This window comes from Hordeum vulgare, chromosome 7H (genome assembly GCF_904849725.1).
Source record: "Hordeum vulgare subsp. vulgare chromosome 7H, MorexV3_pseudomolecules_assembly, whole genome shotgun sequence".
Lineage (NCBI taxonomy): Eukaryota > Viridiplantae > Streptophyta > Magnoliopsida > Poales > Poaceae > Hordeum > Hordeum vulgare.
In genome coordinates, this window is record NC_058524.1 from 89548018 (window position 1) to 89620106 (window position 72089).

The 72089-nt window shown below is 46.5% G+C and overlaps 1 pseudogene; it reads right to left on the reverse strand.

The window, feature by feature from the left end:
• Nucleotides 1–30762: 30762 nt before the first annotated feature.
• Nucleotides 30763–43089, reverse strand: LOC123408369 (annotated as a pseudogene).
• Between the last annotated feature and the right edge of the window lie 29000 nt (nucleotides 43090–72089).

Below are 72089 nucleotides of genomic sequence, written 5' to 3' on the forward strand. Positions count from 1 at the left end.
ATTCGTCTAGTTTATCTATTATAACATCTAATGCGCAGTCCTCCTGCGATAAGCGTGCGACGGGCATCACTTGGCCATACACTAGATGTAGAGGAATCTCCTTACCATTTGGCCCCGCTGGTCCAACTCGGGCCATGTGCTCGGGATCAAGGCAAGTAAACCGGGTCTTCATCATAGCCCACGCCTCCCGAACTACTTCTCGACAAGCCGAGGTCTTCCACAATTCAAAGGAACTTCAAGCTGTTGTAAATTTCTTGGCAATCTCGGCCATCCCTTGTGGAGGGTTTTTGTCGGCCATAATTCTCGGACCATACTCCGCATAGCCTTCCGAGCATGCTCATGCGCAATGGAGAGTTCCTTCAAAAGCCCCCCCCCAAAGGAATTGGCCTCCTCTTTAGGATGTCCAGTCAGAAGACTAATCCAAAGGAACCACAGTTTTTCATGGTCAACACAATAAAACTTGGATCAGTTCCAGGTCAGACCTTTACTTAAACAATAGGTCGCCTTTCAATTTCTGGTTCTCTTCTCGAGTTTGTGTCAATTGATTCTTCAAACTCTCAACTTCCTTAGCTTGTTTTTTATTCTCTTCCTTGAGATTATTGTTTCCTTCGCAGCATCGCTTTAATACGCACAGACCAGCTTCAAGCTGTAATTCGGCATATCGCTCAGATTCTTGAGAGGCATCCAGATCTTTTTGCATTTGGCCTATTGATTCACCTGCTATAGCAAAAAATTGTCTATTAATATATATATATATATATATATATTACGCAAATTTAGCATATCACAAATTAACTCCCTTACCATGGGCTTCTCTGGTAAATTTCTTCACATCTTCCAACTCGGCCCTAATGGCGTTTAAATCGGCCTGGCTCTAATGGATATCTTTGGTTAAACTTTCGTTTACCTGCTTCAAAGCGTGTAGATTGAAAGGTAAGTAATGTCAACCCTTAATTCAGCCGTCCCACCCAAATTAAGGCTCGAGGGTAATGGGTCCGAACTTTTGTTCACATATTATAATGTCGATAACCTACCCGCAGGTGGGTAAACACTTGCCCGACCACTTCTTTAAGGCCGGCCCACATGGCTTCGAGGTACGCATCGGTCGAGTTGAGAACATTAAACTCTTGTTCAGAAAATATAGGATGACGAAGTGTCTCCTTCCGCTACCGATGTTTCATTGCACTCTCGTATTCGGAGTTGGTTACTGATAGTCCGTCCGAACACTCTCGAAGCGAACCCGTGTTTGGGACTCCGATGTTAGCCGACGCTCTTAGGTTTAGTTGACTGCCCAATACCTCGACACCATCCTTGGGCGAGGAGGTTCGCCCGCTTCTCCTACATTGGTCGGTCAAGGGTCATAAAAGTATTGAAGGACAATTATCATGATAAAGAATATAAGTCAGTCCGTGTACCTTTTTACCGAAGGGCCAGCGGAGGAGGTTTCTCCCGTCACCTCTTGTTTGGGATCCTATCTTCGTTTGAAAGAATCTCGACCGGTTTCGTCTGAGGAGTTGTCCGGCATGCGCTCTGACGACCTCGAAGCACGACCCCTCATCGGGTAGACATTTTTATCTTACTCCCTGAAGATCGAAGGGAACTTGGGTTGTCACCTATAAGGGCCACCCTCTGCTCATCAACTCCCTCCTAATAAAACACCCCATCCTCGAAGATGATAGAAAGCTCCGGGTCTTCATGAAACCGAGAATCGTCATTACGGGAAAAGTCATCGGGCTGAGGCACGGGACATTTTACCACCTTGATCCAGCGCTTCCAGGGCTGTGATGAAGGGGTAGAAATTGTAGATCAAACGATAAAGGGCATGAATGCCCGAAACTTTGAACATGAACAAACTTACCAATTCGACGGGATTGTATGCCGAATAGCCGTCCTTAGGGATGAGGCAGGTAAAATCTTCTTTTTCCCTTTTGAAGAAATCGGCTAGAATGGCCGCTTATTCCTTTCGGCCATCCGGTCCTTGTCTTCTGGATCGGGTGGAATCGCTTGACCCACTCTAACACCACAGAGGATGTGTGCGCTGTTGAAGCGGCTGGACGCACCGGGTAATCACCACAGCCATCACATTGATTATAGTTAGCCCGCAATGAGTAAGCGTCATGACCTTTTCTCATAGGCGCTTCACTTTGGAGCTCTCCTATTGGGAAGGACTCTTCGGCATACAGCTAAATCGCATCTTTAAAGGATCCACGGAGTATTCGGGAAGGCCTCTCCGAACTGGCTCAAAAAGGAGAACATCCTCAATATAAAACCACTCCAAGGGCCACTCATCGATCTCTTTTTCGGTGTCCCAATCGGATATCCTTTGGTGGCTATGCGCCATACTTCGGCTCCGTCCACTCCCCGAATTGTCGTTCCTCTAGTTTAGGGAACGATGTAGAAATACTTTCTCCATAAATCAAAGTGGGGCTCACGACTCAAGAACATCTTGCATAAGGCCACGAAGCCTGAGATATGGAGGATGGAACCTCGGGTGAGATTGTGGAAGTGTAGCCCGTAAAACTCCAGTAACCCCCTTAGGAAAGGGTGAATGGGGAATCCCACCCCTCACAGCGGGAAGGAAACGAAGCAAACCTCTTCTCCATGTTGTGGGGAAGGGAAGTTTTCCGCGAAAGCCTTCCCTTCAATGGAGATCAGGCCGACGCGAGTGGGTGCAAGATCCGATTGGGGAAGATATCCCTACATTTCAAGCTCATGCGAGCGGGGGAGAGAAACACAACAACTGGCACAGTCCCCCGGAATGGGGCCGAGGGGGCGTGAAGAAGAACCTTCCATGATTCAAGGGGTGTTAAGAGCTCTAGGGTTTCTTGGCGAGGCTGAGAAATGATGGGACCTCAAGAGAGATTTTGATGTGTTTATAAAGGGCGCTACCCCCTCTAGCTATAAGGAACAGTTCCGTCGGGGATTGCCAAAGGTGTTTTCCTCTACAAAGGCGTGCGGGAATTGAGAATTATTGTTAATATTTGTGCAGAATTAAAAGTTGTGGGCCACGTGATGCTTCGGTGATCATGAACCGGCCGAAGACGAAGATCGTCATTTCTTGCTCGGAGGAAACAAAGGAACTCGCCTTGCAAGCTGAACACTTTGGGTGTAATCATCTGAATATCCTACACATCGGCGTAGAAGGCTAGTTCGGGGGCTACTGAGGGAGTCCGAGATTAAGGGGTCCTCATGTAGTCGGCTTACTACGAAGAAGTCGCCCTTATGGGTTGTACCTATGATGGGTCGGGCTGTGCAGTTGTCTCATGCTCAAGAAGGAGAACACCGAAGACCGACATCGCAACCAAGTAAAGTAGACTAGGTCTGTTGTATCTAACCCAAGGATCCCCGGTGATTATATAAACTGGGAGTCCTCGTCCATGTAGAAAGATTATTCCACCTAAGTTTTAGTATACACGATCTTGAGGTAGACTCTGTAATCATCATCCACATCAATATAATCAAGCAGGACGTATGGTTTTACCTCCTCAAGAGGACCCGAACCTAGGTAAACATTGTCTCCCCCTCTCTCCTGCAACCGATTGATCTAAGGTCCATAGTTTGGGACCCCCTACCCGATATCTGTCGGTTTTGACACCGACAACGACACCGAGTCCGCAATTGACAACTCTGAGCTCACACCATCCCAATGGTTATGAGCTATCACACATTAGGTGAAAAAAAGTTTTGCCACCTAGCTGCCGCAGTCTCCAACCACGCCGCTACCACACTCCTACCAACAGGAACGAGTACACCATCACCCCAAGCTCACCGAAGTTGGTACCTTAATGAAGGTGACGACACCGCGGGCATTGCTACCACCCAATCCAAATGGATTTAAGCATTAACCCGGTATATGGGTAGAGGAGGAAGGCAAAGGGGGAAGGGAGTACCATGACTACCCCTACAGGTATGGGACGACGCCCGCAGACGTCACCGCCGTCGTGGGGGGCAAACTCAGACTAGATTTCCTAGGGCAATACATCACCCCTGTCCCAGCTACACATGTGGCACTAGTAGCCTACGACGGATGGCCACTGGATCTGCCAAGGGATCCGCACGTTGGAGGCACAGGCATCACATTCGGACGGTCACCCCCACGGCCCTGCGTCCCAAAGCCTCCACCTGCCGCCACCTTGTCGCCCACACGACCAAGGCAGCCGACCAGTACGTACGGTCGTTGTTAGCTGAGGACGACATCACGCCAACATCTGAGGCCACCGTGTCGGTTTCCCCCTCCCCCACGCGCAAGGAGAGGGCACATCCTCACTACCACCTTCCACTACAAGAAATGTCTCAATTTGCGACCATCAATATTGGTCGATGAATGGTCATTTTATTATTTTTGTGACCTTTTTATAACCAAAAATAGTTGGTCAAAAGCTGACCGTCTTTAATGAAATTTAATGACTTTTTTGGTGAAATGGTCATAGAAGGTTACGGCCAAAATAAATGGTCGTAGATTTTACGATCAATTTTTTAGTCACTCGCGACGTGCCCAAACCACGTCAAATCCAACGTAGCAAGATGACGTGGAAAAATTATGACCAAATGAATTGCTTGTAGATTAAAATCAGCCCGATCTAGTGTAGCCATCTATATGGGCCGATTCCAATAATTCAACCCATTTAATATATTATTTTATGTTAATTTTTGTTAGCTGCATGGGCGTGGGTCAACAATTCAGCCTTTTTAATTTCTGTGCCAGCCTTTTGATAGCCGATTTTCTTTTTGGTCTTGTATTTTTCTAGGTCGTTTCTTTGCTGGGTCTCTCATGTTTTCCCCTCAGAAGAATTCTCCAATATAGCTTGGGCTAGGCCGAAATAGTTGATCGAGTCCAAAAAAACTACAATACATCACACCACAAGCTAACTTGTGCCTAGCCCAATTCCGCTACATTTTCAATGCAACGTGAAATGTTATAGGAGCCAAAAATATAATATTACAACCATTTTTTCTAGGAGTACATATCTTTACATCCCAGGAACCAATAAGTGCCAAACAAAACTATTCTATAGCAAAGAAAATATAAACAGAAATTTCGATGATAAGACATAACGAAGTTCTTATTGTCCTCCTCCTTCAATATTTGAAAACCACATTCACCTGACAATAGATAAATCATGTGCGAGAAACTATACAACAGCAAAAAGATATTCAACCGATGCAAATAATAACAGTCATTATGCATGGTATGTGTGTACAGATTCATTAGTCATTCCACAAGGTATGGAAGGTACAGATTCATCAGCCACTCAGAGTAGATAATGACATCACTCGCAACAATTAATATGGTTTGGATCTAGTCTCAAGCATATTACATTACCGCTCACCTAAAACTTACTACCCTAAAGTAGAGTGTATGAGTTCTTAGCTAATCAAGTCAAGATGAAGCCGCTAGCCCGCAATATCTGGATCAAGTAAATTGATATCTAGATACAAGATGCTACGACAAAGCACACAAAATGGGTATCAATCATTCATCTTATCGAGAGGAAGTAATATAATGAGTACAAAGGAAAGAAAAATACTAAAGTACCAAGCACGACTAGTAGCTCTACACAATTGCACAACATACACAACTAGCTACAGATACACTATATTCATGTACATACATAATAGTTAGGTTTATTCTAACAAGACATTCAAGTGATAACAGAGCTAAAATAAGCACGTTTTATGAAAAAATATCATCTAACCAATTATAAAAATCATGGTACAGATAGCTAATAGATATATCAAACCATCCTTAATCCTAAGCATCATCAAAACATAAATCAGAGGAGCATCATACAATCTGTAAGAGATGGACTCACGGATGGTAAGTAAACATCACATGCAATCAGTGTATATCAACAACCTGTAGAGACACATGAACTAGGTCTTATCCTCAACAACCTGTAGGGCCAATGATCAGAAGGTTGAGCCTAATTGTTTCCTGGAGAACGCGAAGATCCATTGGCATTTCAAGCTTGGCATTCTCTAGCAGGTGGAGCATTTGAGGATGAAGTATATGGTGCCCATTATCCCCTCCCAAATGTTTGACCTAATTTATTCTTATTATCAATAGTCTCCCAACCATCCCTGAATGCAAGCCAGTATTATGCATGATTATTACATAGAGCGATATAAACATATTTACACATAGTTGATGGAAAGGAGGTACATGAATATATATGATGTGGACTTACAGGAAGTAATTGTACAACTACTTGACTTTTAGCAGTAGCAAATGTGTCAACAAAAAGCAAATGCATCGTTACAATTGTTGAGTGATACCATGTAGCACACTATAAGCGAGTACTGAATAACGTAGTATTTGGCTGGAAGCTAAAGTTTAGCTTGGCAATGGCGAGTTTTGCAAAATTAATTAAGATAATGCCCTGTTTCAAACCATGGGATAGGCTGAACCCACCAAGCTTTCTCTTGGTTGGATCCCACATACCCTCCAAAGGCACAAGTTGTGGTAAGACTGTCTTACCTAGCGATCAGTTTTGGTATGTTTAAGTTACGAGTCAAAATAGACCAACCAAAAAAAGGAGTAATTAGCAATGCACAAGCATGAATATGATATAAAAATTAGCATATTAACGCTAAGAATTTGGCCTCCAACTTTACTGGTCATACATGCATATACAGAATTGAGCATGAATCACTGATCTTAATTGTATGAGACTAGTTGGACTTTTTTTTGGAAAAGGAGGTTGAGTTCCGGCCTCTGCATCGAGTGATGCATGCAGCCATCTTTATTACTTATTCAACAAAGGTCTGACAAGTACATACATCAAACCACCCGAAGCCCCCTTTCACACCTACATACCGTGATAATGTGGGGTGCTCTCACTCCCCATATCTAAATCCGGTGTCGTCTCCGATCCATCCACATAACGTATCGGAACTCACAGCCGGTGCAGCAGACCTAAAGCGTACACCACATGCATACGTTTTAGAAGCCGCCATCATCCTCGAACCGTTGAACCATCTTGAGGAGAGAGGTCCGCATAATCCTTGTCAGTCCAGCCATCCGTCGACGCCACCACGGCGCCCAACGGCACCACCTCCCCGCGCTCGTCCATCCAAACGCGAAGGCTCAGTAAGATCTGTCGTGCGTAGCACCTGCCGACCAGGCATGACAAAGTGTAGCACCTGTCGGCCAGGCATGACCTGACATCACCACTGAAGCTCCGTGCAGGACGAAGACGCTCCACCTCCTGCCACCGTCTTCCAGCACTGCTCCACAAACGATGCTCCCTAGAGAGGAACGACACCGCAATGCCGCCATCGTCCGATCTGAAAAACCAGATCCTAGGGTTTCTCCCGGAGCAGGACGAGTGGATCAACAGTAGTTACAGAACGAAGCCTTCATCAAGGTAACGGCTCAGAAAGCCGCCATCGTTCGCCGTCGGCAGGGTTTTCATCGGCAACCATGTCTCCCCACCATCAGACCCGTCATCCCCGACGGAGGGGACGCCGCCACCACCATGGTCCTAGGTAAGCCGTCGCCGTCGGCACCGCCAAGACCGGATTAGATCCGGCCAACAAGCACCAGGAGAAGGCACCCGGAACCAGGCTGGCGTGGTGAATCAGGCTGGATTACCAGGCGACCCGGCCCCGGGAGCCGAAGCCGCCGCCACCCCGGGCACTGGAACCCCGCCGCCACCAGGAGCCGCCGGCCGAAGCCACCGCTGTCCCATGGGCCGTCGTCCAGGCCTGAGATTCCTGCCGCCACCGGTAGCCGTCGCCCCTGGAACGAAGCTGTCGCTCTGGGACCGCCGCCCCGGGAACCGCCGCCGTCAGGCGCAAGATCCCCGCCGCCCCGGGAACCACCGTCGTCCAGACGCAGGTTCCCCGCCGCCACCTTCATCAAGGCCACAAGCCAGTGATGTGGCTCCCTCTGGCAGCGGCGGAGGAGAGGGAGAGAGGGGGAAAACGCGGCGGCGACGGTGCTAGGGTTTCCCCCGAGTTGCGAGGGAGGAGGCGACGCGGGGGACCTTCTTCCAGAAAAAAAAAACAGACTAGTTGGACTATGTAATCTAAGCTCCAAGCAAGTTAAAAAAGAAACTAAATATGAACCATATATAACAAACAAACAAAATCAATAGGAACCCCAAAACTAAATATGAGTATAACAGGAAGGATTACAGCAGGTTCAATTCAAGCAATTTTGAAGAAACAACCAAGTTCATAGCTTGATCTGCTGCACCAAATCGAGGACCCTCGGATTGGGCTGCTCATTTCCATAGCTTGATCTGCTGCACCAAGTTCATAGCCATCAGGAATCGCAGCTGCTTCTGCCTCTGGCGGGACGGCGGCTGAGTCCAAGTGGAGGAGCGGCCACAACACACGTGAGTTGCGCTCCGTGCCGGCCTCGTCAGGCGGTGGCAACGAGCCTGGGCGCCACATGCTCCACGCCATGGCAGCGCCGCATCCGTCGACGGGGCAGATGGTACCTGCCCTGGCACCGGCTCCAGGCTCGCACGCACATGCTCGGAGACATTGCTGGTCCCTGGTGGTACCCACTACCCAGCAGCAGCACACCATCAACGAATGGACCTTTGGATTGCTGCCGGCGACCAAGCCCTCCTCCTTTACCAGTGCCATGAGCATTGTCTCGGAGCAGGCGCGCGGCTCCTGGTGTGGTCTCGAGCGGCGGCGCCACCAGGAAGAAAAGGTATGGACACGCCATCAGTCCATCACCATCCTCGGCCCCGTCATGTCAGCGCCCCTGACAGACCAGCTCTACCAAGCGGCACATTATGGCACGACGGACGCCCACGATGCATCGCCAAGCCCAACCCACGGTCCAACGGCCCGAGTGGACCAAATGAGCCCAGGCCGCATCCCCTACTTAAGTCTCAGCCAGGAGCCGAGGAGAGATCGATCTATCCGGGCATGAATCAAGGCAGGCGGCGGCGGCACCACCTAGAGGGTGTTTGTTTCTACGAATTTATTGGTTTAAGGACTTAAAAAAAGTTTCTATAAGTCCCATCTAAATCAAACACAAGGGACTTATTGAAACTTATTGTGGTGATTTGAAACTTATTAAATAAGACTTTTAGGGAGGAGCTTATTGGGACTTATCCCGGGCCGGACCTACCCACGTCGCTCCAGGCTCGTTCGCCCGCGTCGTTCCCCGCATCGCTCCAGTGGCCGTCGCCCCACCGCCCTACCCCGCGTCGCTCCCAGGCTCCAATCGCTGCCGCCCCACCGCCCCGCATCGCTCGAGTAGCCGTCGCCCCGCGTCGCTCCTTTCCCACGTCGCCTCGCCCGCCTGTCTTCTTCCCCCGCCTCGCCCGCGTGTCTAGTCCCCTCACCTCTGCCCGCCTCGCCCACTTGTGTACTACCCCGCATCGGCCGCCTGTGTACTCCACTCGCCTCTGCCCGCCTCGCCCGCCTGTGTACTGTCCCACCATGGCTGACGATGAGGAGGAGCAGATGCCCTTTTCTCTCGGTTCTCCTCGTATCAACAGGCAACCCAAGGCTCATCCGCCGGCGGAAATCTCGGAAGGGGAATGGGTTTCTTGGATCTCAACAGCAACGTGGACGGCTTCCCGGAGTTGGGCTCGTACCAGCAACTCCTCTTCGACCAGTCGGCCGGTCATGGCCTTCCTCCGGTCGGACCTGGTCGTGGGAGGCCCGTGCCCCAGGGCAGAGGAGGCCGCAGCCGGTCTCTGAACATCGGAGGCCGAGCCGTCTCTCACCTGCGTCCGTTCGTCGCCCCGGGCGCAGCTGCCGTTGAGGGAGGCGTCATAGGCCGTCGGAGGCCGTGTCCTAGGTCACCGGACGCGGCGTAGGTCGAGGCAATGGGTCCTCATCGGCCGGCAGTAGATGAAAAACTACGGGGAAGCAACGTGTGTCGTCAAATGTTGCGTCTTCAGAAGATGTCGATGAGAATGAAGACTTTGAAGATGAAGATGACAACAATGCTTTTGGAGAGGTAAAATTTTAAATTGTGTACATAGTTTTTTTTTGTATCAGGGTGCAAATTCATCTTCTTTTTGTGCTAGCTAATTGTGTGAACTTGTTATTTTTTGTTTGAAATGTGTACTTGTTATTTTTGTTTGAATTGTGTACTTGTTATTTTTGTTTAGAAAACCATTGCAAAGGCTTATTGGACAGACACGCATATTACTGTATTTTGTAACATCGCGTGTGAGGCAGCTAGGGATGAACACTGTGTGAATGGTGTTTGGACAAGTAGAGCCTACAATAACATGAAGAAAAAAACTTATCAGCCTGCTGGCCTCCTGCATAGTACCAATCAATTCAAAAATTGCATAACTAGACTCAAAAGCTACTATACTGCTTGGGTGTGGTTGGGGCAGCAAACTGGTTGTGGCCGAACTGGAGATGGAGCTATAACCGCATCAAATGAGTGGTGGAAAAAAATTAAGGTACATACATTATTCTGCAAATTACATCTGAATTGCTCACACTTGGTTACATTATTCAGCCTTGTCGCTGATGGGTTGTGGTCCTTGAAACAACAATGATATGAAGAAGTGTTCTTCGCTTATGTAATTTCTGTTATCTCGGTTGTTATGTACTCTCTCTTATTTTGGTTCTTATGAACAAGTGTTAATTCGTTTGTATGAACAAGTGTTATGACCAATTGTTATTTCGGTTGGCACTATTCTGCAATTCATTTGTATGAACAAGGGTTATGTGAACAAGTGTATTATTAGGTGCAGCATGGATTTATAAGTCCCTGTAAACAAACAGGTAGGGACTCGGGACTTATAAGTCCGTGTAAACAAACAGATAGGGACTTATGAGTTGGGACTTAAAAAAGTCTTAGGACTTATGAAACAAACATGGTCCTAATCTCCTTTGTTCCCATTCCCCCCTTCTTCCTCCTTATAATCAGCTTGTACTGAGATTAAACTCCATTAAGATCCTGTTTGGAATCACTCAGATTATATAGTCCAGTTTTTATAATCTATTTTGTCTTCAAACAAATCAGATTATGGTTAGATTTTAAAAACTAGATTGATAAATTATTAAAAACTCACAATCAACTCTACGCCAGCTAAAATCAGATTATGAATTGCTAATGATCCATTACCCCTGTAAAGTTGGACATAATTACATTCCTGCCATCACCATCCTCTTTTTTTTTTTTAAAACAGAGGGCAGACAGGTAATTATGCAATGTAAAACCTGAATTACAGCTTATATAATTTGACCTCCAAACATCTCCACCTAGATTATTTTTATAAACCAGATTATATAATCTATCTTCATAATCCAGATTATCATAATCTATTGTGGTTTCAAACAGGACCAAAATCAGTTAGTTGCTATACTTGAGAGATCCCTGTGTTCCTAACACCTGGTATCAAAGACAACCACCTCCCTTCCACCTGCGCGCGCTGGCGCAGTTCGTCGAAAAGCGCCGGCTACGTCGGGCTCAAACCGAAGCCATGGATCCCATCGTGAAAGAGTACATGGAGAAGATCACCTCGTTCATGGACGAATTCCCCCTCGAGCTCCGCAGCAACACGGCGGCCGTCCGCAGCAACACCGCCAAAATCGGTCTGATCTGGAAAACTCTCTGCGAGCAATATTTTGCTATGTTCCGCATTCATCCCTCATTTTGGGTACCCATGGCAGTGCTCAACTTCACCGGAGCTGCAGCCATTTGGCTGCAATCGCTCCAGAACCGCCTCACCGAATTCGATTGGGAGACGGTTAATTCACTGCTTTGCACTAGTTTCGATCGGGATAAGCATCAGTTGCTCATCCGACAGTTTTATACTGTCCACCAAACATCTTGAGTCGCTGATTATATTGAACGTTTCGAAGTGATTGTTAACCATTTATCATCCTATTCTGACTCCATTCATTCATTCTTCTGCATGACCTGCATTTTGATTTTCGGTTTGACAATTTTTTCGCCCTAGGCCGAGATGGACGAATTTCGGCCATTTTCAAAATTTTCGACCGAAATTTGACCAAAATTTGACTGAAGTTTGACTAAAATTCAGCAAATTCGACCAATTTTGGCAAAATGTTAGATCTCGCCCCAGGCCGAGATGGCCGAAATTCAGCCGAAATCCATTATGTTCTCACTCTCACCGATGATTTGAGTAGGTATGAGTATATCTATTTGATGAAGCACAAATCTGAGACGTTTGAAAAGTTCAAGGAATTTGAGAGTGATGTCGAGAATCAACGTGACAGAAAAATTAAGTGTCTACGATCTACTCGTGGAGGAGAATATTTGAGTCACGAGTGTGGCACACACCTAAGGAAGTGTGGAATCGTTTCACAACTGACGCCGCCTGGCACACCGCAACGCAACGGAGTGTCTGAACATCGTAATCGTACTTTATTAGATATGGTACGATCTATGATGTCTCTTACCGACTTACCGCTATCATTTTGGGGATACGCATTAGAAACTGCAGCATTCACTTTAAATAGGGCACCGTCTAAATCCGTTGAGACGACACCGTATGAACTATGGTTTGGCAAGAAACCTAAGTTGTCGTTTCTTAAAGTTTGGGGTTGCGATGCTTATATGAAGAAACTTCAACCAGAAAAGCTCAAACCCAAAGCGGAGAAATGCATATTCATAGGATACCCTAAGGAAACTATTGGGTATACCTTCTATCTTAGACCCGAAGGTAAAACCTTTGTTGCCAAGAACAGATCCTTTCTAGAGAAAGAGTTTCTCTCGAAAGAAGTAAGTGGGAGGAAAGTAAAACTTGATGAGGTAATTACACCCCCTCTCGAACAGGAAAGTAGCGCAGCGCGGGAAATTGTTCATGTGGCGCTTGCACCAACTGAAGAGGAAGTTAATGATAATGATCATGAAGCTTCGGATCAAGTTACTACTGAACCGCGAAGGTCCACAAGGGCACGCTCCGCACCAGAGTGGTACGACAACCCTGTGATGAAAATCATGTTGTTAGACAACGGTGAACCTTCAAACTATGAAGAAGCGATGGCGGGCCCGGATTCCAACAAATGGCTTGAAGCTATGAAATCCGAGATAGGATCCATGTATGAGAACAAAGTATGGACTTTGGTGGACTTGCCCGATGACCGGCGAGCCATAGAAAATAAATGGATCTTCAAGAAGAAGACTGATGCAAACGGTAATGTAACCGTTTATAAAGCTCGACTTGTCGCAAAGGTTTTTCGACAAATTCAAGGAATTGACTACGAGGAGACTTTCTCTCCCGTAGCGAAGCTGAAATCAGTCCGAATCATGTTAGCAATTGCCGCCTTTTGTGATTATGAAATTTGGCAAATGGACGTCAAAACAACGTTCCTTAACGGGAACCTTAAGGAAGAGTTGTATATGATGCAAACAGAAGGTTTTGTCGACCCTAAGGGTGCTAACAAAGTGTGCAAGCTCCAGCGCTCCATCTATGGGCTGGTGCAAGCATCTCGGAGTTGGAACATTCGCTTTAATGAGGTGATTAAAGCGTTTGGGTTCATACAGGTTTACGGAGAAGCATGTCTGTACAAGAAAGTGAGTGGGAGCTCTGTAGCTTTCCTCACACTGTATGTGGATGACATATTATTGATGGGGAATAATATAGAGATGATGGAGAGCATAAAGGCCTATTTGAACAAGAGTTTTTAATGAAGGACCTTGGAGAAGCTGCATACGTATTAGGCATCAAGATCTATAGAGATAGATCGAGACGCCTCATAGGTCTTTCGCAAAGTACATACATTGACAAGATATTGAAGAAGTTCAATATGGAAAACTCAAAGAAAGGGTTCTTGCTAGTTTTGCAAGGTATTAGATTGAGTAAGACTCAGTCGCCGACCACGATAGCAGATATAGAGAAGATGAGTACTGTCCCCTACGCTTCAGCCGTAGGCTCTCTTATGTATGCCATGCTATGTACCAGACCTGATATAAACCTTGCCATAAGTTCAGTAGGGAGGTACCAAATGTTGGGTAACGTAGCATAAATTCAAAAAAATTCCTACGCATATTCAGATCTTCCTATGGAGAGACCAGGAACGAGAGAGGGGTAAGTGCATCTTCAGACCTTTGAAGATCGCTAAGCGGAAGCGTTGCTAGAACGCGGTTGATGGAGTCGTACTCGCGGCGAGTCAAATTGCGGTGTGATTCCGATCTAGTGCCGAACCACGGCACCTCCGCGTTCAGCACACGTGTAGCCCGGTGACGCCTCCCGCACCTTGATCTAGCAATGAGGAGGGAGAGGTTGGGGAAGATCTCCGGCAGCACAACGGCGTGGTGTCGATGGAGAGACGAGGTCTCCCGGCAGGGCTTCGCCAAGCACCGACAGAGAGGAGGAGAAAGAAGAGCAGGGCTGCGCCGAGGGAGAGGAATATTGGTGTCTCCAACAGCCCAAAGTGCCCACTAAATATAGGGGGAGGGAGGGGTTGCGCCCCCTTGAGGGTTTCCCTCTCCTGGGAGGGGCGGCAGCCCTAGATTGGGAGGAGGTGCGGCGGCCAGGAGGGGAGGAAGGGTGGCGCACGCCTCTGGTGGGCCTTAGGCCCACCTGTGCTATGGTTCCCCCCTCTCCCCTCTTCTTGCACCATGGGCTGAGTGTGGGGGCCGCACCAGCCCACCTCGGGGCTGGTTCCCTCCCGCACTTGGCCCATCTAGCCTCCCGGGGTGGTGGCCCCCTTCCGGTGGACCCCCGGGGCCACTTCCGGTGGTCCCGGTGGTCCCGGTACGTTACCGACGACACCCAAAACACTCCCGGTGTCCAAAACCATCCGTCCTATATATCAATCTTTACCTCCGGACCATTCCGGAGCTCCTCGTGACGTCCGGGATCTCATCCGGGACTCCGAACAACTTTCGATAACCTCGTATAACAATTCCCTATAACCCTAGCGTCATCGAACCGTAAGTGTGTAGACCCTACGGGTTCGGGAGACACACAGACATGACCGAGACACCTCTCCGGTCAATAACCATCAGCAGGGTCTCGATACCCATGGTGGATCCCACTTGCTCCATGGTGATCTCATCGGATGAACCACAAAGTCAAGGATTCAATTAATCATGTATACAATTCCCTTTGTCTGTCGGTATAGAACTTGCCCGAGATTCGATCGTCGGTATACCTATACCTTGTTCAATCTCGTTACCGGTAAGTCTCTTTACTCGTTCCGTAGCACGTCATCGTGTGACTAACTCCTTAGTCACATTGAGCTCATGATGATGTTCTACCGAGTGGGCCCAGAGATACCTCTCCGTCACGTGGAGTGACAAATCCCGATCTTGATTCATACCAACCCAACAGACACTTTCAGAGGTACCCGTAGTGCACCTTTATAGTCACCCAGTTACGATGTGACGTTTGATACACCCAAAGCACTCCTACGGTATCCGGGAGTTGCACAATCTTATGCTCGAAGGAAAAGAAACTTGACATTAGAAAAGCTTTAGCATACGAACAAAACGATCTAGTGCTATGCTTAGGATTGGGTCATGTCCATCACATCATTCTCCCAATGATGTGATCCCGTTATCAATGGCATCTAATGCCCATGACCAGGAAACCATGATCATCTATTGACTAACGAGCTAGCAGACTAGAGGTTTGCTAGGGACACATTGTGATCTATTTATTCACACATGTATTATTTTTTCCTATTAATACAATTATAGCATGAACAATAGACGATTATAATGAACAAGGAAATATGATAATAACCATTTTATTATTGCCTCTAGGGCATATTTCCAACAGTGATCCCGGTATGGAACACTGGACAGCGGTCAAGAATATCCTTAAGTACCTGAAGAGGACTAAGGAAATGTTTCTGGTTTATGGAGGTGACGAAGAGCTCGTCGTAAAGGGTTACGTCGACGCTAGCTTCGACACAGATCCAGATGACTCTAAGTCACAGACCCGATACGTATACGTTTTGAATTGTGGGCAGTGAGCTGGTGCAGGAGCAAGCAAGAAGTCGTGGCAGCATCTACATGTGAAGCGGAGTACATAGCTACTTCAGAAGCAGCTCATGAAGGAATTTGGATGAAGGAGCTCATCACCGACCTTGGAGTGGTTCCAAGCCCGTCGGGTCCAATGACACTCTACTGTGATAACACTGGGGCCATTTCCATAGCCAAGGAGCCCAGGTTTCACCAGAAGACGAAGCACATCAAACGCCGCTACAACTCTATCCAGGACCATGTCCAGAGTGGAGTAATAGAGATTTGTAAAGTACATACGGATCTGAATGTTGCAGACCCGTTGACTAAACCTCTTCCACGAGCAAAACATGATCAACACCATAATGCTATGGGTGTTAGATACATCACAATGTAACTAGATTATTGACTCTAGTGCAAGTGGGAGACTGTTGGGAATATGCCCTAGAGGCAATAATAAAATGGTTATTATCATATTTCCTTGTTCATGATAATCGTCTATTGTTCATGCTATAATTGTATTAACAGGAAACAGTAATACATGTGTGAATAAATAGATCACAACATGTCCCTAGCAAGCCTCTAGTTGGCTAGCTCGTCAGTCAATAGATGATCATGGTTTCCTGGTCATGGGCATTAGATGCCATTGATAACGGGATCACGTCATTGGGAGAATGATGTGATGGACAGGACCCAATCCTAAGCATAGCACTAGATCGTTTTGTTCGTATGCTAAAGCTTTTCTAATGTCAAGTGTCTTTTCCTTCGACCGTGAGATTGTGCAACTCCTGGATACCGTAGGAGTGCTTTGGGTGTATCAAACGTCACAACGTAACTGGGTGACTATAAAGGTGCACTACGGGTATCTCTAAAAGTGCCTGTTGGGTTGGTATGAATCGAGATCGGGATTTGTCACTCCGCGTGACGGAGAGGTATCTCTGGGCCCACTCGATAGAACATCATCACGAGCTCAATGTGACTAAGGAGTTAGTCACACGATGACGTGCTATGGAACGAGTAAAGAGACTTACTGGTAACGATATTGAACAAGGTATATGTATACCGACGATCGAATCTCGGGCAAGTTCTATACCGACAGACAAAGGGAATTGTATACGGGATTGATTGAATCCTTGACATCGTGGTTCATCCGATGAGATCATCATGGAGCAAGTGGGAGCCAACATGGGTATCCAGATCCCGCTGATGGTTATTGGCTGGAGAGGTGTCTCGGTCATGTCTGCCTGTCTCCCGAACCCGTAGGGTCTACACACTTAAGGTTCGATGACGCTAGGGTTATAGGGAATTGTTGTACGAGGTTACCGAAAGGTGATAGGAGTCCTAGATGAGATCCTGGATGTCACGAGGAGCTCCGGAAAGGTCCGGAGGTAAAGATTGATATATAGGATGGATGGTTTTGGACACCGGAAATGTTTCGGACGTCTCCGGGAGGGGCCACCAACCCCAAGAGGTAGCATGGGCCAAAAGAGGGAGGGCAACCAGCCCAAAGTGGGCTGGTGCGCCTCCCACAAGGAGGCCCAAGGCGCAGGAGGTGGAGATGGGGGGGGAACCCTAGGCGCTGGTGGGCCTAAGGCCCACCTAGGGGTGCGCCACCCCCTCCCCCTGCCCTGGCCGCCGCACCTCCCATCTGGGGGGCTGCCGCACCACCTAGGGTGGGAACCCTAGGGGTGGCACCCCCCTCCCCTCCTCCTATATATAGTGGGGGTTTCGGGGCTGTTTTGCACACAGTTTTCCCTCTCCCTCGGCGCAACCCTGCCCCCTTCTTCCTCCTCTCCCATGGTGCTTGGCGAAGCCCTGCCGGGATACCTCGTCTCTCCATCGACACCACGCCGTCGTGCTGCCGGAGATCTTCCCCAACCTCTCCCTCCCCCCTTGCTGGATCAAGGTGCGTGAGACGTCACCGGGCTGCACGTGTGTTGAACGCGGAGGTGCCGTGGTTCGACACTAGATCGGAATCACACCGCGATCTGAATCGCCACGAGTACGACTCCATCAACCGCGTTCTAGCAACGCTTCCGCTTAGTGTTCTTCAAAGGTATGAAGATGCACTCACCCCTCTCTCGTTGCTGGTCTCTCCATAGGAAGATCTAAATATGCGTAGGAATGTTTTTGAATTTATGCTACGTTACCCAACAGTAACATGGTCGTACTGGTAAGGTTGGGACGGTCGACACATCATAAATCGAATCCCATTTCCGTAACCTTACTCACACAAATACCGGGTGCATCACTTCACCAAAAGTGACCACCTAACTCATCATCACCCTCGGGCATTAGTGGCACCCGACGGGGTTTTCATAAACTCATGCTTTATGACAACATCATGCTCATGAATAATACTACTTCTATCTTTACTTGTGAACATGGTATTATCATGACCCTAAGGGGGTAGAGTCAAGATCAATGCATGTGCTCCGGGGAGCCTTCGGTAAAAATTGTATCGAATGGTTACCGGCACTTATGATCATATGCAACGGGAATACTTGCTATTTTAACATGCAAAGTAACATATGCTCAGTCATGGTCAAAGGGATGCTTGCCTTGGTCAGCTAAGTATCCGGGGTCTTCGAGGTCTTCCACTCCGATTCCCTCGTCACACGGATTTTCTATCGTCGATAAAACAATAAATAAGAAATAGCTCACACAGAAACAGTCCACAAAGTCATTTTAAAAATGTTCCCTATTCAGATAAATCTAAGATATTATTTAAAAAATATTTGTCTTAGTTTTCTTTGAAGAAATATTTTTGAAAATAACCAAGCAGAAGCAAAACTATTCCATTTTAGCCCTTTTTAATATTATAAAATAGAATTGTTGCTGGAAAAATTCATCTAAGCATATCATTAAATAGTTCACATTTTTAGAAAAATAACAGTGGAAGAATTATATTTTTACACTCGTTAAATGTTTTTGTAAAAATCTTAGAAATCCAGGTTTAAAAATAAAAAGATAACAAACCAGCTCCTGGCCTGGCTCAGCCCAGAGCTGGGCTGGCCCATGGCCAGCCGACGTGCGGGGCCCTGCGGTCAGTGGCCGAGGCCAGCGCGGGGGTGGAGGCTGGGCCACCGACAGGTGAGGCATACCTGTCGGGGTCGTCTCCTACCTCCAGCCAGATAGGAGGAGGAGGACGCCGACGAGGTTGCCGACGTGCTCAAGCTCCATTGAACACGGGAATGGGTCTGCCTGACCGTCGCCTACCTGTTGGTGGTGGAAACAACGTCGGGGAGGCAGGGTCTTGCCGGCGACGAGGAGGCCGTGGCGGAGGAGTTTCGGGAGGTGGTCGAGGGAGAGGCTAGAGACAGGGAAAAGCTCGGGCGAGTTAGGGGAAATCTTCCTGGGATCAAGGGGGTCGGTTTGGTGGGTCGAGTGGTGCAGGAGCCATCGTGTAGCCGGAGATCGACCGGTGCTCCGAGGCGGAGGGGCCTCGGTCGTTCTCGAGCACCGGGGCTCTGCTGGTTTGCTGGGGTGGCTAGGGAGGTGCTAGTTGATGTGGCAAAGCTATCTGAGGGGTGCTGGAGCGAGGGGGAGGGCTATTTATAGGCCCGTGATGGTCAGCAGATTCGGGAGTGTCGGTGACTCACCGTGGCGCGCATGGGGGTGCAGAGAAAGGTCGGGGTTGAAACCACGGTCTGAGGACGTGTGTCGTGGTTTTGTCACGGCAGATGTCCTCGTGAGAGAACTTAGGTGTGAGGCCATCGCAACCATGTGGCGGCTTGAAGGGGTTGGTCGGAATCGAGAGACGCAAGTTTACCCAGGTTCGGCCCCTCCGATGGAGGTAAAAGCCTACGTCGTGCTTGTGCTTCATTGATGCAGATGATGATCTCAATTACAAGGGTGCAGACTCGCCACCTCTAATCTCGTGGGTGTCTAATCTGTCTATCTCATGATTTGTCTTGTCTAGACCTACGTTGTGAATCTTGTCCCTCTTGGGGCACCTTACCCCTCCTTATATAGGTGGAAGGGGTAGGTTTACATGTAGAGTCCTACTAGAAATAGGAATAGGACTAGTCTCTCTTGAATCCTAATCCGGGTCTTGTTTCCTTTATGAGGGAGTCTCTCCTCTTCTTGGGCCTTCTCTTGTGAGCTGGCCCTCCTGGCCTCTCTATGAGCCGCCTTATGCCAGGGTGTACGCCGGGCCTTGGGCCTTCGTCATTTATCTAAGTCGCCTGTGGGGTCAAGTATGAGTCGCCCGCCAGGTCACTGCTGAGTTGCCGGTGAATCGCCAAGTCCTTTGGCGGGCCATACTCCAAGCCGGGTTACACTGCGGGGTATATCCCCGACATTAGCCCCCAAGGTTAGCTTGAATTTATTCATGGTAAGCTCCTGAAATAAGAATAATAAATAAGTTAAGGGACCGGCTTGCCCCTCTGGCCGGCTTGATTTACTGAAGTGGCTCCTTGAAAAATCCGGGTTTCTTCGAGCCGTCTTCACAATCATCTTGTTGGTACGTGTCCTTTGTAATAAAATACATATGCCATTGAATCGGCCTCCACTGCTTTGGCTTGATGAAAATTTGGGAAATAAGAAATCCACACAATGTTGAACTAGCTTCTCTTGCTTCGGCGGGTTATGATTGACAATGGCGGGTCATGATTGACAATGGCGGGTCATCATTATTAGTAGTGCCCCGTCAAACAACTGAACTCCAATTGACAAACCCGTGTGATGTTGAGCCGGTCTTCCAGTGCTTCAACTAGATAAAAATATGCTGAACCGGTCTCCCAATACATCACCTCCATGACAGAAAGAAATGTGCTCTTCAATTTTTTTATATATCCATATTATCTGTAGCCCCCAAGGGCCGGGTCATCAGTGTGTGATGTGCCGGGTCTTCAATTTGAACCTCATGATCTATGAAACAACTTAGTGCTGTAGCCCCCAAGGGCCGGGTTGTCTTGCCTGCAGCAACCTGGGACTTTTGGAATTATGATCTGAATAGTGTAACCCCCAAGTGACGGGTCGATTGCTTGCGGCGACTCGAGACTTCCATGTTCTTCTCTTGAATAAAGAGCAGTATGTAGCCTTCCAAGGCCGGCTTATCTCCTTGAGGTAGCCGGGTCTGTTGATGATGTGATGATTTGAAAAGCGGATTGCATTAGCCCCCAAGTGTCATGGTGTATGCTTGCAGTGACATGGGACTTTCATACTTTGATGTAATCTTGATTTGAATAATGTAGCCCCCAAGTGTCGGGTTGTGTGCCTGCAGCGACTTGGGGCTATTCCTTCCATTGTAGACTAAAATCATATCCACTCTATGAGCTGATGATGCCTTTGTGATAAAAGAAATCCTTGACCGTGGTTGCAATGTAACCCGTCAAATATATCCTTGAGAAATCCATATGTCGGGGAAATCCATAAGTGTTGTAGTTTACTACAGAACACAAGTTGAAGAAATCCAAGGGCCGGTCAATTAGATGACTCGGCATTATATGTGACAGGGCGGCTTTTTGACAATAGTCAATTCTTCCGAGCTGGCTTTAAAAACCCCCAATCATTTAACAGTGGTTATGATAAACCATGATAAAAATCCAACCAAATTGGCTATTCAAAGATTTATTTGCACCTGCAAGAATTTATGCTTTGACCCGGTTTGAAGACCGGAATGATATGTACGTATGATGTATGATGCAATGCAATATGATGCATGGATGGGGCGAGTCAGAAAGCTCGAGCACACACCCTAAAATGCAGGTTTCGTCGGCTCATAAGGTCGCGACAGGATGGGGCGAGTCAGAAAGCTTGAGCACACACCCTAAAATGTAGGTTTCGTAGGCTCATAAGGTCGCGACAGGATGGGGCGAGTCAGAAAGCTCGAGCACACACCCTAAAATGCAGGTTTCGTCGGCTCATAAGGTCGCGACAGGATGGGGTGAGTCAGAAAGCTCGAGCACACACCCTAAAATGCAGGTTTCGTCGGCTCATAAGGTCACGACAGGATGGGGTGAGTCGGAAAGCTCGAGCACACACCCTAAAATACAGGTTTCGTCGGCTCATAAGGTCGCGACAGGATGGGGCGAGTCAGAAAGCTCGAGCACACACCCTAAAATGCAGGTTTCGTCGGCTCATAAGGTCGCGACATGATGGGGCGAGTCAGAAAGCTCAAGCGCCACCCTAAAATGCAGGTTTCGTCGGCTCATAAGGTCACGATAGGATGGGGCGAGTCAGAAAGCTCGAGCACACACCCTAAGATGCAGGTTTCGTCGGCTCATAAGGTCGCGATAGGATGGGGCGAGTCAGAAAGCTCAAGCGCCACCCTAAGATGATGATTTTTCTGTAATGACCCGTGGTTCTTGAATTATTCATCCCAGTTGAGTCTGCCGAGCCATGTCCATGTAGCCCCCGAGTCTTAAGTCGACTCAAGGAGGCGGCTTGAGAGTCTCCATACTTGATCGTGGCATAAACCGGCAGAGAAAAGATATTGGTACTTGCTCCATCTCCGAGATATAAAGCCACTGTACCGGCAAGTTGATGTTGTCCGGACCGTGAGGATGGCGACTTGAGTCCGTCTGTTGGGCGGCTCGTATAGGCGAGCACTGCACCGACGGTTGATAGAAACCGGACCATTGGGGCCGGCGACTTGCGTCCGTCTGTTGGGCGGCTCGTACAGGCGAGCTCTGCACCGATGAGTTAATATAAACTGGGCCGTGAGGGCGGCGACTTGAGTCCGTCTGTTGGGCGGCTCGTATAGGCGAGCACTGCACCGGCGGGTTGATGTTGTCCGGACCGCGAATGCGATACCTTGTAAGTTGTCTTAGTCTCGCGGACGTAAAAGTTGGCCGCGTCATTGTAAATCGGCTTTGGTAGTGAGTTGACAACGTCATTTGTATTCCTGGACCGATGCGTGAGTCCGATGAGCTGCGCGGCATGGACAAAATATCATTGCAGTATGATGCCGCCGCATGTTCCATATTTGCCATATAACACCAGCTTTGTATTGCCATATAATACCAGCTTTGTATTTGTCCTGCACAAAAACAGCACACGCCAGCGTAACTGTTCACGAATAAATTAACAGTTATAAAAAATAAATAGGGAAGCACCACCTGATATATTGTTTGGCATGGACGAGATACTATACACCCTCCTCTTCCTTTATCTGACCCCGAAAGAGCAGTCACGCTGGGTGCAGTCGTTTTTCTGAAGAAGTGCAGGGCGTCAAGGGGTTGGAGGAGGCACAACAGAGCCGACAGCCGGTGCGGAGCGGCGAGTCAACCAGGCGTGCGGCAACCGCGCTGAGCGGAGAGCGCAGAGGCGTGAGCCGCCTGGAGCAGCAGCACGCGGAGGTAGACGCGTCGTGGGGGAGTGTAGCCGAGGCAAGACGGAGGTAGGGCAGACTGGCGCAGCTAGCCAGTGCACGCGCGCGCGACGCGGGCTCGAAGCAGATAAGGCGTGGATGGTGAGAGTCGGCTCATGGTGAGCCTGTCCCGAGGCGAGGCGAATGATGGCTCGGACGCTCGGCAGCAGAGCGAGGTTGACTCGGGCGCGGAAGCGGCGCATGCGAGGTGCAGCGGGCGGAGCGCAGTGCAGCGGGAACCGGTGGCACGGACTCTCGGCAGTAGACCGGTTCAACAACAGGCGAACGGAGCCGGGGCGAGGCGACGGCGGCCCAACAGTAGGGCGAGGCGACGGCGACTCGGCAGTAGAGCGAGGAGACGGCGGCTCAACGGCGGAAACAAAGCTCATGGCGGCAAATTGACCCGGCGCATTGCACGCGGAGGCGGGTGCTGCGGCGACTCAAGGTGAAGTGTAGGTGAGGCAGCGCTGCGAGGGCTGCTGCCATGGCGTGGCGGGATGTAGTAGTATGCGGCAGGCACGCTAAGCCGACTAGAGCGGGGCGAGGAGAAGGCAAAGCTCCAGGAGCTGCTTCCGCGGCCAAGGTGGGATGGAACAGCGCGAGCGCGCGGAGGTAGGTATGATGACACAGTGGAGAGCCGGCTCGCCACGAGTCAGGGCGGGTTGCAGCCGCAAGCGAAGGCTCGGGCGCAGCGAGCTATCGGTGATGCCACGACGACAGCAACCAACTGATGAGGCGATGTCGAAACTGGGTCGATGCCGGTGTGGAAAGGTGGAGGCGGAGGCGAGGCGAACTCGTGACAGTCGAGAGTGAATTCTTCCGTCAATCACTTGCTTTGACTTTAATTCTTCCCATTAAGGCAGCCATGGTAACAACACTTCCGATCAGGAAGCGACTCCGAAAACCTGTGGATCCCAAAGCCGGCGTCCTTGAATAAACAATGTAGCAGTCGTTCTTGCCGTGCTTTCCCCTGCCAGATTTTGTCCACGGAATGTCTCTGAAAAATCTTGATCTGACCGCTGCAGTGATGAAGTTGTTGTCGTTGTTTGACGTTTCTGTATGCTCTTCCTGGTCATACTAGTCTTGTTCCTGCTACTAAAAGAAGTATCTTATCTCTTGATCCAGCTTACACGTGGAGTGGCAACACTGTGTGTTTTGACCACAACAACTCATCTAATCTAGTCTCTGGATTTTGATCCAGCAACACTTGGCCCTGCTTTTCTTGATCTCATGAGGCCCGACACCCGGATCGTGATCCACCCTAGGTGCTCTTTTTTTGTCCTTTGATTCAACTCGTATTTGCTTGTATAAGCCGCTTCGAAGCTGATTATGATTCTTGTCATAAACCGATAAATTTGACTATTCCTGGCCGGTTCTTCTTCATCCGATCGGTCGCAAGCTCCTTGATCCATGAGGATCTCCCTCCAAGAACACAATACCATCATGCGATTAGCCCCACGGTGGACGCCAACTGTCGTGGTTTTGTCACGGCAGATGTCCTCGTGAGAGAACTTAGGTGTGAGGCCATCGCAACCATGTGGCGGCTTGAAGGGGTTGGTCGGAATCGAGAGACGCAAGTTTACCCAGGTTCGGCCCCTCCGATGGAGGTAAAAGCCTACGTCGTGCTTGTGCTTCATTGATGCAGATGATGATCTCAATTACAAGGGTGCAGACTCGCCACCTCTAATCTCGTGGGTGTCTAATCTGTCTATCTCATGATTTGTCTTGTCTAGACCTACGTTGTGAATCTTGTCCCTCTTGGGGCACCTTACCCCTCCTTATATAGGTGGAAGGGGTAGGTTTACATGTAGAGTCCTACTAGAAATAGGAATAGGAATAGTCTCTCTTGAATCCTAATCCAGGTCTTGTTTCCTTTATGAGGGAGTCTCTCCTCTTCTTGGGCCTTCTCTTGTGAGCTGGCCCTCCTGGCCTCTCTATGAGCCGCCTTATGCCAGGGTGTACGCCGGGCCTTGGGCCTTCGTCATTTATCTAAGTCGCCTGTGGGGTCAAGTATGAGTCGCCCTCCAGGTCACTGCTGAGTTGCCGGTGAATCGCCAAGTCCTTTGGCGGGCCATACTCCAAGTCGGGTTACACTGCGGGGTATATCCCCGACATAGGGAGGTGCTAGTTGATGTGGCAAAGCTATCTGAGGGGTGCTGGAGCGAGGGGGAGGGCTATTTATAGGCCCGTGATGGTGAGCAGATTCGGGAGTGTCGGTGACTCACCGTGGCGCGCATGGGGGTGCAGAGAGAGGTCGGGGTTGAAACCACGGTCTGAGGACGTGGTACTGGACCGCCCGAACCATCTGCAGCAGAGAGAGGGAGAGAGAAGGCGAGCAATCATGGCCGCGCAAGCTTGGCCGGTTCAGGAGCGCGCAGGCACGCGTCGCGCAAGCTCTAGCGCGAGAGAGGAGGGACCCTGAGGCTTGCCCGACGCAGAGGGGTTGTCGGGGAAGAGGTTGGACATCTCGGGGGAGGCTGGAACTGGCCGAGGGCATCGCCCCGACCTCAGTGACTCCCTGTAGCGCGCCCAGAGCACAGTTTTGGCATGCCACGGCATGCTGGTGTGCTCTGAGGCACTTTGGACGTGTCTAGCATGTCCTGGCCCTTTCTGGGGTGTGGCTAGACGTTTGGTTTTAGTGGGAGCTTCGGCTGGTCAAAGGAGGCAAGAAATACTGGTGCTGTCAGTCATGAACTAAGGTCTAAATTGGGGGTTTTTGGCCTTTCCACTTTGAACTAGTGAGGGGCTAGTTGACTGGGGTTAGATACATGTGCTGGCTACTTAATCTAAGAGTTTGAAGCAAAGGAGTTTGGTTTAGCTGTGGCTAAGGTGGCTTTTTCCTATATGTCAGAAGGTGTTCGACAGTGGGTACACGGGGTTGCACCCCACCACTGGTGCTGAGACTTAACAGGTTTGGTTTTGGTGGTAAACCATGGAGTTCCACCAAATTTGATCTCCAAAGGAAAAGTTAGCTTTCTAAACTTGAAATCACTCCAATATGACCAGATCTGTTCCTTCCAAAGGGAGTGTGAGCAAACTAAGTCCCACAAATCCCATTTTTGGTGTATAACCCTCATTTGAGGTATTAGGCACTCCTGCAAAGTTTTAGCATCATTGGGCAAACTTTGTTATGTAGAGTTGCTCTAACTTGATTCTGGACAGACAAGGTTTTTGGGTTATTTGCGGTCCTTATCCACCTTTGATCAAGGTGAAACTTTATGTGGACACCAAACAAGGCTTAGGGATACCACTGGAATTTTCTAGGAATTTATTGAGAATATTTCCTCTGGAAATATTTCAAAATGCCAAAACAGACAGAAATAGATTTTATAGTTTTAATCAATAAATATAATATAAAAATGGGTTTAAAATCCTATGTATGGAAAATATATGTCCTTCTGATCATCTCTAAATTTAATCAGATTTTTCCAAGGCAGAAAAGTATTTTTCCATGTTGGAATACCAATTCTGACCTTAGAAATGGACAGGTTATTTAATTAGGAAAATAATCACAAAAATAATTATTTTCGTGGTTTTGAAATATAAAGATAGGTAAAAATCAGATTACCAAATATGGGTAGAAGCACTGCTTGCTATCAAGGGCATGTAGTGCAACTCAAGGTGCTATCACTTAGGTCAATAAAGGTTTTTGGAAATCAGTATAATACCAAAGGAATTTAGGGTTTTAAAACCTCACATGATGAAGCATACAAGCATACAATGTCAATCATGGCACTCACATCATCAGTTTGGAAAAAGTTTTAACAAGCTCAGAATTTTACAATACAGACAAGTGATAGCAAAAACAGGGTGTGACATCAACAGTTGGCCGTCAAGAATGAACAAACTTGACCTTTCTAAAATTTTGGTCATAGATCTCTATTGACCAAAATTTTGGTTTGGTCATTACCCATTTGTGTGAGCCACGTAGGATTTGACGTGGCTGTGTTGACATGGCATTGCTAGTGAGCAAATGAAATCATCATAAATTTCATAGCCCAGTTCAATAATCTAGTCTACATGGGCCTCCACCAATACTATTTTATTATTAAAAATGTACAAATTGTTTAGGCCGATGCATTATTTTACCAAAATCATGTATATCTCAGGATAGACCCATTAAAAAACAAGTACACAAGAATAAAAGATAGAAAATTAGTTATATATTTCATTTCAGTAACACATCACATGAATTACAATACATCATCCATCGACTCCTCTACACATAAAGGTTCAAGGCCCAACAAGTGCACAACAAAATAGTTATATAAGTGCAGGTGCACAGCAAAAGGGTCTAACAAGTGCATAATCACGCATCAAGATAGTTCGACAAAGATTGGATGAGAAGCACAAGTTTTTGTTGATCACACCTAACATCAATGATAAACGAAGCTTCTTGTTCCCTCCTCTCATCCTGTCCTCTACTTCTTATGGGTGCTTCAGATCATCCTGGTAATTCAAATAATCAAACATAAGAAAGCATACAACTTCTCTCAATGAAGGTACGGATAAAATACATGCGAATCTTTTTTATTCTAATCTTTACGTCTCTGAATAATTATCTATTCTGCTTCTAATCACCATGATGTCAAAAATGCATGCAAAGTGTGCGTGCACCTAGTACAAAATATTATAATGTAGCATATATGTTTGCATTTATTGCACAAGAAAGAAGACATACGGAGATACAACCTGATGGTATGAAATATGCATTAAAGATAGCAGGGCATGTCATACATGCTACACTAGATTATGTATGCTTACAAAGAAGAGGTGAAATTAATGCTAGGTTTAAATTTCAGACCTTTAAATAATAACGGTAAAATTCAGGTTTTGGTGAGAAGAAAGGTGAACCTAAAGGGTTCAGTTCTATTGATAGGATGCATGCCATGTTGCTTCCAACCCATGGATATGACTGTTTCAATCATCGAAGAGATTGTTGGGCAGATGAAATTGATGGGAAATCTTTGGTCACATGCAAATTAAGCAGCTTCAAGACCAATTTTAAACCTGTATGATGGCAGTGAAGTTGCAGCTAGTCTCTTTGCATCCTCATGTAAATTAGTCCGGTAGTATTCAGTTCTGTAATAATTCTGAATTTTTCCTGCTGCTGGCTACCAAGTGCCAAATGAGACACAATGTTCTCCCAACGGATTTTAAATGTACTCATACGGATGATCTTTATTTGCTAAGATATTTCCTGGAACCATCAGTTATATGGTATCTATTTAGTACATGGCTTGGTTATTCTTGTATATTTTCTCTAGAATTCTATGCATGAATGCCTGTGTCGGGGATGATTTTCCCCATTTAGATTGGTTGTCCAAATGTCTCCTTGATGCTTTTATACATGGGTCATCAAATTTCTTAAGCTGGTTCTCAAATTTCTTAGGCCGGTGCTTAGCGAAAGTGTGCACAGAAAGAATTACTGGACCATTTCCTTATAGTTACCAAAAATGATTTGTACATAACGATTAGTACACTAGTGGAGAATGTATTAATATACTATATAAATAGCAAAAATACCTACAATATAATAATGCAGTCTTATCCTATAAAAAAGTCAGGAACACCTTGGGGAATCATTTTTAATATAGCTAGCAAAAATACCTATAATATAGGAATGCAGTCTTATCCTATGAAAAAGGCAGGAACGACTCACTATTTGTTGCCGTAAAATAACAGCATCATCTTTCGTTTCATAGTGTGATTTTAGCATGACATACCTAACCAGTCGAGCAGCTGGTTGCTGATGCCCTTTGTGCCTCTTTGACTGAAGAAGAAGCATCATTGAACGCGAAATTCCCCATTGTCTGCACCAAATTCGGTGATGCATACATGTTAGGATGTCATGTCATGTCAGCAGCAACCGAGCGAACATCACCAAGCAAAAAAATCAAGCAGTTGCAGTGTACTGTCGGCTACTAACAGCAGGAGCAGCATGGGCCGGCCACGAGCGGGAGCGGCAGCACCATGTTGGGTCTCATATTGGTATCAAGCAGTTGGAATGTACATTCTAACACGGCATGTGTTGGTATGAATATTAAATAGTAATATCGTCATCGCTAGAGGTAATTTGTTGTGATGTTGTGGATCTTATATATAGAATGCAAATTATTGTCTTTTTTCATTCCTTCCCCTATGCCTGTAGCTCTACTATGGGTTTTATTATGGCTGCTAAACAATCATACAACTACTGTAGAAAGATGATGTGTCCTTATCCTTCGTTCGCTTGCCTCTTGGCTTCATGGCAAATATGCCTTTGCTCTGTTCTGTTGGGAATGAGTTTCTTTGATAGTGCACCCTCTGTTCCTAAATATGAGACGTTTTGGCAGTTTAAATTAAACTGCCAAAAACGTCTTAAATTTGTGAACCGAGGGAGTACTACAGATCTTATTTGCATATCGTTATTTTCGTTAAAGATGATGGTTTTGAAATACCCTAACCACAAATGTTGTGTCTTTCATCAAATTACTCCCTGCAAATAGCAGCTCACTGAGAAGTACTAGTTGAGTTTGGTATAGCCCTTTTCAGGATCTAGAAAGGCCAGAATTATTGCTAGTTACCCACTCTATCTTTTGGCTGAATGGGATGCCAACTAAGCAGCACGTCTAATCAACCAAATGCCTATCTGCCATAGCACTCATGATATAAATTGTACCGGTTATAAAGCTATAAACTGTGTACCAGTCATATGCTGGAGAGACACAAAGTCATGGTAGAAATAAATAGCCAAGAGGATATGATAATGTGAAATCGGTACAAAATTTCCTTACAGGAAATGAGCAGCCATCAGTAATGCTAAGAAATTAATCGATTGAATGGAAATGATGGAAAATGTATTTTAGCAGCACCAACAGGAAACAATACATTGATAGTTGGCAGAATTTCTTTTAAAGTGATGCCGACTGAACCGTCCGACAATAAAATCGAGACGTGATTCTATGCGTGTGCATGTCGAAATAAGTTGGAATAGATGCTGAGAGCACCTACGCAGATGATAAATAGAGGTATGAATCTTGGGCCACTCGTAGTTGTCATCCTATGTTGAAATGCAATCATTCAAACTAATATGAAAATATCTTATTTGCATATTGTTGATTTTGCACAAGAAATGGCTTTAGTTACTTTCAAAAAAGAAGGGATGGCTTTAGTTAGATTTTCCTACTCAGCCAAAGGGCTTGGCCCAAATCACTTAATGTGAATTGAGATGTGAAATAACCAATTAATCAACTTCCTGCAAGCTAGGTCACATAAAGAGGTATCTGGTCTGAAACAATGCTGGTTACAAGTTTAGCTTTGATTTAACCAACACAAGTGAACCCAACTAACTTGCGCACTATATAATTTCACATTAGCCCTGTAGAAGGTCTAAGATGGAGAATATGTAGCCACTTACCCAGAATGGGCAGAGGGGCACGCCAGATTTCATCCACGCATCACTGTCAGGGTAGGTAACACCGCCCAAGTGGGGGCCGCAAGGAAGAACCTTGCGCTCAAATGACACAAAACCGGCAGACATGGAGGCAGTCACCCTCTCGAAATAGTGAGCAATGCACCTCACTTTTTGCTACTGGCTCTGCCTCGCATTGTTAGTCAGTGCCCTGCAAGAACATAGAAGCATAGGAGATCAAGTAAGAACAGCTAGTCAATTTGACACTACAAGGTATAATTAAACCCTAGGATATCCAAATGAGCCAAGGGGGCATACGAGAACAAGGCATCAAAATTGATGGCTGGGAGTCGGGCCTCACCGCGGCCAGCGGTGGGGAATAGGTAGAAGAGCGCGCATGCGAGCAATGCGGTGGCGAGCTCCTGGCCGAGGAGCACGAAGCCTGCGTCCTGAGGCCCCGGGAGGCGGAGCCCGGTCACGGCCCGGGCGGCGGCGTAGTGCTCCTCGAGCAGCGTGGGGAGGCGGAGGTGGACGCGCACGAGGCAGGGGAGCACGTCGGAGAACCAGTCCCACGCGTGGGCCCACGAGAGGAGGTCGTCGAAGAAGAGCGCGTAGCCCTCGGCGGCGTGGGTCGGGAGGGCCCGGAGGAGGGTGCGGGGAGGGCGGGAGCCATAGCGGGAAGGGCGGGAGCCGCATCAGATGTGGGGAGGGGATGGGGAGGGAAGTGGCGGCGGCGATCTGCAAGGGGAGGAGGCGACGAGTGGCTAGGGTAGGGTTCAGAAGGACGAGTAGTGGGTTTGCTAGTTTTTTTACTCCTTTTCTTTAGATGAATGAATGGATGGATAAACGTGGGATTGCTAGCAATGGACGGTAGGATTTGTGCCATGTTATCGATCCGTGGCATAAATGGTTCCACCAATCAGAATCCAGCTTATGTAATTGTGTTTTTTCTTTTGTTTCTTATATATTTTTTATCCTCTTATTTCGGGTAAACACTCAACATATTAGCCTCATGTGGTATGTTTAAATGACCCAATAATTATGGACCCATATTGGATTTAGATATTAGTCCGTATAGATATTGGATTTAGGAAATATAGACCCATATTGTTGTCTCTAGTTGTACTTTTTGATTGCCTAAAAAGAGTTGTACAATATTTATTATTTCCCTCAAAAGAAAGCTATATTTTTGGTTCAGTGTTGTGGGTCGAAACACTTTTCATTTAATTACGATAGTATTTGGCATTACTGAAAAATTCACCCACATATTTTTTATTGTCATGTTTAAGTCTTTATTGTCTGAAACACCAAGTTAAGGTACCCTATACCACCTTTCAAAAATATTTATCTAAATAAGGTCTACACATTATGAGATTGGCATGGGATCATATACTTCATTTTGGTAAATATATTGTATTTTCTAAAATATTTAGGATATTAAAATGAATAATTATAATTTATTGGTATTTATCTAATATAATTTACTTCATCCATATATGTATAAAACAAAATTTTGCTCTCTATACATGACACATAGGCAAAATTGATGAGGTGTCGTCGAGTCACCTCCACACATATGTTTATGGTCTTATATTTGGTCATGGTAGCATTGAACTATGTTCATAAATAATTCTGCACATCTTAATGACCATTTTGTGCAATAGGATCATGACCTAATGGACGCAAAAGGTCATAACGTTATGGGCTTTGGACCCTCTTAGACTTGCCATGACTAATTTCAGAATTTGGTCATGGATCAATGACCAATTAAACCACCGTCATTATTTTTGGTCATAATTGAGCTTTTTTCTTGTAGTGGATGTAAACTCTGATATTATCTATGAGATGGCAAACGATTCCCTATTTGTCATTCTTTTATTATGTATGTGCTATGTTATCGTGCTTGCGAAACGCTTAGATGCGCTTCTTTCCATTTTGGGGCCTCGTTCCCTTAACCGGAAAGGACCGCATTTTAGTCGTTACAAGTTGGTAATCAGAGCCTTACGACCATAGGAGCCTTTGTGTGATCGTACTTGGCCGAGTCGAGTCTAGTAAAATGTTTTGAGTCTTAGTTATATTGGAGAGTAGGATTCTTTTTTCTCCTCTTCCATGCTCTGCTGAGGTTCCCGACTTAGGAAATCTTAATTCTACTCCTCTTCTCGCTCAAAAAAAATTAGGATCACGCGGGTATTTTTGAAATCTATATGATATCAATGTGACGGAGTTCTGTCTTGGTGCCTCCTATCTGCCTTGATTTCTTACGGGGAGTTGAGCTTCATGGGATTCTTGTGCACATCGCCATCATTCAGATTTCTGAGTATCTCAGAACGAAGGATGTTCGTAATTGCTTCAATACCTGTAGTGGCGAGATAACCCCGATGTCCCCAGTATTAGTGCAGATTGTTCGGGAGTACTGCCATACTTTGTATCGTTGTGATCACGAGGTTCTGTAGTAGATGAAGGTCAGAGATTCTGGTTATGTGTTGACAGATGTGAAACATTGGACGGGTTAGTATAGGAGTTGTGTGAATATTACTCCTTGTATCCGTGTACCAGAATGCATGAGCAAATATTTCGGGAAGTCATAGGTGGGATATCAAGTAGTGACTTATAGGACAATCTTCGTACAGATGCATGATGTGAGGTTGGGATTCGACATTCAGTGGGTGTGTTTGTTCACGGTCTTCTTACAGCGGTTCTCGTTGTGTCTTAAAGAGTCCTTGTAGCTCGCTACGACTCGAGGATACTTCGTAAGTTGTGTGCACTACCTTGCACAGGATGGCCACTGTAAATTCGAGCCCGTGCGATCTTATCCACGAAGATATCGGATGAAATCTCGATCATATGTTTGTTCTGAGCAGTTCTAGCTCATACTTGTTTGCAAGTGGTCTTAATCAGAATTTTGTCGACGGTCATTTTGAGGTAGCATTCTTAATATTTTGTTCGAGTGCAATTGCTATATTCCTATTCAGATATTCCTGCCTTTTTGATTCAGCTATACCTTCAATTTATTCTGTGGGCTAATGTGTTGTCCGTCTTCAGGATGGCTCCACCAACTCGTGAGAATCCAGGTCGTGAGTATGTGCCGCTGATACGTCTCAAACGTATCTATAATTTTTTATGGTTTCACGTTGTTATCTTGTCTTCTTTGGATGTTTTATGTACCTTTTATATCTTTTTTGGGACTAACTTATTAATTCAGTGCCAAGTGTCAGTTCTTGTTTTTCCTGTGTTTTTTACTCTTTTCAGATCTGATTTTGGAACAGAGTCCAAACGGAAGAAAAACCCCGAAATGATTTTTTCCCGAACGGAAGAAGATCAGGGGGCCTTTGGGCCAAGCCAGGTGGGCTCCAGGGAGCCCACAAGCCCCCACGCCGCCACCAGGGGGGAGGCGGCGGTGGCAGGGCTTGTGGCCTCCCTGGCCGCCCCCTGACCTAGATCCTTGGCCTATATATTCCCAAATATTCAGAAAAAAATAAGGGGAGCCTCGAAAATACTTTTCCGCCGCCGCACGCTTCCGTTTTCGCGAGATCTCATCTGGAGACCCTTCCCGGCGACTTTGGAGTTGGAGGGCTTCTTCATCATCATCATCGCCCCTCCAATGACTCGTGAGTAGTTCACTTCAGACCTACGGGTCCATAGTTAGTAGCTAGATGGCTTCTTCTCTCTCTTGGATCTTCAATACCAAGTTCTCCATGATCTTCATGGAGATCTATCCGATGTAATCTTCTTTGGCGGTGTGTTTGTCGAGATCCGATGAATTGTGGATTTGTGATTAGATTATCTATGATATATATTTGAGTCTTTGCTGATTTCTTATATGCATGATTTGATATCCTTGTAAGTCTCTCCGAGTCTTGGGTTTTGTTTGGACAACTAGATCAATGATTCTTGCAATGGGAGAAGTGCTTGGTTTTGGGTTCTACCATGTGGTAACCTTTCCCAGTGACAGTAGGGCAGCAAGGCAAACATCAAGTAGTTGCCATCAAGGGTAAAAAGATGGGGTTTTATCATTGGTTTGAGATTATCCCTCTACATCATGTCATCTTGCTTAAGGCGTTACTCTGTTCTTATGGACTTAATACACTAGATGCATGCTGGATAGCGGTCGACGTGTGGAGTAATAGTAGTAGATGCAGAAAGTATCGGTCTACTTGTTTTGGACGTGATGCCTATAGATATAATCATTGCATAGATATCATCACGACTTTGCGCGGTTCTATCAATTGCTCGACAGTAATTTGTTCACCCACCGTCTACCTGCTTTCATGAGAGAAGCCACTAGTAAACACTACGGCCCCCGGGTCTATTCACATCCATCGTTTACATCTCCGCTTTTACTTTGCTTTGTTACTTTGTTTCTTTGAGTTCTCACTTGGCAAACAATCTATAAGGGATTGACAACCCCTTCATAGCGTTGGGAGCAAGCTTTTGTGTTTGTGCAGGATCTTGAGATACTCCTCCACTGGATTGATACCTTGGTTCTCAAACTGAGAGAAATACTTACCACCGCTACGCTACATCACCCTTTCCGCTTCGAGGGAACACCAACGCAAGGCTCCAAGGCCATGGGGGAAATCCTTTGCATACTTGCCTAGGAAGTCCCTTAAGGCGTAGTCACAGCAGAAAGATCAAGCCAAGTATTCTCCCGTTGACGTGCCTATTTCTGGCGCCGTTGGAAGGTCTTTTGTTGTAGTAGTAGCCGCCACCACCTCCTCCTCCAGAGAATCCTCCTCCGCCGCCGCCTCCTCCTGCAGAGGCTTGGCAAGCGGTGATGGCTGCTACGAATGCAAACACTCAGATGATGATACAGTTGTTACAAGAGAGGACTAATCAGCAGCAAGGCAACTTCAATCGTGGTGGCAATCAGTTTGCTAATCTGAATCAGTTCCTGTCAAATCAGCCGAAGACTTTCACTTCCTGTGACCAGTCGTTTGATGCTGAGGATTGGATCCGCGACATGAACAAGCACTTTGAATGCAGCAATGTTCGCCCAGAGGATTTCGTCAAGTTTGCAACATTCCAGCTGAAGGGGCAAGCATCTATCTGGTGGCAACAGTTGAAGGATTCCACGGGTACTAGAGTGATCACTTGGGATGAGTTCTGCCGTGACTTCAGATCCCACTACATTCTGTCCAGCTTTGTGGAGGAAATGCGTGAGAAGTTCAGGCACTTGAAGCAAGGTGGTAACTCCATGTACAAGTACAACGTCTAGTTCCACGAGCTAGCCCGATATGCCTTGCAGGATATCCCTGATCAGAAGAGCAAGATTTATCAGTTCAGAGGTGGCTTGAAAGAAGATTTGCAGTTAGCTCTCGCTTTGCACGATCCTGAGGAGTTCGATAAGTTCTACAACTTAGCTCTCAGGGCTGAGGCAGCTTTGCTCAGGGTGGATAATTCTAAGAAGCGCTTCAGAGATTCCAGCTCGTCGTCCTCTACTCAGGTGGTTCATAAGCAATAGAAGTATTGGGTGTCTCCTCCTCCTCCTTGGCACACGCAGCATTTCAAGCATTCAGGTGGCCGTGGTTCTTCCCACCCACCCAACCCAGCTTTTCAGCAGAGATTCCAGCATTAGAAGCAAGGGCCTCCTCAGACATAGTACAGTCAGCCAACAGATGTTACTTGTCACAAGTGTGGGCAGAAGGGTCACTATGCCAACAAGTGCACTTCTGAGCTCCGTCTTCCGCCTCCTCCTCCAGGCAAACCTCCAAGCAATGCTCTCGTGAAGTTCAACCCCAGGTCTGCTCGAGTCAACATGGTGAATGCGGCAGAGGCAGAAAACTTGTCAGGTGTGATTATGGGTAACCTCCTCGTTGATGATATTCCAGCTAAAGTGTTGTTTGATTTTGGTGCTTCTCATTCGTTCATGTCTAGAATGTTCTTTGCCGAGCATGATTTTGTTCTGAGTATTTGAAGAAGGCATTACATGTGGTGTCACCCGGTACTCTTATGAGCGCCAACAAAGTGGTTCGAGATGTCTCTGTCAAGATAGGAAGTTATTCTTTTCTGGCATCTCCTATTGTCTTGGGCAATTCCGACATTGATTTGATCCTTGGTATGGACTGGCTGGCCTTGAACAAGGCATCGATTGATTGTGAAGCTAAAGAAGTGAAGCTTACTCACTCTTTGGAGCATGTGATTATCTTTGCAGCGCGCGATGATACAATTCGTCTATTCTCTTTGAATGAAAAGGGTGAGATTAATCCTATTCCGCAAGTCCCAGTGGTTTGCGAATATGAAGATGTGTTTCTAGAAGAGCTGCCAGGAATGCCTCCGCATCGAGAAATTGAATTTGTTATTGAGCTTGAACCAGGTACTGAGCTTGTGTGCAAACGGTCGTACAAATTGGGTCCAGAAGAGCTGAAGGAACTTAAGAGGCAACTCGATGAGCAGGAGCGTTTGGGTCTGATCAGACCGAGCTCGTCTCCTTGGGGCTGTGGAGTTCTGTTTGTCAAGAAGAAGGATGGCACGGACCGATTGTATGCCGATTACCGTCCATTGAACAAGAAGACAATTAGAAACAAGTATCCACTTCCGAACATAAATGAGTTGTTCGAACAGTTGAAAGGGGCCAAGATCTTCTCCAAGCTCGATCTCAGAATGGGCTATCATCAAATTCGCATTCGCGAAGAGGATATTCCGAAGACTGCTTTCAGGACTAGTTTTGGCTCGTATGACTATACGGTCATGTCTTTTGGTCTGGCAAATGCTCCATCGACATTTTGTCGAATGATGAACTACATATTCTCTCCGTTCAAGAATGAGTTCGTCTTTCTGTATCTCGACGATATTCTGGTCTTTTCAGAAACTGAGGAAGAGCATGAAGAACATCTTAGACTGGTGCTTGATAAGCTGAGAGAGCACAAATTCTATGCCAAGTTTTCCAAATGTGAGTTCTGGTTGAAAGAAGTCGTCTATCTTGGGCACATCATCCCTGCCGAGGGCATCAAAGTTGATCCGTCGAAGGTGCATGCCATTGTTGATGGGAGCCTCCGCAAAATGTGAAGCAGCTTCGAAGCTTTCTCGGGCTTGCAAGCTATTGTAGAAGGTTCGTTGAGAACTTCTCCAATATTGCTAAGCCTCTCTCAAGTCTTCTTCAGAAGGGTGTGAAGTATGTCTGGTCTCCAGAGTGTCAGTTGGCCTTCAACACACTCAAAGAGAACCTCACCTCTACTCCAGTCTTGGTTCCTCCTGATGACTCCAAACCTTACCAAGTGTTCTGCATCGCTTCTCTTCAAGGTCTTGCTGCAGTTCTGATGCAAGAGAAGAAAGTGGTTGCTTATACCTCCATGCAGCTGAAGCCAGCTGAGAACAATTATCCTGTGCATGATCTTGAGCTGGCAGCAGTGGTACATGCTCTGATGACTTGGAGACACCTCTTGTTGGAACGAAAGGTTGAAGTGTTCACCGATCACAAGAGTCTCAAGTACACCTTCACCCAGCCTAACCTGAATCTCCGGCAAACTCGTTGGGTGGAAATGCTCCAAGATTTTAATCCAAGCGTTGAGTACACGCCAAGCAAAGCTAATGTCGTCGCAAATGCTTTGAGCAGGAAGGCTTACTGCAACAGTCTCATTCTGAAGCCTCTCCAGCCTGACCTTTGTGAATCATTCACAAAACTCAACCTTCAGTTAGTACCTCAGGGATTTCTTGCAAATCTTCAGATCTCTCCTACCTTGGAAGATCAGGTCCGAGCAGCACAACTTCTTGATGCAATGGTGAAGAAAGTCAAGATTGGCTTGGCAAAGGGACTTCCCAAATACAAGTGATTCAGTGTTGATGCCAGAGACACGTTATTCTTTGAGGATCGTCTTGTCGTTCCGAAAGGTGATCTGAGAAAGGTAATCATGGAAGAAGCTTGATACGTCTCCGTCGTATCTACTTTTCCGAACTCTTTTGCCCTTGTTTTGGACTCTAATTTGCATGATTTGAATGGAACTAACCCAGACTGATGTTGTTTTCAAGAGAATTGCCATGGTGTTGTTTTTGTGCAGAAATAAAAGTTCCCGGAACGTCCTGAAAATTTACGAAGATTTTTTCTGGAATAAAAGAAAAATACATGCGCAAAGATCCACCGGAGGGGGTGTGCCAGTGGGCCACAAGCCCACAGGCCGCGGCCACCCCCTATGGCCGCGCCATGCACGCTTGTGGGGCCCATGTGGCACCACCGCCCCCAATCTCAGCTCTATATCTTCCGTTTCGCCTGGAAAAAAAATCAGAGAGAAGGTTTCATCGCGTTTTGCGATACGGAGGCGCTGCCACATCCTGATCTTCATCTGGAGGGCAGATCTGGAGTCCGTTCCGGGCTCCGGAGAGGGGAAATCGTCGCCATCGTCATCATCAACCTTTCTCCATCGACAATTCCATGATGCTCTTCATCGTTCGTGAGTAATCTCATCGTAGGCTTGCTGGACGGTGATGAGTTGGATGAGATCTATCATGTAATCGAGTTAGTTCTTGACGGGGATTGATCCCTAGTATCCACTATGTTCTAGATTGATGTTGCTACTACTTGGCTATGCTTAATGCTTGTCACTAGGGCCCGAGTGCCACGATTTCAGATCTGAACCTATTATGTTGTCGCCAATATATGTGTGTTTTAGATCCTATCTTGCAAGTTGTAGTCACCTACTATGTGTTATGACCTGGCAACCCCGGAGTGACAATAGCCGGAACCACTCCCGTAGATGACCATAGTATGAGGAGTTCATGTATTCACCGCGTGTTAATGCGTTGGTCCGGTTCTTTATTAAAAGGAGAACCTTAATATCCCGTAGTTTCCATTAGGACCCCGCTTGTCGCGCCCAAGATGCGACCCTATCCTCAATTTGGCACGAGGGCCTCGTCAGGGATAGAAGCGCATCTCGTCGTGTCGCAAGAATGCATATCATTACAAGTACATGTACTGGAAAGGAGAGATATATAAATAGAGTTGGCTTACACTCGCCACAAGCTACATCAGAGTCACATCAGTACATTATATATTCATCAAGAGTAAGAGCAGGGTCCGACTACGGACGAAAACAAACGAGAAAAGAAGAACGACGTCCATCCTTGCTATCCCAGGCTGCCGGCCTGGGACCCATCCTAGATCGATGAAGAAGAAGAAGAAGAAGAAGCAACTCCAAATGAACAAGCAACGCCCTCGCGTCACGTAACCTTTACCTGTACCTGCAACTGGTGTTGTAGTAAACTGTGAGCCACAGGGGACTCAGCAATCTCATTTCCAAAGGTATCAAGACTAGCAAAGCTTAATGGGTGAGGTATGGTTAAGTGGTGAGATTGCAGCAGCGACTAAGCATACATTTAGTGGCTAACTTACGAGTACAAGAAATAAGAGGGGGAAGATCTACGCATAACGGAACGTGAACTACAGATGATCAAATGAATGATCCTGAACACCTACCTACGTCAGACATAACCCCACCGTGTCCTCGATCGGAGAAGGATCTCACGAAAGAGACAGTCACGGTTACGCACACAGTTGGCATATTTTAATTAAGTTAACTTCAAGTTATCTAGAACCAGTGTTAAACAAAGTCTCCACGTTGCCACATAACCGCGGGCACGGCTTTCCGAAAGATTTAACCCTGCAGGGGTGCTCCAACTAGTCCATCACAAATTACCACAAGCCGCATAGAAATCCTCAATCACGAAGCTCGCGATCTCGTCGGATTTCCTAGTGGAAAACCTCAACTCTGAGATTACCCAAAGCATCACCGAAATCCCGATGCACAAGATATCTCGTCAAAGGTAAAACTAATCCAGCAAGGCCGCCCGACGTGTCGACGATCCCGATAGGAGTCGCGTACCTCGTTCTCAGGACACGGCGGATGAGCTAGACGTCGGGATCGCTAAACCTCCGGGTGACCAGAGGGGCGCCGGACATCGCTCAGGTGGGACCAACACTCATGAGGAGCACTGGCCCGGGGGTTGATTAAATTATCCTCGGGGCCCGGGAAGTCCCTATGCAATTTTATTAGGTGATTAGGCAAATGTAGTACCAAAGTTGGGCCTTGCCAGACCAGCTTTAATCTAAAACGAATTATCAAGGGGGTCCCCATAACAACCCCGATCGTGTTAGGAGCGCTCATTTATGGAACATAACACCGGTAGCCGGAAACTAAGGGGGCAAAGGTCGAACAAAACACCAGGCTAGAAAGGCCGAGCCTTCCACCTTTTACCAAGTATATAGGTGCATTAAATTAAATAGCATTGAATATGGTAATATAACAAGGAACCCATGCTTCGCATGGAAGCAACTGCACCTGCAACTAGCAATGCTACACAGGGTTAAGCAAGCAGTAACATAGCCAATCAGTGGTTTGCTAGGTCGAACAGGTTGATGGTAATCATGGCATTGTTGAGAGGCTGTTATTTAACAGGTGGTAGGCAACGAGACATAATCAATAGAAGCGGTAAAACTAGCATGGCAATGATAGTAATGGTATCTGGGGAAATGATCATCTTGCCTGAGATCCCGTTTGGAAGAAGAATGCCTCCGTGAAGCAGACGAACCGACGTAGTCGAACGGGTCCTCACAATCCGGCACGCATGCGGAGCTCTATCGAGACGAAGCAAACCGGAAACACAATCATCACACGGAATTCACCACACGATGCACAACACAAATGATGCATGAGTAGCTGAAAACATGCAAGTCACGGCATGACAAATCACACAATCAACCACTACACATTAAGTGAAGTTCAATATGCACGAGTTGCATATTGACGAAACGACATGTTAATTATTTAGTTCACTCCTGGTTATCTACACGGCAATATTAATGTTGTCAAACATGCAAGAGGTGAAGCGGAAGTTAAACTACCTATCTATGCATTTTAAATGAGGTCGGAAATGACATATAGCACCTCCGAAACGACCTCACATGTTAATTTAAAAATCTGTCCAGATCTGAATTAACACCTTTAATTGGTTGTTAAACAGCAAAACAAATAGGTTCATGTGATTCTACGCGTCAAGGCAAGCAATCTACACATAGAGAACATCTCCAACGGAGCTACGGAACAAAAGATACAGGCACCGCAAGATATGATGGCATGAATGCAAAATGTGTGCAACGGCGGCTACGAGCACTTCTACACATGCAACCAGCGAGAGAAAAAGAAACTACACAAGATTCTAAGAAAGTTTCATGTAGGACACGATCAAAACGGGGCTACGGTTCAAAAGATACGAGCAAATCAAGAAGTCACTACAATCTGCCAAAAACAGCCACATAGCATATTCTACGCCCCGCAACTACGGCTACACAGCTCCGATACGCTCAAGCAAGGCATGGCACGGAAGAGGGCAAGAAGCACTACTACAAACATCTAACAACAATTAGCATGGCAGCAAGGAGCACTAGGAAAAGAAGACACAAGATGGCATCTCACACACTATTTCAGAAACATAAGGGGTACAACTAACTCCATTGGACCAACCCCAAAAGAGCTACAGATCACAAGATGCAAGCAAGACAAGACAGCAACAAAATATAACAGATTCCACACTTAGAAATATTTCAGCTCCTCCAAATCAGCACTATTTCTAGCAACTTGAGGGCAGTCAAACCACACCTAAACATGCATTTCTATTGCAACCAAAAATACCAGAGGCTAAACAAAACATCCGAGATCAACTCTCTAGTTGACAACTAATTCAAACGAGGCACGGAATAAATCCTACGAATTAAACAAAAGGGCATCGCGGCAAAATATCGCACTAACTAACTTCCTTAAAAGCTAAAACTAATTGCACAGAAAAATCCATGGGATTTTTCTACCCCGGAAACATATAAAATATGTGGGGTTTGCAACACAACATAAAACCACACGAAAATGCGGGAAATAAACCTATATATGGAAAAATAAACTACCGGCAAACCCTACACGCAAAAATACGAGTGACCGCCCTAAAATACATGATAAAATGGTCCCTAAAACACAGGCATTTCTAACATGCCATACGGGCAATACGGTCTAGCGCGAAAAAATAAATACGAGACGAAACATTATAGGACAGCACGCAAAACGACGCATTAGGCACTCTAAACGGCGTCAAACAATTCTGCAAGTTGGATAATCGTGTTCTACTCGCGAAGCTACCCCAAAACCGTATCAAATACGCCTCGTTCCGACTTACGGACAAAAAGATACGCGCGTTTTAATATCGCCGTATTTTTCTGGAATTACTTAATTCCAAAAACAACCTAAATTACATATTGGGCCGAACTGTGGTGCAACATATCTAACGCACACCTAGGCAAGGATTAGAGGCAGCAAGGAGTTCTCACCTAGCGGGCTCGGCCCATGAAGGGGGGACGATAGCAGGCCGAGGGCGGCCAACTGGGCCTGGCAGGTGGCTCGGCTCGCTCGGCCAGGGGCGTTTGGAGGTGGGCCAGGGCGAGGCCAGCCCAGGAGCGCTGGCGAGCGGTCCAGGAGCTGCCGAGCCGGTCAACGGGACGGGAGCTCGTCCCCTCGCTCGACTGGAGTCCATGGCGGCGTCGAGGTCCACCCTGGCGGCGCGACGGGACGTGGAGACGAGCGGCGCTGTACGAGGGCCCTCTGGCAGCGGCGGATCTGACCGCGACGGGCTCGTTCCCGGGAGAGGCAGCCCGAGGCGGACCCCAAGGCGGCGGCATGGCGGGCTGGATCTGGCGGCCGCGGGGAGGCTGCGCAGAGCTGACGAGCTGACGGCGGCGGGGGCTCCGACGAGGGGCTGGTGCCGGCTAAGGGTCTCGGCGGCCGGCGCAGGGTAGGCAGTGGCGACCCGGGCAGGCGGCGAAGGTGGCTCCCCATGAGGGACATGGGAGCACGGGGGTTGCAGGAGGAACGGGCGAGGCGGCGGCGGGGGTTCGGGCCCGGCGGGCCCCGGATGGGCTCGTGCGGGCCAACCGCTGGGGGGGAGGAGGAGGTGCTGCGGGGAGAGGAGGGAGACCAGGTGGCGGCGGCTGGGTTGGTGGGCGCGGAAATCGAGGCAGCCACTAGGGTTTGCCTAAAATGGTAGGGGGGCTTCTATTTATAGGAAGGGGCTAGGTTAGGGGGGTATTTGGGGGTTTTTCGACCCTCCGATCGCGATCGTGCGGTCGGATTCGGACGATTCCGCACGCGGGAATGGGTAGGTGGCCATGTAGAGGGGATATCTGGAGACGAGAGGGAGAACGGGCGGCACGGCGCGGATTTTTAAAACACCGACAAACGTCCGACGAATAACCGAAGACGGTGCCGCTACGGTCGACCGTTCGGGTACCAGACGGTCTCCGATCGCGACGAAATTCGACAAGCGGCCTAGCTATATCTAATCACGACTGCGTGCCAAGTTTCACCTCGATCAGAGAAAGTTTAAAACACGCTTTTAAAACAGGGTTTCGACGGTGCCGCGGGCGCGTGCGAGTGCAGTCGGACTCGGAACGGACAACGACGAGAACCGGCGACTACTAACGAATGCAAGTTTTAAAAACGGGCGGCAACGGAGATGCCGATGCAATGCAGATGATGCGCATGATGCAAAGATGATGCAACAAATAGAATAAGCCACACGATGGAAACGGAAAGAGAGGGGAATCTTCTGGATCGTCGGCATCGGGCTGTCACAACTCTCCTACACTACAAGAGGATCTCGCCCCGAGATCCAGGACTGAAAGGGGGAGAGGATGAGAAAGAACAAGAGGTAAAACTTAGTCGCTTGTATGACAATGAGTGAAACAATGATCCCTGAAGGTTGCAAGGCGGCGAGGAACGAAATGAGAAAGAAGCAAGAATTCACGGAAAATTTCGGCAGCACTTCGGTAGGAAAATGGGACAAACAATTCGATAAGATGGAAGAAATAGACAATATTCACAACAAACAAGTAAATAGAGCAAGGGAACACCATGATCTTGATAGAACAAGAAGCTAGACCCAAAAGAGCAATAACACAATGCCTCCGGAAGAAGAGAATATGAACTAGCTCAAGCGGAAGAAGAGAATGAAGAAACAAATGACAACTATCATCACAATAGAATTGAAGAGCCTCCGGTCATAGAATTGACGTAGTGGTTAGAAAACCAACAACGAAAAGAATATAGTAGTGGGCTTATGAAAATCATCTCAACAAATATGAGGTGACAAACAACCACTAAAAGAAACAAGGATAGATTGGGAGAAACAAGATATGAACAATCTTACACCAAGAGGATACATTGAGAACTATGATTAATGACAAGCACCATGATAGCGTAATCCATAGGAAAAGCTTTAGGTGAAGTCCAAACCCAGATAGCTCAATGAAGAAATCATGGGTTGAAAAATCTCATGATCATAGAATTGGTGGTTTTAATTATCCCATCCTTGAAAGGAAAACTCTCTGAGGCTCCTACACTAACAAGAAGGCTATAATACCATCTCAAAGGATAACGGAAGAACAAATGCACTGGAGATGCGAGAGAAAGAATACTTGAGGTACTCCAGCAAGAATCTTGAAGAACACTTGAGAATGGGTTGAAACCTCGATGAACCACCATGAAGGACCTCCGTAAGAATGATGCAATGATATGAAGGTAGAAAAGAATAAGATTATGGCCTTGCCAAGATTTAGATGAAGCTACACAAAGAGATAGTTGATAAAACTTGGAACTCCGGAAAAGAAACGATAAGAACACTTGAGAAAATAATTGACATCATGAGCCACTCCGGAAGAAGAATTCAAAATACTACGAACAAGAATAAGAATTATGTTATGCTTATCCTTCATCAAGTTTAATTGATGACAAGCAACGGATTTAGCATACAACTTATTCTTCTTGAAATGAATCTTGAAGAGGTAGAGAGATAAGCACCACTTGAGGCATAATTGAAGGAAGCACCGGTAAGAATTCACACTTGAATGGGGAAAAGCAAGAATTAATGGAGATACATGAGAATGAAGAGCTCATGATCCACCTGAAAGAAAACTTGAACAAGGCACCGGATAATCGAGAGACGAACGAAGAGACAACAATTGAGAATAATCGAGGATGAAAGCTGAAAGCTGCGAACGAAGAAGTCTTCTGAAATGATGGCCTTCGGAGAAACGAGAATGAAAACAACTCAGAAATGCACCGGATAGCAAGAAAGGGGATTACCCATGAACGAAAACAACTGAGAAGACAACACGAAGCTAAAATGACAATCTTCACAAGAATGGAAAAAGACTGAGAGAAACACTCCTTCGAGTTGCAAGCTGAGAATGATGACGAGAACAACACCAAGAATTACTGAGACCTTCGGAATAAAGAAGAATGCAAGATTGAGCCAAATAGGAGAATTAATTCAAATAGATCTTGAAGAAGGGATATGACTGATGAAACCATACTTACGTCATAGTTTAAAATATTTAAAGATCTCCGGAGATGATTAAAAGAGCCAGGTAAGATCCTGGGAAAGAACTTGTGGGTTATGGGCCCACTCAAAGAAACCACCGTTGAAAAGATTGCTAGAAAGATTGATATAGCACCAATATAAAGAGAACTAGATGAGGTTAGCACCTCGAAATAATAAAAAGAGTTGAAAACACGAAACAGCTGAGATATCTTCAACACACCGGATAAAAAGGAGAAGAATGAATAACCAGATAGGCTGATAAGAATCTCCAACATAGGAAGAATTACAAGGATGAATAGGATATGATGAACACGGACAACTGAATTAAATCACCGGATGAGACACGGAAGAAAAAATATAGCGGAAGCACAATGAAATGAATGCACTTGGATAAAATCCAATCACCGAGGAAAAAGGGCGGGAGGGGGGGAAACAAAGACAACTCGGAACAGATGAGACAAACTCCGGTAAAAATTGAGAAGATGATTTGCAACATTTTGAGAGGATTGAATTCACTGAAGAGAAGCACACCGGTTGAATGGAATTGATACGATGACTCCGGTTTAAAAGGAATTGACATGACAATCGAAAAAGCAAAAGAATTAATACTCTCATAAAAATATGAGAACACCTCTTAGAAAAGATCTGAAATCACCACTTGACATCGAAGCAACACGAATTACCATATTCCAACAAAACAAAGGGTGCGGCTTGCAATTAGCCAGAACAAACTCATGAGAAAGATTTCGTCCGATATTTTCGTGGACAGGATCGCACGGGCACGATTTACAGTAGCCATCAAGTGCAAGGCAGTGCACCTGACATACGAAGCGTCCCCGAGTCGTAGCAAGCTACAAGGACTCTTTAAGACACAACGTGTACCACCGCTGTAAGTCGACCGTGAACAAACGAATCCACTAGATGTCGAACCCCAACCTAACATCATTTATTTGTTGGAAGAATGTCCTATAAGAAACTACTTGAATTCCCACCTATGAATTCCCGAAATATCTGGTCATGCAATCTGGTACACGGATACAAGGAGTAATATCACACAACTCCTATACTAAACCGTCACTTGTATCACATCCGTCAACACACGACCAGAATCTCGGACCTTCATCTACAACAGACCCTCGTGATCACAACGATACAAAGTATGGCAGTACTCCCGAACAATCTGCACCAGTACTGGGGACATCGGGGTTATCTCGCCACTACTAGTATTGAAGCAATTACGAACATCCTTCGTTCTTAGATACTAAGAAATCTGAATGATAACGATGTGCTCAAGAATCCCCTGGAGCTCAACTCCCCGGAAGAAGATCAAGTCAGACAGGAGGCACCAAGACAGAACTCCGTCACATCGGCATCATATAGATCCCAAGAATATCCGCGTGATCCTAAAAATTTTTGAGCGGGAAGAGAAGTAGAGTAAATTATTACGTCGAGATTCCTCACCAGAGCATAGAAGAGGAGAAAAAAGAGTCCTACTCTTCGATATATAACTAGACTCAAATCAGTTTTTCACTAGACTCGACTCGGCCAAGTTCGATCAATCAAGGGGGCTCCTAGGTCGGTACAGGCTCTGATACCAACTTGTCACGCCCAAGATGCGACCCTATCCTCAATTTGGCACGAGGGCCTCGCCAGGGATAGAAGCGCATCTCGTCGTGTCGCAAGAATGGATATCGTTACAAGTACATGTACTGGAAAGGAGAGATATATAAATAGAGTTGGCTTACACTCGCCACAAGCTACATCAGAGTCACATCAGTACATTATATATTCATCAAGAGTAAGAGCAGGGTCCGACTACGGACGAAAACAAACGAGAAAAGAAGAACGACGTCCATCCTTGCTATCCCAGGTTGCCAGCCTGGGACCCATCCTAGATCGATGAAGAAGAAGAAGAAGAAGAAGAAGCAACTCCAAATGAACAAGCAACGCCCTCGCGTCACGTAACCTTTACCTGTACCTGCAACTGGTGTTGTAGTAAACTGTGAGCCACAGGGGACTCGGCAATCTCATTTCCAAAGGTATCAAGACTAGCAAAGCTTAATGGGTGAGGTATGGTTAAGTGGTGAGGTTGCAGCAGCGACTAAGCATACATTTGGTGGCTAACTTACGAGTACAAGAAATAAGAGGGGGAAGATCTACGCATAACGGAACGTGAACTACGGATGATCAAATGAATGATCCTGAACACCTACCTACGTCAGACATAACCCCACCGTGTCCTCGATCGGAGAAGGATCTCACGAAAGAGACAGTCACGGTTACGCACACAGTTGGCATATTTTAATTAAGTTAACTTCAAGTTATCTAGAACCAGTGTTAAACAAAGTCTCCACGTTGCCACATAACCGCGGGCACGGCTTTCCGAAAGATTTAACCCTGCAGGGGTGCTCCACCTAGTCCATCACAAATTACCACAAGCCGCATAGAAATCCTCAATCACGAAGCTCGCGATCTCATCGGATTTCCTAGTGGAAAACCTCAACTCTGAGATTACCCAAAGCATCACCGGAATCCCGATGCACAAGATATCTCGTCAAAGGTAAAACTAATCCAGCAAGGCCGCCCGACGTGTCGACGATCCCGATTGGAGTCGCGTACCTCGTTCTCAGGACACGGCGGATGAGCTAGACGTCGGGATCGCTAAACCTCCGGGTGACCAGAGGGGCGCCGTACATCGCTCAGGTGGGACCAACACTCATGAGGAGCACTGGCCCGGGGGTTGATTAAATTATCCTCTGGGCCCGGGAAGTCCCTATGCAATTTTATTAGGTGATTAGGCAAATGTAGTACCAAAGTTGGGCCTTGCCAGACCAGCTTTAATCTAAAACGAATTATCAAGGGGGTCCCCATAACAACCCCGATCGTGTTAGGAGCGCTCATTTATGGAACATAACACCGGTAGCCGGAAACTAAGGGGGCAAAGGTGGAACAAAACACCAGGCTAGAAAGGCCGAGCCTTCCACCTTTTACCAAGTATATAGGTGCATTAAATTAAATAGCATTAAATATGGTAATATAACAAGGAACCCATGCTTCGCATGGAAGCAACTGCACCTGCAACTAGCAACGCTACACAGGGTTAAGCAAGCAGTAACATAGCCAATCAGTGGTTTGCTAGGTCGAACAGGTTGATGGTAATCATGGCATTGTTGAGAGGCTGTTATTTAACAGGTGGTAGGCAACGAGACATAATCGATAGAAGCGGTAAAACTAGCATGGCAATGATAGTAATGGTATCTGGGGAAATGATCATCTTGCCTGAGATCCCGTTTGGAAGAAGAATGCCTCCGTGAAGCAGACGAACCGACGTAGTCGAACGGGTCCTCACAATCCGGCACGCGTGCGGAGCTCTATCGAGACGAAGCAAACTGGAAACACAATCATCACACGGAATTCACCACACGATGCACAACACAAATGATGCATGAGTAGGTGAAAACATGCAAGTCACGGCATGACAAATCACACAATCAACCACTACACATTAAGTGAAGTTCAATATGCACGAGTTGCATATTGACGAAACGACATGTTAATTATTTAGTTCACTCCTGGTTATCTACATGGCAATATTAATGTTGTCAAACATGCAAGAGGTGAAGCGGAAGTTAAACTACCTATCTATGCATTTTAAATGAGGTCGGAAATGACATATAGCACCTCCGAAACGACCTCACATGTTAATTTAAAAATCTTTCCAGATCTGAATTAACACCTTTAATTGGTTGTTAAACAGCAAAACAAATAGGTTCACGTGATTCTACGCGTCAAGGCAAGCAATCTACACATAGAGAACATCTCCAACGGAGCTACGGAACAAAAGATACAGGCACCGCAAGATATGATGGCATGAATGCAAAATGTGTGCAACGGCGGCTACGAGCACTTCTACTCATGCAACCAGCAAGAGAAAAATAAACTACACAAGATTCTAAGCAAGTTTCATGTAGGACACGATCAAAACGGGGCTACGGTTCAAAAGATACGAGCAAATCAAGAAGTCACTACAATCTGCCAAAAACAGCCACATAGCATATTCTACGCCCCACAACTACGGCTACACAGCTCCGATATGCTCAAGCAAGGCATGGCACGGAAGAGGGAAAGAAGCACTACTACAAACATCTAACAACAATCAGCATGGCAGCAAGGAGCACTAGGAAAAGAAGACACAAGATGGCATCTCACACACTATTTCAGACTTAGTGAAAATAACACCTCCTGAAAGTGCAGTTTTCAGCCTGAAGCTATATTGACAGCAGCAAAACCCTAATCTACAGGCCCCCTATGACATGAAACTTAACAGCGTGCTAGAGAAACATAAGGGGTACAACTAACTCCATTGGACCAAGCCCAAAAGAGCTACAGATCACAAGATGCAAGCAAGACAAGACAGCAACAAAATATAACAGATTCCACACTTAGAAATATTTCAGCTCCTCCAAATCAGCACTATTTCTAGCAACTTGAGGGCAGTCAAACCACACCTAAACATGCATTTCTATTGCAACCAAAAATACTAGAGGCTAAACAAAACATCCGAGATCAACTCTCTAGTTGACAACTAATTCAAATGAGGCACGGAATAAATCCTACGAATTAAACAAAAGGGCATCGCGGCAAAATATCTCACTAACTAACTTCCTCAAAAGCTAAAACTAATTGCACAGAAAAATCCATGGGATTTTTCTACCCCGGAAACATATAAAATATGTGGGGTTTGCAACACAAAATAAAACCACACGAAAATGCGGGAAATAAACCTATATACGGAAAAATAAACTACCGGCAAACCCTACACGCAAAAATACGAGTGACCGCCCTAAAATATATGATAAAATGGTCCCTAAAACACAGGCATTTCTAACACGCCATACAGGCAATACGGTCTAGCGCGAAAAAACAAATACGGGACGAAACATTATAGGACAGCACGCAAAACGATGCATTAGGCACTCTAAACGGCGTCAAACAATTATGCAAGTTGGATAATCGTGTTCTACTCGTGAAGCTATCCCAAAACCGTATCAAATATGCCTCGTTCCGACTTACGGATAAAAAGATACGCGCGTTTTAATATCGTCGTATTATTTCTGGAATTACTTAATTCCAAAAACAACCTAAATTACATATTGGGCCGAACTGTGGTGCAACATATCTAACGCACACCTAGGCAAGGATTAGAGGCGGCAAGGAGTTCTCACCTAGCGGGCTCGGCCCATGAAGGGGGAACGGTAGCAGGCCGAGGGCGGCCAACTGGGCCTGGCCGGTGGCTCGGCTCGCTCGGCCAGGGGCGTTTGGAGGTGGGCCGGGGCGAGGCCAGCCCAGGAGCGCTGGCGAGCGGTCCAGGAGCTGCCGAGCCGGTCAACGGGACGGGAGCTCGTCCCCTCGCTCGACTGGAGTCCATGGCGGCGTCGAGGTCCACCCTGGCGACGCGACGGGACGTGGAGACGAGCGGCGCTGTACGAGGGCCCTCTGGCAGCGGCGGATCTGACCGCGACAGGCTCGTTCCCGAGAGAGGCGGCCCGAGGCGGACCCCAAGGCGGCGGCACAGCGGGCTGGATCTGCCGGCCGCGGGGAAGCTGCGCAGAGCTGACGAGCTGACGACGGCGGGGGCTCCGACGAGGGGCTGGTGCCGGCTGAGGGTCTCGGCGGCCGGCGCAGGGTAGGCAGTGGCGACCCGGGCAGGCGGCGAAGGTGGCTCCCCATGAGGGACATGGGAGCATGAGGGTTGCAGGAGGAACGGGCGAGGCGGCGGCGGGGGTTCTGGCCCGACGGGCCCCGGATGGGCTCGTGCGGGCCGACCGCTCGGGGGGAGGAGGAGGTGCTGCGGGGAGAGGAGGGAGACCAGGTGGTGGCGGCTGGGTTGGTGGGCGCGGAAATCGAGGCAGCCACTAGGGTTTGCCTAAAATGGTAGGGGGGGCTTCTATTTATAGGAAGGGGCTAGGTTAGGGGGGTATTTGGGGGTTTTTCGACCCTCCGATCGCGATCGTGCGGTCGGATTCGGACGATTCCGCACGCGGGAATGGGTACGTGGCCGTGTAGAGGGGATACCCGGAGACGAGAGGGAGAACGGGCGGCGCGGCACGAATTTTTAAAACACCGACAAACGTCCGACGAATAACCGAAGACGGTGCCGCTACGGTCGACCGTTCGGGTACCAGACGGTCTCCGATCGCGACGAAATTCGACAGGCGGCCTAGCTATATCTAATCGCGACCGCGTGCCAAGTTTCACCTCGATGAGAGAAAGTTTTAAACGCGCTTTTAAAACAGGGTTTCGACGGTGCCGCGGGCGCGTGCGAGTGCGGTCGGACTCGGAACGGACAACGACGAGAACCGGCGACTACTAACGAATGCAAGTTTTAAAAACGGGCGGCAACGGAGATGCCGATGCAATGCAGATGATGCGCATGATGCGAAGATGATGCGACAAATAGAATAAGCCACACGACAGAAACGGAAAGAGAGGGGAATCTTGTGGAACGTCGGCATCGGGCTGTCACACCGCTGCCACGGGAGGGATGGACAATAGATGTCATGCAAGTTCTTTTCCCTAAGCACGTATGACTACATACGGAATACATGCCTACATTAGATTGACGAACGGGAGCTAGCCACATATCTCTCCGTGTTATAGCTGTTACATGATGAATCACATCCGTCACACTCATCCATCACCGATCCACTGCCTATGAGTCTTTTACTACTAGTCCTCGCTACGTTACTTTGCCTAGGCTTGTCCCTTGCTACAAGAGGGATTGGGCCACTTTGCTGCTACTGCTATTACTCTGCTGTTACTACTGCTACTGCTACTGTTGTCGCTATTGTTGTAACTCTGCTGTTGCTACTGCTGTCACTACTGTTGTTCCTTGCTACTATTGTCACTACTGCTATTACTCTGTTGTTACTTGTTGCAAGGCTTTTTCTAGTGCCGTTGCCGGGGCTAGGTAAGCGGCACTGATATCCCGTCAACAAGGCTTTTCTTGGCACCGTTGCTATCGTACTACCTTGCTACTGATTATTTGCTTGCACATACTAATCTTTCAGGTGTGGTTGAATCTGACACATTCAGCTGCTAATACTTGAGAATATTCTTTCGCTTCCCGTCTTGGCGAATCAACATATTTGGGTTGAATACTCTACCCTCGAAAACTGATGCGATCCCATACGCTTGTAGGACATCAAGGCTTTTTCTGGCGCTGTTGCCGGGGATAGGTAAGCGGCACTGACATCCCTTCAACAAGGCTTTTCCTGGCACCGTTGCTATCGTGCTACCTTGCTACTGATACTTTGCTTGCAGACACTAATCTTTCAGGTGTGGTTGAATCTGACACATTCAGCTGCTAATACTTGAGAATATTCTTTCGCTTCCCGTCTTGGTGAATCAACAAATTTGGGTTGAATACTCTACCCTCGAAAACTGCTGCGATCCCATACGCTTGTGGGACATCAAGGCTTTTTCTGGCGCCGTTGCTGGGGAAGCACAGCTATATTCTCTGAGTCACTTGGGATTGACGTCTGCTGGTCACTATGAGGAATCCAAAAGATCCAAGAACTAAAATCTTGCCTTCCACTACGAGGAGAGGTAAGGAACTGCCATCTAGCTCTGCACTTGATTCACCTTCAGTTTTGAGTAAGTTTGCAACTTCGCCTCCTGCTAGAAATCTTGATATGTCGCATGTGCCTGATGATGCTATGCTTGATACTATACCTGATGATGATATGCTTGATACTATGCCTGCTATGCCTGATACTGCTTTGCCACTTGGTGCATTCCTTGATGCACATATTGCTAGAGTTGCTGCTAGATGTGATGATACTTCTGAAACTGCTGATACTATTGAAGTAAAACCTGCTACTATGCTTGTTATGCCTGATACGCACTATGTTATGGAGGGGGATATAGCTGAGGACTTCTTGCGTGTAAGGATAGCTATGATGTTGAGAAACTTCTGTGCAAGTGGAAAGAAAAATCTCTAAACGCTAGGATGAAATACGACCCGAAGGTTGCCACTTCGCCTATCTTTGTGACCGATAAGGATTATGAATTCTCTGTCGACCCTAAGTTGATCACTCTGGTCGAATCTGATCCTTTTCACGGTTATGAGTCTGAGACGGTTGTAGCCCGTCTTACCAAACTGCACGATATAGCCACCCTATTCACTAGTGAGGAAAAGATCCGCCACTACTACATGCTCAAGCTGTTTCCTTTCTCGCTAAAGGATGATGCTAAGACTTGGTTCGCTTATCTTGCTCCTGGCTGTGTGCGTAGCCCCCAGGATATGGTCTACTACTTCTCTGAAAAATATTTCCCTGCCCATAAGAAGCAAGCTGCCTTGCAGAAAATATACAACTTTGCTCAAGCTGAAGAAGAGAGTCTCCCACAAGCTTGGGGGAGGCTTATCCAGCTACTTAATGCTTTGCTTGATCACCCTCTTGAGAAGAATGAGATACTTGATATCTTCTATAATGGACTTACCGATGCTTCTAAAGACCACCTACATAGTTGTGTCGGTAGTGTTTTTAGGGAATGAACCGTAGAACAAGTTGAGATTCTGCTGAATAACATCTTGTGCAATGAGAATGCTTGGACTATTCCCGAACCACCTCCTAAGCCAACTCTGAAGAAAAGAGGTATTCTATTCCTCAGTCCTAAAGATATGCAAGAAGCCAAGAAATCTATCCGAGAGAAAGGCATTAAATCTGAAGATGTCAAAAATCTACCACCTATCGAAGAGATCCATGGTCTCGATAACCCGATACAGGTAGTAGAAGTAAATTCTCTGTGTAGGTTTGATGACAGTGATATTCCTTTTGATAAACCTGCTAGCTTATGCATGGATGAATTTCATAACTTTGTTACCAAACAACAGAGTTTCAACGATTATGTTAGCAGACAATTGGAAAAGAATGCTCGTGTGCTTAGTCATTTAAGTGCTTGTGTGGACAGAAATGTCAATGATATTAAGCTTCTGAGTAAACATGCCTCAAGTAGAACAAGTACTTAAAGCTCAAAATGACTTGCTCAATGAGTTGAATGACAATTCCGTCAGAGTCGTCACTAGATGCGGTAGAATGACCCAGGAACCTCTGTATCCTGAGGGTCATCCGAAGAGAGTTGAACAAGAGTCTCAAGGAGTTAGCACTGATGCACCTAGTCATCCTAGAAAGAAGAAGAAAGATGATAGGGATCCGCACGCTAGCAACCCTGTTGCTGCTACACCTGAGAGTCCAAACAATGCCTCTGTTTCTGATGCTGAGACACAATCTGGTGATGAACATGAGCCTAATGATGATATCAATGGTGATGTTCATGTTGATGCTCAATCTAGCAATGATAAGGATGTGGAGATTAAACCTGTTGATCTTGATAACCCACAACCTAAGAATAGAAGATACGATAACAATGACTTCACGGCTAGGAAGCATGGTAAAGAAAGGGGACCATGGGTTCAGAAACCTATGCCCTTTCCTCCCAAACCATCCAAGAAAAAGGATGATGAGGATTTTGAGCGATTCGTTGAGATGATCAGACCTGTGTTTCTGCAGATGCGTTTGACGAATATGCTCAAAATGTCTCCGTATGCCAAGTATATGAAAGATATTCTAACTAATAAGAGGAGGATACCTGATCTTGAGATCTCCGCCATGCTTGCTAATTACACTTTCAAGGGTGGAACTCCTAAGAAACTAGGTGATCCTGGTGTGCCCACTATACCTTGCTCCAATAAAGGTAACTACGTTACAACTGCTTTATGCGACCTTGGAGCCGGTGTTAGTGTTATGCCTCTCTCTCTTTATCGTAGACTTGAGCTGGATAAGTTGACACCCACTGAAATCTCTCTGCAAATGGCCAACAAATCAACCGCTTTCCCTATCGGCATTTGCGAGGATGTGCCTGTTGTGGTTGCTAACACCACTATCTTAACAGATTTTGTTATCTTGGATATTCCCGAGGACGATGCCATGGTTGTCATCCTCGGAAGACCCTTTTTAAACACTTCAGGGGCTGTTATAGATTGCAACAAAGGCAATGTCACTTTCCATGTCAACGGTAATGAACATACGGTGCACTTTCCAAAGAAAGAATATCGAGTACATTGCATCAATGCTATCGAAAAAACTTCATCGATTCTTATTGGGAGCTTTGAATGCCCTATTGCTCGTGTCAAGATGAAGTATGATTTGCTTGTTGGGGAGATACACATCCCCATTGAGGTGACCTAGTGACTATTAGAAAATTCTCCGTTCTCTTTTGCGATTCGAGAAAGTTTTGTCGAGGGGATTTGATCAACCCCATTGACGGGTTTCTTTCGATGACCATGAGATGGATGAATCAAGGAGTCACAAACCTCTGTTCCAAGCTTTCACTTTAGGTTGCTTAGAAGAAAAATGATAGATTTAGTTTAGTTTTCCCTGTTTTCTGTTATAGCGTCCGGTAGAAAAATACCCTAAAAATAAAAGTTCTCCGAACGCTGTGAAAATCTAGTATGATTTTTTCTGGAATATTTGAAAAATACTGGGACAAAGAGTCTGTCTGGGGGCCACATCAGTGGGCCACAAGCCGTAGGGGCGCGGGCACCCCCCTGGCCGCGCCACCCAGGCTTGTGGGGCCCACAGGCACCCCCTCCACTCATTCTTGCTCTCATCCACTTCTCCTAACTCCAGAAAAAATCGTTTTGCAACTCAAACCCGTGCTCTTGCTCCTCTTGCTGGGATTTTTGATCTCTTTGCTCAAATCACCGTTCTCCGAACTGTTTTGGGGAAATTACTCCTTGGTAAGTGACTCCTCCATTGGTCCAATTAGTTTTTGCTCTAGTGCCTTATACTCCGTGTATTTTTGCTGCCTTGGTGACCATGTTCTTGAGCTTTGCATGCTGATTCTAGCTGCTCCCAAGTAGTTTTGATGCGTAATATGGTCTCTAGGCACTTGTGGGAGTAGTTGCTATGAGTTTCGTTGAGCCTTATTCACTTTTCCTTAGAATCACTAAAAATTTCAGAAATTTTGAGAGATAGAAAAGGGAAAAGATGAGGAGGTTCTTGAGAGGCTCGTCAAGCCGTGGCCCCAAGGATGATGGGAGTGAGAAGAAGCCCAACTATCCAGTCCCTCGAGTCGCGGAAGTTCGAGTGTGCGAGTGACCAAGCGACGTGTTCTTACGCGCCGTTGGAATTTATGAGGACTTTTATCAGTTGGTGGAGAACGCACGCCCTACCGCCTTCGTTGAAGATAAGTGTTTGCAATACCTCCTCCTTACTAATATCTTCGTACAAAGCTTTAACTTCTATCCGAGGAAGAATCCTCCTATGGTTGAGTTTAAACTTTATGATGTCCCCCAGCGCATGTCACTCCAGGATTTTTGCAATGTTTGCAAATTACCTTACGTTGGGGATATTCATGAACCTCGTCCATGGGACTTGGAAGCTTTCATCGGTACAATCGTTGTAGGAGAGGAGAGAGGAGTGTCTTGCACTAGAGCTGCTAGCATTCATTTTCCCGTGCTACGGTACTTCTCACTATTTGTGGGAAAATGTTTGATTGGCCGTGGGAAAGCTGGGTCACTTAGTTCCCCAGATCTTGCGGTCTTGCGCGAAGCCCTTTATAACGATAAACTTATAGCTTGGGCGCTATAGTAGCTCAACGGTTGAACCTGAACCGTTCTAAAGGTGTTGTCTATGGAGGTATCTATGCTACCCGTCTTGCCAGAAACTTTGAGATACCCATTAGACTGGAGGAAGAAGAAGAGATTCTTCTTCCCGAGAGATACCTAGATTATGATAGCATGGTTCGCCATGACTTTCTTGATAGAGATCTAGGTGGAAGGATGATTTATAACCTGGTATTTAGTGTTGGGGAACGTCGCATGGGAAACAAAAATTTTCCTACGCGCGCGAAGACCTATCATGGTGATGTCCATCTACGAGAGGGGATGAGTGATCTACGTACCCTTGTAGATCGTACAGCAGAAGCGTTAGTGAACGCGGTTGATGTAGTGGAACGTCCTCACGTCCCTCGATCCGCCCCGCGAACAATCCCGCGATCAGTCCCACGATCTTGTACCGAACGGACGGCACCTCCGCGTTCAGCACACGTACAACTCGACGATGATCTCAGCCTTCTTGATCGAGCAAGAGAGACGGAGAGGTAGAAGAGTTCTCCGGCAGCGTGATGGCGCTCCGGAGGTTGGTGATGACCTTGTCTCAGCAGGGCTCCGCCCGAGCTCCGCAGAAACGCGATCTAGAGGAAAAACCGTGGAGGTATGTGGTCGGGCTGCCGTGGAAAAGTCGTCTCAAATCAGCCCTAAAACCTCCGTATATATAGGTGGGAGGGAGGGGACCTTGCCTTGGGGCTCAAGGAGCCCCAAGGGGGTCGGCCGAGTCCAAGGGGGAAGGCTCCCCCCCCCAACCGAGTTGGACTTGGTTTGGTGGGTGGGAGTCCTTCCTTCCCTTCCCACCTCCCTTTTTTTTCTTTTCTCTTTGATTTTCTTTATTAGGTGCATAAGGCCCTTTTGGGCTGTCCCACCATCCCACTAAGGGCTGGTGTGCCACCCTCAAGGCCTATGGGCTTCCCCGGGGTGGGTTGCCCCCCCCCCCGGTGAACTCCCGGAACCCATTCGTCATTCCCGGTAACTCCGAAAACCTTCCGGTAATCAAAAGAGGTCATCCTATATATCAATCTTCGTTTCCGGACCATTCCGGAAACCCTCGTGACGTCCGTGATCTCATCCGGGACTCCAAACAACATTCGGTAACCAACCATATAACTCAAATACGCATAAAACAACGTCGAACCTTAAGTGTGCAGACCCTACGGGTTCGAGAACTATGTAGACATGACCCGAGAGACTCCTCGGTCAATATCCAACAGCGGGACCTGGATGCCCATATTGGATCCTACATATTCTACGAAGATCTTATCGTTTGAACCTCAGTGCCAAGGATTCATATAATCCTGTATGTCATTCCCTTTGTCCTTCGGTATGTTACTTGCCCGAGATTCGATCGTCAGTATCCGCATACCTATTTCAATCTCGTTTACCGGCAAGTCTCTTTAATCGTTCCGTAATACAAGATCCCGCAACTTACACTAAGTTACATTGCTTGCAAGGCTTGTGTGTGATGTTGTATTACCGAGTGGGCCCCGAGATACCTCTCCGTCACACGGAGTGACAAATCCCAATCTTGATCCATACTAACTCAACTAACACCTTCGGAGATACCTGTAGAGCATCTTTATAGTCACCCAGTTACGTTGCGACGTTTGATACACACAAAGTATTCCTCCGATGTCAGTGAGTTATATGATCTTATGGTCATAGGAACAAATACTTGACACGCAGAAAACAGTAGCAACAAAATGACACGATCAACATGCTACGTCTATTAGTTTGGGTGTAGTCCATCACGTGATTCTCCTAATGACGTGATCCAGTTATCAAGCAACAACACCTTGTTTATAATCAGAAGACACTGACTATCTTTGATCAACTGGCTAGCCAACTAGAGGCTTGCTAGGGACAGTGTTTTGTCTACGTATCCACACATGTAAATGAGTCTTCATTCAATACAATTATAGCATGGATAATAAACGATTATCTTGATACAGGAATTATAATAATAACTATATTTATTATTGCCTCTAGGGCATAATTCCTACAGTCTCCCACTTGCACTAGAGTCAATAATCTAGCCCTCACATCATCATGTGAATTACATTGTAATAAATCTAACACCCATACAGTTCTGGTGTTGATCATGCTTTGGCCGTGGAAGAGGTTTAGTCAGCGGGTCTGCTACATTCAGATCCATGTGCACTTTGCATATATTTACGTCCTCTCCCTCGACGTAGTCGCGGATGAGGTTGAAGCGTCGTTTGATGTGTCTGGTCTTCTTGTGAAACCGTGGTTCCTTTGCTAAGGCAATGGCACCCGTGTTGTCACAGAACAAGGTTATTGGATTCAGTGCGCTTGGCACCACTCCAAGATCCGTCATGAACTGTTTCATCCAGACACCCTCCTTAGCCGCCTCCGAGGCAGCCATGTACTCCGCTTCACATGTAGAATCTGCTACGACGCTTTGCTTGGAACTGCACCAGCTTACCGCACCCCCATTAAGAATAAATACGTATCCGGTTTGCGACTTAGAGTCGTCCGGATCTGTGTCAAAGCTTGCATCGACGTAACCTTTTACGGCGAGCTCTTCGTCACCTCCATACACGAGAAACATCTCCTTAGTCCTTTTCAGGTACTTTAGGATATTCTTGACCGCTGTCCAGTGATCCACTCCTGGATTACTCTGGAACCTACCTGCCATACTTATGGCCAGGCTAACATCCGGTCTAGTGCACAGCATTGCATACATGATAGAACCTATGGCTGAAGCATAGGCGACGGAGCGCATATGCTCTCTATCTTCATCAGTTGCTGGGCACCGAGTCTTACTCAATCTCGTACCTTGTAAAACTGGCAAGAACCCTTTCTTGGACTGTTCCATTTTGAACCTTTTCAAAACTTTATCAAGGTATGTGCTTTGTAAAAGTCCTATCAGGCGTTTTGATCTATCCCTATAGATCTTAATGCCTAGAATGCAAGCAGCTTCTCCTAGGTCCTTCATAGAGAAACTCTTATTCAAGTAATCCTCTATGCTCTCCAAAAACTCCACGTTGTTTCCAATCAGCAATATGTCATCCACATATAATATTAGAAACGCCACAGAGCTCCCACTCACTTTCTTGTAAATACAAGATTCTCCAACCACTTGTATAAACCCAAATGCCTTGATCACCTCATCAAAGCGTTTGTTCCAACTCCGAGATGCTTGCACCAGTCCATAAATGGATCGCTGGAGCTTCCACACCTTGTTAGCATTTTTAGGATCGACAAAACCTTCGGGTTGTATCATATACAACTCTTCCTTAAGGAAACCGTTAAGGAACGCCATTTTGACATCCATCTGCCAGATTTCATAATCGAAAAATGCAGCTATTGCTAACATGATTCTGACGGACTTAAGCATCGCTACGGGTGAGAAAGTCTCATCGTAGTCAACTCCTTGAACTTGTGAAAAACCCTTTGCCACAAGTCGAGCTTTATAAACGGTCACATTGCCGTTAGCGTCCGTCTTCCTCTTAAAGATCCATTTGTTCTGAATAGCCTTGCGGCCCTCAGGTAGTACCTCCAAAGTCCACACTTTGTTCTCATACATGGATCCTATCTCGGACTTCATGGCTTCTAGCCATTTGTTGGAATCTGGGCCCACCATTGCTTCTTCATAATTTGCAGGTTCATTGTTGTCTAACAACATGATTGATAAGACGGGATTACCGTACCACTCTGGAGCAGCACGTGGTCTCGTCGACCTGTGTGGTTCGACAGAAACTTGAACTGGAGTTTCATGATCATCATCATTAACTTCCTCCTCAACCGACGTCGCAACGACAGAGGTTTCCCCTTGCCCTGCGCCACCATCCAGAGGGATGAGAGGTTCGACAACCTCGTCAAGTTCTATCTTCCTCCCACTCAATTCTCTCGAGAGAAACTCCTTCTCGAGAAAAGCTCTGTTTTTAGCAACAAACACTTTGCCCTCGGATTTGAGATAGAAGGTGTACCCAACTATCTCTTTTGGGTAACCTATGAAGACGCACTTTTCCGCTTTGGGTTCCAGCTTTTCAGGCTGAAGCTTTTTGACATAAGCATCACATCCCCAAACTTCAAGAAACGACAACTTTGGCCTTTTGCCATACCACAGTTCGTATGGTGTCGTCTCAACGGATTTTGATGGTGCCCTATTTAAAGTGAATGCAGTTGTTTCTAATGCATAACCCCAAAACGATAACGGCAAATCAGTAAGAGACATCATAGATCGCACCATCTCTAATAGAGTACGATTACGACGTTCAGACACACCATTACGTTGTGGTGTTCCAGGCGGTGTTAACTGTGAAACAATTCCACATTGTCTTAAGTGAGTACCAAACTCGAAACTCAGATATTCACCCCCACGATCAGACCGTAGGAACTTGATCTTCTTGTTACGATGATTTTCCACTTCACTCTGAAATTTCTTGAACTTTTCAAATGTTTCAGACTTGTGCTTCGTCAAGTAGACATAACCATATCTACTCAAATCGTCAGTGAAGGTGAGAAAATAACGATATCCGCCGCGTGCCTCCACGCTCATCGGACCACACACATCGGTATGTATGATTTCTAACAAGTCACTTGCACGCTCCATTGTTCCGGAGAACGGAGTCTTAGTCATCTTGCCCATGAGGCATGGTTCACACGTGTCAAGTGAATCAAAGTCAAGTGACTCCAAAAGTCCATCAGCATGGAGTTTGTTCATGCGCTTTACACCAATATGACCTAAGCGGCAGTGCCACAAAAATATGGCGCTATCATTGTTAACTCTAACTCTTTTGGTCTCAGTGTTATGTATATGCGTATCGCTATCCAGATTCAATATGAACAATCCTCTCACATTAGGTGCATGACCATAAAAGATGTTACTCATAGAAATAGAACAACCATTATTCTCTGACTTAAAAGAGTAACTGTCTCGCAATAAACAAGATCCAGATATAATGTTCATGCTCAACGCAGGCACTAAATAACAATGATTTAAGTTCATCACTAATCCTGATGGTAACTGAAGTGAAACTGTGCCGACGGCGATTGCATCAACCTTGGAATCATTTCCTACGCGCATCGTCACTTCATCTTTCGCCAACCTTCGTCTATTCCGTAGTTCCTGTTTCGAGTTGCAAATATGAGCAACAGAACCGGTATCGAATACTCACGCACTACTACGAGAGCCGGTTAAGTACACATCAATAACATGTATATCAAATATACCTGATTTTTCTTTGGCCGCCTTCTTATCTGCCAGATACTTGGGGCAATTGCGCTTCCAGTGACCCATACCCTTGCAATAGTAACACTCCGTTTCAGGCTTATGTCCAGCTTTGGGTTTCTTTGTCGGATTGGCAACAGGCTTGCCGCTCTTCTTCGAATTACCCTTCTTGCCTTTGCCGTTTCTCTTGAAACTAGTGGTGTTATTCACCATCAACACTTGATGCTCTTTACGGAGTTCAGACTCTGCGACTTTCAGCATCGCAAACAACTCGCCGGGAGACTTGTTCATCCCTTGCATGTTGTAGTTCAACACAAAGCCTTTATAGCTTGGCGGCAGTGATTGAAGGATTCTGTCAGTGATAGCCTCTTGCGGGAGTTCAATCCCCAGCTCAGCTAGACGGTTTGAGTACCCAGACATTTTGAGCACATGTTCACTGACAGACGAGTTTTCCTCCATCTTGCAAGCATAGAATTTATCGGAGGTCTCATACCTCTCGATCCGGGCGTTCTGCTGAAAGATAAACTTCAACTCCTGGAACATCTCAAATGCTCCATAACGCTCAAAGCGACATTGAAGTCCCAGTTCTAAGCCATACAAGACTGCACATTGAACTATTGAGTAGTCCTCCTTACGTGCTAACCAAGCGTTCTTAACATCCTGATCAGCCGTAGCGGGTGGTTCATCTCCTAGCGCAGCATTAAGGACGTAATCCTTCTTCCCAGCTTGTAAGATTAGCTTATGATTACGAGCCCAGTCTACAAAGTTGCTTCCATCATCTTTCAACTTAGCTTTCTCTAGGAACGTATTAAAATTCAGGATGACTGTAGCGTGAGCCATGATCTACAACACAAATATATTCAAAGTGGACTTAGACTATGTTCAAGACAATTAGAGTTTAACTTAATCAAATCATTCGCTAAACTCTCACTCAAAAAGTACATCTCTCTAGTCATTTGAGTGGTTCATGATCCACTTACACTAGCTCAAGTCCGATCATCACGTGAGTTGAGTATAGTTTGAGTGGTAAGCATCCCTATGCTAATCATATCATCTATATGATTCATGATCGACCTTTCAGTCTCATGTGTTCCGAGGCCATGTCTGCACATGCTAGGCTCGTCAAGCTTAACCCGAGTGTTCTGCGTGCGCAACTGTTTTGCACCCGTTGTATGTGAACGTTGAGTCTATCACACCCGATCATCACGTGGTGTCTCGAAACGACGAACTGTAGCAACGGTGCACAGTCGGGGAGAACACAATTTCGTCTTGAAATTTTAGTGAGAGATCACCTCATAATGCTACCGTCGTTCTAAGCAAAATAAGGTGCATAAAAGGATTAACATCACATGCAATTCATAAGTGACATGATATGGCCATCATCACGTGCTTCTTGATCTCCATCACCAAAGCACCGGCACGATCTTCTTGTCACCGGCGCCACACCATGATCTCCATCAACGTGTTGCCATCGGGGTTGTCGTGCTACTCATGCTATTACTACTAAAGCTACATCCTAGCAAAATAGTAAACGCATCTGCAAGCACAAACGTTAGTATAAAGACAACCCTATGGCTCCTGCCGGTTGCCGTACCATCGACCTGCAAGTCGATATTTTCTATTACAACATGATCATCTCATACATCCAATATATCACATCACATCATTGGCCATATCACATCACAAGCATACCCTGCAAAAACAAGTTAGACGTCCTCTAATTTTGTTGTTGCATGTTTTACGTGGTGACCATGGGTATCTAGTAGGATCGCATCTTACTTACGCAAACACCACAACGGAGATATATGAGTTGCTATTTAACCTCGTCCAAGGACCTGCTCGGTCAAATCCGATTCAACTAAAGTTGGAGAAACCAACACTTGCCAGTCATCTTTGAGCAACGGGGTTACTCGTAGCGATGAAACCAGTCTCTCGTAAGCGTACGAGTAATGTCGGTCCAAGCCGCTTCAATCCAACAATACTGCGGAATCAAGAAAAGACTAAGGAGGGCAGCAAAACGCACATCACCGTCCACAAAAACTTTGGTGTTCTACTTGAGAAGACATCTACTCATGAACCTGGCTCTGATGCCACTGTTGGGGAACATCGCATGGGAAACAAAAAAATTCCTACGCGAACGAAGACCTATCATGGTGATGTCCATCTACGAGAGGGGATGAGTGATCTACGTACCCTTGTAGATCATATAGCAGAAGCGTTAGTGAACGCGGTTGATGTAGTGGAACGTCCTCACGTCCCTCGATCCGCCCCGCGAACAATCCCGCGATCAGTCCCACGATCTAGTACCGAACGGACGGCACCTCCGCGTTCAACACACGTACAGCTCGACGATGATCTCGGCCTTCTTGATCGAGCAAGAGAGACGGAGAGGTAGAAGAGTTCTCCGGCAGCGTGATGGCGCTCCGGAGGTTGGTGATGACCTTGTCTCAGCAGGGCTCCGCCCGAGCTCCGCAGAAACGCGATCTAGAGGAAAAACCGTGGAGGTATGTGGTCGGGCTGCCGTGGAAAAGTCGTCTCAAATCAGCCCTAAAACCTCCGTATATATAGGTGGGAGGGAGGGGACCTTGCCTTGGGGCTCAAGGAGCCCCAAGGGGGTCGGCCGAGTCCAAGGGGGAAGGCTCCCCCCCCACAAACCGAGTTGGACTTGGTTTGGTGGGTGGGAGTCCTTCCTTCCCTTCCCACCTCCCTTTTTTTTCTCTTTGATTTTCTTTCCTAGGCGCATAGGGCCCTTTTGGGCTGTCCCACCAGCCCACTAAGGGCTGGTGTGCCACCCTCAAGGCCTATGGGCTTCCCCGGGGTGGGTTGCCCCCCCCCCCCCCCCGGTGAACTCCCGGAACCCATTCGTCATTCCCGGTACATTCCCGGTAACTCCGAAAACCTTCCGGTAATCAAATGAGGTCATCCTATATATCAATCTTCGTTTCCGGACCATTCCGGAAACCCTCGTGACGTCCGTGATCTCATCCGGGACTCCGAACAACATTCGGTAACCAACCATATAACAAATACGCATAAAACAACGTCGAACCTTAAGTGTGCAGACCCTGCGGGTTCGAGAACTATGTAGACATGACCCGAGAGACTCCTCGGTCAATATCCAACAGCGGGACCTGGATGCCCATATTGGATCCTACATATTCTACGAAGATCTTATCGTTTGAACCTCAGTGACAAGGATTCATATAATCCCGTATGTCATTCCCTTTGTCCTTCGGTATGTTACTTGCCCGAGATTCGATCGTCAGTATCCGCATACCTATTTCAATCTCGTTTACCGGCAAGTATCTTTACTCGTTCCGTAATACAAGATCCCGCAACTTACACTAAGTTACATTGCTTGCAAGGCTTGTGTGTGATGTTGTATTACCGAGTGGGCCCCGAGATACCTCTCCGTCACACGGAGTGACAAATCCCAATCTTGATCCATACTAACTCAACTAACACCTTCGGAGATACCTGTAGAGCATCTTTATAGTCACCCAGTTACGTTGCGACGTTTGATACACACAAAGTATTCCTCCGATGTCAGTGAGTTATATGATCTTATGGTCATAGGAACAAATACTTGACACGCAGAAAACAGTAGCAACAAAATGACACGATCAACATGCTACGTCTATTAGTTTGGGTCTAGTCCATCACATGATTCTCCTAATGACGTGATCCACTTATCAAGCAACAACACCTTGTTTATAATCAGAAGACACTGACTATCTTTGATCAACTGGCTAGCCAACTAGAGGCTTGCTAGGGACAGTGTTTTGTCTATGTATCCACACATGTAAATGAGTCTTCATTCAATACAATTATAGCATGGATAATAAACGATTATCTTGATACAGGAATTATAATAATAACTATATTTATTATTGCCTCTAGGGCATAATTCCAACATTTAGTCAGGGTACTCGTGAGACTATAACTTTGCCTGCTCCTTCTTTGTTCAATCTTCGTGCAGGCAGGTACATTATTATGCCCTCAGACATCTATGCATATTGGGGCCTGGCCCAACCATAGGTGCCCGTGCCCGAGCCGCCAGTCGAGTACCAGACGCCAATTTATCAGTGGGAGCCGGAGGAGCTCACACAGCAGTGGCATCCTCAGTCCACTCCGGAGTACCCCGGAGCTGGTTATTTCCCTCCTTGGGAGTAGACCAACTTAGGCCAAAAGCCTAAGCTTGGGGGAGTACGTGTTCTCACCTACTTTACATTCTTGCTTATGCTTTCACTTTGTTAGCCGATGTTCACACTTTGCCACTGTATCATCCATGCTAGTTTATTTTCTTTTTCTCGTTTTTTTTTCGTGTGTCTATCTAGTTTGAGAAAAAAACCAAAAATATTTTCTTTTTCTTCTGTTGCTTGTTGGGAACTTCCCCGTGTAGATAGTTTTCTTTTTCTTTGGGTCAAGGTAGAAGATATTGGTTACAATGTTTAGTGGCTCTTGCATGCATACCTGTTTAGCTTTCAAAGAGCCATATTACTTTGTCTTCTCCTTTGTGTTTGTCTGCAGATTCCAGCTTTAGTCCAATGCACGAGCACGCTTATTATTGTTCACATCATTCGGCCGTGCAAGTGAAAGGCAATAATGACAATATATGATGAAGTGACTGAGCCTGGAAAAGCTGGTATGAACTCGATCTATTTTGTTTTTGTAAATATGACTAGCTCATCATGCCTGATTCAGCTTTGCTGTGAGGGAAACATGTTTGCAATGACAACTTAGGGATCATAGTTGCTTATGCCATGCTTACTTAGATAGGAGCTTATAATGGTTTGTCTTGATTGCCAACATGAATGTTGAGATGACTATGATGTAGTATGATAGGATGGTATCCTCCTTTGAATGATTCAAGTGGCTTGACTTGGCGCATGTTCACACATGTAGTTGAAACAAAATCAACATAGCCTCTATGATGTTCATGTTCATGGTGATTTATGTCCTGCTCATGCTTGCACTCAATGTTAGTTAATCTCAATGCATTTTGATGACTGTTGTCGCTCTCTAGTTGGTCGCTCCCCAGTCTTTTGCTAGCCTTCACTTGTACTAAGCGGCAATACTGCTTGTGCATCCACTTCCATAAACCCAAAGTTGTTCCATATGAGTCCACCATACCTACCTATGTACGGTATCTACCTGCCGTTCCAAGTAAATTTGCATGTGCCACTCTCTAAATCTTCAAGAAATAATCTGTTTTGCATGCCCGAACCGCTCATGTGGTGACAGGGGGCTATTGGTATCTTCCATGCTAGGCGTGTTATCCTCGATATGTGTTTATTCACTATCATTCACGAGAAAGGGGCCGGTAATTGGAATTCCCAGTTCCATGCTCAAATTGAAAAGATAATTGCAAACAAAACTCCCCCAGGATTGATGTTGGTATGGACGGTACCCGAGGATTCGGCTAGCCGTGGAGTGTGATTGATTGGTGGTGGGGGAGTCAAAACTTTAATTTGTTGTTTGGGAACCGCCTATAGCATGTGTAGCGTGGAAGATGTTGAGAACTCTTAGTCATTGCGTTGACAATGAAAGCATGCCACCCAAAATTATTATCTCTGTTTTCAAAGCTTGAGCTCTGGCACCTGTGCAAATCAATGCTTCCCTCTGCGAAGGGCCTGTCTATTTATGTTCCTGTTGAGTCATTCCCCTCTTACAAAAGCACCAATTAGAGAGCACCTCTATCATTTTTATGTTTTTGCTTTTAACTGTGTTGAGTATGACTATGACTGGATCTTCATTGCTTTGAATTACAATGTTTAGTCAGCCCTTGGTCTTTTAAGGTGCTCTGCATTTATGTTTTGCGGTCTCAGAAAGAGCTAGCGAGATACCATCTATTCATACTGCTTCATGTTGTTTTGATTGAAGTGTTGACACTTGAGGCTTATTATTATTTGCTCGCTAGTTGATTATGCCATTGATATGAGTTTACCGTGAGACCTAGATGTCATTTGCTTTTGTGGTTTGCTTGTGATGTTGCTGAAATTCTGGTTATGAGTTAGACATAGTTGCAACAACAAGATCAAATAGAGTTCGTCAAAGTTTTTCTTTTGTCTCTCTCAGTTTGTCAACAGAGTTCTTGAGGACAAGCAAGGCTTTAAGCTTGGGGGAGTTGATACGTCTCCATCGTATCTACCTTTTCGAACTCTTTTGCCCTTGTTTTGGACTCTAATTTGCATGATTTGAATAGAACTAACCTGGACTAACGCCGTTTCCAGCAGAATTGCCATGGTGTTGTTTTTGTGTAGAAATAATAGTTCCCGGAACGTCCTGAAAATTTACGGAGATTTTTTCTGGAATAAAAGAAAAATACATGCGCAAAGATCCACCAGAGGGGGCGTGCTAGTGGGCCACAAGCCCACAGGCCGCAGCCACCCCCTATGGCTGCGCCATGCAGGCTTGTGGGGCCCATGTGGCACCACCGCCCCCAATCTCAGCTCTATATCTTCCGTTTCGCATGGAAAAAAAATCAAAGAGAAGGTTTCATCGCGTTTTGCGATACGGAGGTGCCGCCACATCTTGTTCTTCATCTGGAGGGCAGATCTGGAGTCCGTTTCGGGATCCAGAGAGGGGAAATCGTCGCCATCGTCATCATCAACCTTTCTCCATCGACAATTCCATGATGCTCTTCATCGTTCGTGAGTAATCTCATCGTAGGCTTGCTGGACGGTGATGAGTTGGATCAGATCTATCATGTAATCGAGTTAGTTCTTGACGGGGATTGATCCCTAGTATCCACTATGTTCTAGATTGATGTTGCTACTACTTGGCTATGCTTAATGCTTGTCACTAGGGCCCGAGTGCCATGATTTCAGATCTGAACCTATTATGTTGTCGCCAATATATGTGTGTTTTAGATCCTATCTTGCAAGTTGTAGTCACCTACTATGTGTTATGACCCGGCAACCCCGGAGTGACAATAGCCGGAACCACTCCCGGAGATGACCATAGTATGAGGAGTTCATGTATTCATCGCGTGTTAATGCGTTGGTCCGGTTCTTTATTAAAAGGAGAACCTTAATATCCCGTAGTTTCCATTAGGACCCCGCTGCCACGGGATGGATGGACAATAGATGTCATGCAAGTTATTTTCCCTAAGCACGTATGACTACATACAGAATACATGCCTACATTAGATTGAGAACGGGAGCTAGCCACATATGTCTCCGTGCTATAGCTGTTACATGATGAATCACATCCGTCACACTCATCCATCGCCGATCCACTGCCTACGAGTCTTTTACTACTGGTCCTCGCTACATTACTTTGCCTAGGCTTGTCCCTTGCTACAAGAGGGATTGGGCCACTTTGCTGCTACTGTTGTCGCTACTGTTGTTACTCTGCTGTTACTACTGCTACTGCTACTGCTGTCGCTACTGCTGTTACTCTGTTGTTGCTACTGCTGTCACTACTGCTGTTCCTTGCTATTGCTGTCACTACTGATGTTACTCCGTTGTTACTTGTTGCAAGGATTTTTCTGGCGCCGTTGCCAGGGCTAGGTAAGTGGCACTGATATCCCGTCAACAAGGCTTTTCCTGACATCGTTGCTATCATACTACCTTGCTACTGACTTTGCTTGCAGACACTAATCTTTCTGGTGTGGTTGAATCTGACACATTCAACTGCTAATACTTGAGAATATTCTTCTGCTTCCTGTCTTGGCGAATCAACAAATTTGGGTTGAATACTCTACCCTCAAAAACTGTTGCGATCCCATACGCTTGTGGGACATCAAAGCTCATAACTCTCTGCTCTCAATACATCCAGGAAGCTCCAAGATGTATTAGGACTTGAAACAGACCTTCTGGTGGACTCGCATGAAGCGTGAGATTGCTCAGTTCGTAAATGAATGTGATGTATGTCGAAGGGTGAAACCAGAGCATCAACGTCCAGCATGTCTTTTGCATCCATTGCCCATTCCCGAGTGGAATTTCGACCATTTTGAGATGGATTTCGTCACCGGGTTTCCGAAGTCTAAGAAGGGTAACGATGCCATCTTCGTCGTCATCGACAAGTTGAGTAAAGTGGCTCATTTTCTTCCAGTCAAGGAATCCATCTCCGTAGCTCAACTTGCAGAGCTGTACACTTCCAGGATAGTGTCTTTGCACGGCGTGCCTATGATGATTTCTTCGGATCGCGGAAGTATCTTCACTTCCAAGTTCTAGGATTCTTTTCAGTCTGCGATGGACACGAAGATATGCTTCAACACGACTTTTCATCCTCAGACTAGTGCTCAAGTGGAGAGAGTCAATCAGGTCCTTGAGGATATGCTGAGAGCCTCTGTTATCTCTTTTGGCATGAAGTGGGGAGACTGCCTTCCTTTCGCTGAGTTCTCGTATAACAACAGTTATCAAGCTAGTTCAGGCAAAGCTCCGTTCGAGATTCTCTATGGCAGGAAGTGGCGTACCCCGCTCAACTGGTGTGAGACCAGCGAGCGTCAGATTCTTGGGAATGACTTGATAGAAGAAGCTGAAGAGATGTGTCCGGTCATTCGGGATAATCTCATAGCAGCGCAGTCCCGTCAGACGAGCTATTATGATAGCAAGCATCGTGACATGTCTTATGAGCTCGATGACTTCGTCTATCTCAAGGTGTCGCCTATGAAGGGTACACAGCATTTTGGCATCAAAGGAAAGCTTGTGCCTCGTTTCGTGGGTCCTTTCAGAATTGTTGGCAAGAGAGGCGACCTTGCATATCAGCTTGAGCTCCCTTCAAACTTTGCAAATGTGCATGACGCGTTCCATGTCTCTCAGCTCCGGAGGTGCTTCAAGACTCCCGAGCGCACTGTTCATCTTCAAGACATCGACCTTCAACCCGACCTATCCTATTGTGAGCATCCAGTTGCGGTTCTCGAGGCGACTGGGCGCAAGACCCGCAACAAGTCTATCAAATTTCTCAAGGTGTAGTGGTCACACCATTCCGATAAAGAGGCCACTTGGGAATGCGAGGATCACCTCCGTTCTGAATTTCCAGAGTTCTTTTAGTCCTAGATCTCGGGGCGAGATCTTTTTGTAGTGTGGGAGAGTTTCTAATGCCCCAAGAGTGTAACTTGCCTTATTTGGAACTTACTGTATGTGGGTCCATCTTGTCATTGCAATGAGAGTTATATTCCATGTGGTATTTCATGTGCTCATGTCTTGTTCCCCTTTGCATGCATGCATCCTTGTCATTTCATGTCTCTTGTGTTTGTTGTTCTTGTGATCAATGTATGTGGTGTGACATGTGATGAGGATATGTGAAGTGATGTGGGGTGTTGTTTGAAAGTAGGAG